Source organism: Crassostrea angulata, chromosome 2 (genome assembly GCF_025612915.1).
Source record: "Crassostrea angulata isolate pt1a10 chromosome 2, ASM2561291v2, whole genome shotgun sequence".
In the NCBI taxonomy this organism is placed as follows: domain Eukaryota; kingdom Metazoa; phylum Mollusca; class Bivalvia; order Ostreida; family Ostreidae; genus Magallana; species Magallana angulata.
The window spans coordinates 58,752,849-58,824,937 of NC_069112.1; the positions used below are offsets into that span (position 1 = coordinate 58,752,849).

General features: G+C 32.9%; 1 protein-coding gene, 2 long non-coding RNA genes and 1 pseudogene across 5 annotated transcripts in view; 1 reads left to right on the forward strand and 3 right to left on the reverse strand.

Moving 5' to 3' along the window:
• The first annotated feature begins 19,447 nt into the window (after positions 1 to 19,447).
• LOC128173720 (uncharacterized) lies at positions 19,448 to 21,287 on the forward strand. Its single transcript, XR_008242544.1, has 5 exons — positions 19,448 to 19,537; positions 20,279 to 20,348; positions 20,502 to 20,644; positions 20,842 to 20,920; positions 21,174 to 21,287. It is a non-coding gene; the product is annotated as an uncharacterized LOC128173720 (long non-coding RNA).
• An 8,317-nt stretch (positions 21,288 to 29,604) lies between these two features.
• Positions 29,605 to 30,596, reverse strand: LOC128174578 (uncharacterized; annotated as a pseudogene).
• Positions 30,597 to 36,543: 5,947 nt separating this feature from the next.
• On the reverse strand, positions 36,544 to 58,005 carry LOC128173682 (low-density lipoprotein receptor-like). Of its 3 annotated transcripts, none has more exons than XM_052839355.1 (11): positions 57,801 to 58,005; positions 56,233 to 56,466; positions 55,875 to 56,002; positions 55,247 to 55,388; positions 54,619 to 54,726; positions 50,839 to 50,955; positions 49,268 to 49,381; positions 42,423 to 42,677; positions 40,879 to 41,001; positions 39,768 to 39,882; positions 36,544 to 39,662 (listed from the first exon to the last, which is right to left on the reverse strand). In XM_052839355.1, exons 1-11 carry the CDS (start codon positions 57,889 to 57,891, stop codon positions 39,524 to 39,526), a joined length of 1,566 nt encoding a protein of 521 aa, XP_052695315.1. In that variant the 5' UTR covers positions 57,892 to 58,005; the 3' UTR covers positions 36,544 to 39,523. The 3 variants fall into 3 exon arrangements, with proteins under 3 accessions (XP_052695315.1, XP_052695314.1, XP_052695316.1); XM_052839354.1 differs by having other exon boundaries at positions 49,268 to 49,384; XM_052839356.1 differs by lacking the exon at positions 54,619 to 54,726 and having other exon boundaries at positions 49,268 to 49,384.
• Positions 58,006 to 70,517: 12,512 nt separating this feature from the next.
• Positions 70,518 to 72,089, reverse strand: part of LOC128173112 (uncharacterized) — a 2,062-nt gene continuing 490 nt past the window's right edge. The window contains exons 1-3 of the long non-coding RNA XR_008242428.1: positions 72,022 to 72,089; positions 71,820 to 71,934; positions 70,518 to 71,182 (exon numbers count right to left, since the gene is read on the reverse strand). The exon at positions 72,022 to 72,089 is cut by the window's right edge and continues 490 nt beyond it. This is a non-coding gene — a long non-coding RNA (uncharacterized LOC128173112). The remainder of the gene's footprint in view (positions 71,183 to 71,819; positions 71,935 to 72,021) is intronic.

Here is a 72,089-nt window from a genome sequence, read left to right on the forward strand (position 1 = left end):
TTCTAGGAACCCGCGTCGATCGCTAAATTTATAAATAATCGGTAAAAATGTAGCATCACCTTACTATAGTGTCTTCAAAAGATCGTTTGCCATTTAAACTTAATTTACTTTGATATAACTAGCATTGTTTGAAAGAGAATGAAGTTAATTTTCGATGTATGTGCATCTTAAAAAGTTTGTGTTTTGAAGCGATAAAGTTTCTGCTTCGCCGCGCGTAGTCCCCAATCAGGAGATTCTCGTGAACTAAATAACCAAATTATTAGAAGTATGCATGAAATGTTCCAACTAATCGTATTTAAGATTTTCACTGCAGCTGTTTGCATCTTTGTTTTGTTATTTATTACGTTTTATAAATTCTATGAATAACCTAGCGATATCGTGTCATTAAGTATCGATAACTGCTTTCGTTCATTCTCTCAGCTATTGATTGTTAGAATTATATGGGAGTTTTATACCATTTTTGTGCCCATAGCAGTGCCACTGATTTGAAGATGTTTTCCAGTAAACAAAAATTTGTTGAGTTTAAGGACTTGCTCTAGGAGATTGATGAGGTATTCGACTGAAGGAATCTGTATCGTAATGTTTTTTACAGAATGTTTTATCTTTTTCCTGATGAAAGTTGGTGTAAAGCGATGCGACATCTATCGCCACTAGAGTGATATCGGCTTGTAGATTTGAGGATTATGTTTTGTTCAGATCATATGTTGTGTCTTTCGACTTTGTGTAAAGAAGTGAAGGTAAATAAATTCTGAAGGTTTTCAGTGGAATGTTCAAATGCCACTTAACGTTCTGAATTTTGGGAAGCATACTCCCGGTAAAACTAACCAGGCTTGCTGAACAATGGTTTGAAGAAGTGTACTGTACAATTATTACTATTTTCAAACATAACAATCATTTACAAATAAAAATACAAACGTATCAAACGCATCAAGTTTATAAATTAACGTTAATAAAAAAAAACTACATAATGCAAATATCACATCTTTAAAAAGTTAAATCTGATTATTACGTAAACACAATTTCGTATAAGAAAGTGAAAAAAAAAATCTTTAAAATTTTAAGTGCACGTAATTATCTGAATGTAACGTTTCAAATAAGTCTGCATTAAATATTTTCTCATAAGCATAGATATTGTCATTGATTTTTTCTCTACTGTGTCATCGTAATGGGTTGAAATTTTCATGCCAACATTCATTAGGTATAAGTATGGCACTAGCTTGGTTAAATTTAAAGCATTTACGTGTATGTGGGCTATTAAATATTCACATAAAAGCTTTTTCTTCGTGTCATTTAACATGCCTCATCTTTACTTGGTCTATCCATATACCTAGAAAGGTATTTTCCGATCTTTGATTGGCATTATGATTGTGACATGCCCTCTTTTCACATAAAAATTAAAGATAAGTAATTGTTAGGGTGATAACACCCTCTGATGAATAGCAATTTGTGTCGATATAAACTATAAATTTATTTATAATCTAATGTTATATATTGAAACTGTTAGTAATTAAACGTAGAAATGAATACATCGTGTATTATGTACTGGGCGGCCGAAGTTTTGTGGATCGAGAAGGAGTATTATTGCGTCTTTTCCGAATTAAATCTTCTAAAACTCGCTGTCCTAAACGAGCTGGTATAGGGCTTTGATGTGTTTTCGGATCTCTGTTTCTTGTACAGAGTCTATGTTCCCTGTGTATTTGAGGCATGGAATGGGACCGTGACTTTTAAATCAGTTGGTCTGGTCGGATTTTTCAGGGGATTTAGCAACATCAAAGCCTTTAATTAAAGTGTTTAGTGTGTTTTGTCTTGTCCTCTGTTGCGTTTTCTTGAGCAATATTTGTATTCCGATCGCTCCTCATTCGTATGTTGCCCGATGATTGGACAACATACACCAATGCCGGCTTTTTGGATGTTTGAAGCGTTCTGCCGTCTAATGAAGGTAGATTTTGTCAATCTAATCATCAAACAGGTCACACCGACAATTTTTCCGAAATTCATTGATCCATTTGATCAAAGTTTATTCTTTCTTGACCTACCCATATATCATGCCAGTGAAAAAACTTGCCAAGAAATTGAGGAACCACTCCTCAAATGCTTCAAAAAGTAATACATGTATAAAAATGAAATTAAATTTTATATTTATTACTTTGTAATTTAATCGGGTAATTTATTAAATCTTTATATTGCTTCCCATTGCTTCTTTTCAGCAAGCATAGTATGTAGGTGTTGGGATATGACAAGGTGTGTGAAGGCATCCCTTAGGTTGGTGTTTACTTTTATCTGTATCCCTCTAGCAATGACATAGGCACTGCATGTTCCCCGATCCCCGACAACATGTACAAATACAAGTATTTATGGATCATCTTCCTTGTTCGGTAAATTTTTCATTTAAAAAGGCTGAAATATGTATAAACGATAAACTATAAAATAGATAAAAATGGATTAATATGACAGCAATTCATGTATATTAATGTATGTTATTTCATATGGTCATTTTATTCCTTGTAAGAAAAAAAAATAAAAAAAAAATATATTCTTAACCAGCACAACAAAAGTAAGGTCTTCCTTTGGAACAGAAGACCTTAATTAATATTAAATATCATGCATTTTAATACAATCAAGTATAATTAATATGGTTCCTATTCTTATGACTAAAATATTATTTAAAAAGTTTGACAATAAATATAAATGAAGTACTTTGCCGGTAAGTTGATCTTAATGATCGTTCCTATTTTTGAAGAACAAATAATGTCCAAGTGGATCTGTATTTTAAAGGATTTTTGCTTTTCGACATATGGGTGCGTATTGTCTTGACAATGGTACCTAGAAGTAAAAGGACATCGATGAAAGAGCACGCATGCATAATCTAACATACAATTTCATTGATTTTATTTTAAAGATTTCGTACCTGAAAACCTTTTAATAAAACTACTTCTTGAATCACACATTTACATTGGAACATTGTTTCTCTGTTATTTGAAACGGTTTCTTCTCCATTGGATAATCATTGTCAAGATATTTCCTTAATTAAGAACTATATAACTTCATTAAGAGCAATGCAGGTTTGTCAGTAAGTTGCTTCACCTTAAGTTACCTCCACACATGCCTCCAAGACTAGAGGTCACCTCTATTTAGATGCCTAGTACATAACTACGGCCTCTGCTCACGGAAATGGTGTGAACTCTATCTATGTGCTTTTGAAACGGCAAGACGTAAAGTAACTAATTTATTTTGGTTTCGATTGTATGTTACGATGTTTCTTTTCACATGTGCCCATGGCAGGATAGTGTATTATATTTCATAAATGCAGTATACAGATTTGAAACTTGGAAATATAATGAAACATAAGTCATATTTACCAAATAAAAAAATATGTACATACCATGCAAGTAGTCAGCATAAATGAAAATAATGATTTTTTTAATTTGACGAGCTTCAGCCTTCCCCCTGACAGTTAAAAATTGATAAAATTAATTATTAACTAACTTGTACTTTGTACTGATCAAATTCTCGACATCAGGTCCTTCTTAGAAGATATAGTATTTATAGCTATTACTACCTATGGTATTGCACGTTGGTTGCCCCAAACTCCCCTATACATCTGCATTAGTTGCTGTCGTCTTCCAGAATGGCGATCGGGTCCATTCGTGCAGCGGTTTCCGCCACGAGTCAGATCGTGCGTTTAACTATTCCATAAACTGGGAGCCAGTGCCACCTACTGCTGGGATCACCGATCTTCTAGGGGGCGCAGCCAAGCCCAACCCTGTCACAGCCGGGATCACATGAAGAGATCTCTCAGGCAATTTTCAGTTATTCTCTCTTCGTGTTTAGGCATAGATGCAGTATATGGACAGTTGTGAACGCTTCCGCCTTTTTGTGTTCATTATGTTCCCCTGGATGTAAGCACGACATACAACTAAACTGGCCGTTAAATTGGTTACAATTTAAAATTTCACTTTTGGCTGGTAGATCAGCTGTTCCACAGATTAGAAAGCCTTTAGTGCAAATCTTCTCGTTCTCCACTTCATAGTGAATTCCATTACTTACTAAAATTTTGAGAGATTTCATAAGCAGTTTTGTAAAAATACTCATAAATGGCTTTGACTCACCAAACCAGAGTCCGCAAAGGATCATATTTTCTTTCAAAAATATGTTTAAATGAATGATCATTAATGACTAGATAGAGGAGCCAAAAGGAAAACTTTGAACTTTTGAAAACAGGAAGTACATCAGTGTTCCATGTAAATGATATTTTGGTAGGGCTTCTGAAGATAAGGGACCTCCAAATTCAGAAAACCTTTCGTATACAGCACCATCATATATGTCTTCAATTCCATTGAACTGCCTCTTTTTAGGTCTTTCCACCTTTCAGGTGAAAGACCTTTTGTTTTTCTTATGTTTTTAGGTCTTTCAACCTTTCAGGTGAAAGACCTTTTGTTTTTCTTATGTTTTTTATTTTTTTTCTTCTCTTTTTTTCCAGGGACAGCTTTTTTATTTCAAGAGATATTAAAACAATTTTTTCTTTATGCTATTGGCCATTAAAAGTTATGGTACCAAATGACCCTTTGCTTGATAACTCCCAGAACTTACAAAGTTATTGCCCTTGTGTACGAAAAGCTTGTTATCGCTACTCCTCTGAAACCATAAGAGATAGAGACTTGGAACTTTTACCAATGTCTTCAGTACACTTAGAGGGTTCTTCAATTTACTAATACCGAAAGGATCCGAGACCCCCTTCTATCAGTTATTGCCCCTGAAAGTATTTGAATTTCCATAAAATCACTTCCAACTTTTTTATTATTTATCATAGAGACTTCGGACTATTTTGGATGGAAGCGTCTACCTTGGCCAAACAAAATGACATAAAGGTCAAGGTCATTAGGAAATCTGTTAATGAGTTTTTAGATCTCTTTTGTTAAGGGGGGTAGAGAAAAACTTTTTCATGGATGTAATAGAACATCTTAAGACATTTTAAAATATAGCCCCTTGGCTCATACCTTTGAATAATTACAGAGTTATTGCCCCTATTGTACGAAATGCTTGTTATCGCTACTCCTCTGAAACCATAAGAGATAAAAACTTGGAACTTTTGCCAATGTCTTCAGTAAACTTAGAGGGTTCTTCAATCTATTCATACCGAAAGGATCTGAGCCCCCCTTCTAGTAGTTATTGCCCCTGAAAGTATTTACATTTCTATAAAATCACTTCCAACTTTTTTATTACTTATCATAGAGACTTCGGACCACTTGGGATGGAAGCGTCTACCTTGGCCGAACAAAATGACATAAAGGTCAAAGGTCAAGGTCGTTTGGAAATCTCTTAATCAATGAGTTTTTGTATCTCTTTTGTTTAGGACGGTAGAGAAAAAATTTTCATGGATGTAGTAGGACATCTTAAGACATTTCAAAATATAACCCTTTGACCCTTACTATGTAACCATTTAGAGAGTTATTGCCCCTATTGTACAAAATGCTTGTTATCGCTACTCCTTATTATTAACCGTTACAGATGGAGACTTGACACTTTTACTAATGTTTTCAGTATACTTAGACGCTCCTTCAATCTATTCATACTGACAGGGTCCAAAGTCCCTTTCTAGCAGTTATTGCCCCTGAAAGTTTCGAACATTCAATAAAAAACACAAATAACTTTTGAATCAATAAACACAGATACATCGGACCACTTGGTATTGAAGCGTATACCTTGTCAAAACAAAATGACATAAAGGTCAAGGTCAAGCAATAAAAAAAATTGCAAACTTAATCGTTTGACACTTTTTTTTAATGAAGTAACGCAGAAAAAATACTTTATTCTATTGAAGCAATCTTATTTCAAACCTTAAAAAAAATGAGGTGGAAAGACCTCTAATTGTTCGACAACAATTAGTCTACTAGTTTATTAGGTCTTTTCACCTTTCAGGTGAAAGACCTATTGTATTTCTTATGTTTTTTATTATTCTTATTTTTTTTCTTCTCTTTTTTTCCAGGGACAGCTTTTTTATTTCAAGAGATATTGAAACAATTTTTTCTTTATGTTATTGGCCATTAAAAGTTATAGTACCAAATGACCCTTTGCTTGATAACTCCCAGAACTTATAAAGTTATTGCCCTTGTGTACGAAAAGCTTGTTATCGCTACTCCTCTGAAACCATAAGAGATAGAGACTTGGAACTTTTACCAATGTCTCCAGTACACTTAGAGGGTTCTTCAATCTACTAATACCGAAAGGATCCGAGACCCCCTTCTATCAGTTATTGCCCCTGAAAGTATTTGAATTTCCATAAAATCACTTCCAACTTTGTTATTATTTATCATAGAGACTTTGGACCACTTGGGATGGAAGCGTCTACCTTGGCCAAACAAAATGACATATAGTTCAAAGGTCAAGGTCATTTGGAAATCTCTTAATTAATGAAAATGTGTATCTCCTTTGTTTAGGATGGTAGAAAAAAAGTTTTTCATGGATGTAGTAGGACATCTTAAGACATTTAAAAATATAACCCTTTAACCCTTACCTTTTAACAATTATAGAGTTATTGCCCCTATTGTACAAAATGCTTGTTATCGCTACTCCTCATTAACCGTTAGAGATAGAGACTTGAAACTTTTACTAATGTATTCAGTACATTTAGGCGCTTCTTCAATCTATCATGCCAACAGGGCCCAAAGTCCCTTTCTAGCAGTTATTGCCCCTGAAAGTTTCGAACATTCAATAAAAACACAAATAACTTTTGAATCAATAATCATAGATACATCGGACCACTTGGTATTGAAGCATCTACCTTGTCAGATGAGAATGACATTAAGGTCAAAGGTCAATGTCGTCAAGCAATAAAAAATTGCAAACTTAATCGTTTGACACTTTTTTTAATGGAGTAACGCAGAAAAAATAGTTTATTCTATTGAAGCAATCTTATTTCAAACATAAAAAACAATGAAGTGGAAAGACCTCTAATTGTTCGAGAACAATTAGTCTACTAGTTATTATTAGGTCTTTCCACCTTTCAGGTGAAAGACCTTTTGTTTTTCTTATGTTTTTTATTATTATTATTTTTTTTTTCTTCTCTTTTTTTCCAGGGACAGCTTTTTTGTTTCAAGAGATATTGAAGCATTTTTTTCTTTATGTGACTGGCCATTAAAAGTTATGATACCAAATGACCCTTTGGTTGATCACTCCCAGAACTTACAAAGTTTTTGCCCTTTGTGTACGAAGTGATTGTTATCGCTACTCCTCTGAAACCATAAGAGATAGAGACTTGAAACTTTTATTAACGTCTGTAAGTCACTTAGACGCTCTTTCAATCTATTCATACCGAAAGGTTCCGAGACCCCCTTCTATCAGTTATTGCCCCTGAAAGTATTTCAATTTCCATAAAATCACTTCCAATTTTTTTACTATTTGTCACAAAGACTTCGGACCACTTGGGATGGAAGCGTCTTCCATGGCCGATCAAAATGACGTAAAGGTCAAAGGTCAAGGTCATCTGAAAACCTGTGTATTCATGAGTTTTCGTATCTCTTTTGTTTAGGGTGATATAGAGAAATTTGATCAAGGATGTAGTAGGACGTCTTAAGACATTTCAAAATGTAGCCCTTCAGCTCCCGTCTTGTAATAGTTAGTGAGTTATTGCCCCTTTTGTTCGAAATGCTTGTTATCGCTACTCCAGGTAGAGACTTGAAACGTTTACCAATGTCTTCATTACACTTAGAAGTTTCTTCAATCTATTGATCCCAAAAGGGCCCAACGTCCCTTTCTGGCAGTAATTCCCCTTTCAATTTCATTGATTTCACAAACACAATAGAAATAAACACCCCCCCCCCCTTTTTTTATGAGTGACCTTGACCTTGACCTTTGACCTTGACCTTTGACCTCTTAGGACTGGTGTGTTATAAGTATCTGCAACATCTATCATATCAGATTCATTTATATGTACGAATAGCTCTATCAAACACAAATTCACCCCCCCCCCTTTTATTTTTAGGTTTGACCCTGACCTTGACCTTTGACCTTGACCTTAAAGGACTGATGCGTTACAAGTATATTTAACATATACATTTCAGATTCATTTATATGTGCAATAAGCTCTTTAAAACAACCAACCCCCCCCCCCCTTATTTTTAGGTTTGACCTTGACCTTTGACATTGACCTTTGACCTTTGAACTCTTAGAACTTATGAGTAATAAGTGTATGCAACATATATATCGGATTCAGTTTTATGAACAATTTGCCCCCCCCCCCTTCTTTTATACAAGGATTGAATTCTTATATGAACATGACCCTCGATATTTGAACTTGAAATTTAATATTCCTTTTTAAAATAAAACCTAAAAAAGCGTTACAACCGTTTGTCAGAATTTTTTAAAAAGGTGAAAAACTGCCTGCCATTTGACTCCAGACCGCGTTTTAGACTACGCCTCCAAATAAAAATTCCAGCTCCAGTAAAACTCTGTAGAACTCGGCGAAAATTCATGGGACTGTTCCCCACACCTGAATCTAATTGCCTGCCAAATTTCAAACGAAATGAACCCTATTGAAGAAAGTTATCCACCTCAGCGGCATCGAACCATCGTCCCGAGAAACGAAATTTCAACGCTTCGATATTTGTATCTAATAAATTCATGCTCAAATTTCACTGAAAATCTTTGTTTACATTTCTATCGGCAACCTGTGACGACTTGTGTTGAAGTGCAACGAAAGATAACTCTTCCTTCCCAGACCCCGATTTTAAATGAATTAAATTTACATTTTCTTTCAGTTTGTTTATTTCCCGACTTGGCTGAAATACATGACTGGCCTTAATTCAGTTCCGATTTTCCGTACTTGTAATCCACGAATGCATGACAGTTAGTAGATTTATAAGCACGTGCATTTCAAATCACAGGGAGAATTCGCATCAGCTGAGCAAAAGTGACGTTCCCACACCTTCAAATACCCGCCGGCGACCAGAGTTTGACCTGACCTGTTGATATCTTAGTCAACGCTATCCGGTCACATTGTTTACAAGCAGCACTGATTTTTATGAATAAACTGGTGAACAAATACTGCCCTCCCAACCAATCGCTAAGCCCCTATCTATTCTAAAGGTTCCTCAGCGTTGGGTATCAATTTTAGATGGACAGAAGAACGCTTCGTCTCTTCTTTCTATCATCATCCAAATTCACTACACAACTCAACAAGTTTTACCTTCTATCAGATAACAAGCGAAATAGCGTAGTGGCAACACTCTCGCCTAGGAATCTAAGGGTACTTGGATCGATACCACTGTGCGGAACCCATTTTTTTTTTTACTTTCTTTTTCTTCGTAAATTGATTTTTCTCTAATTACTCAATAATTATCAACATTTTCGGGAATTTTTTTGAATCATTATGGAAGGTGGAAAGGCCTCTAATTGTTCCGTGAACAATTAGTCTACTAGTTATTATTTTTTTTTTCTTCTCTTTTTTTCCAGGGACAGCTTTTTTATTTCAAGAGATATTGAAAGAATTTTTTCTGTATGTTATTGGCCATTAAAAGTTATGGTACCAAATGACCCTTTGCTCAATAACTCCCAGAACTTACAAAGTTATTGCCCTTGGGTACGAAAAGCTTGTTATCGCTACTCCTCTGAAACCATAAGAGATAGAAATTTGGAACTTTTACCAATGTTTTCATTACACTTAGAGGGTTCTTCAATCTATTCATACCAAGAGGATCTGAGCCCCCTTCTAGTAGTTATTGCCCCTAAAAGTATTTACATTTCTATAAAATCACTTCCAACTTTTTTATTTTTTGTCATAGAGACTTCGGACTACTTGGGATGTAAGCGTCTACCTTGGCCGAACAAAATGACATAAAGGTCAAAGGTCAAGGTCATCTGAAAATCTCTTAATTAATGAGTTTTTAGATCTCTTTTGTTTAGGGTGGTAGAAAAAAACTTTTTCATGGATGTAGTAGGACATCTTAAGACATTTCAAAATATAACCCTTTGACCCTTACCATGTAACAATTATAGAGTTATTGCCCCTATTGTACAAAATGCTTGTTATCGTTACTCCTCATTAACCGTTAGAGATAGAGACTTGAAACTTTTACTAATGTATTCAGTATATTTAGACGCTTCTTCAATCTATTCATACCAACAGGGTCCAAAGTCCCTTTCTAGCAGTTATTGCCCCTGAAAGTTTCGAACATTCAATAAAAACACAAATAACTTTTGAGTCAATAATCATAGATACAGCGGACCACTTGGTATTGAAGTGTCTACCTTGTCAAATGAAGATGACATAAAGGTCAAAGGTCAAGGCCAAGCAATAAAAAATTGCAAGCTTAATCGTTTGACACTTTTTAATGAAGTAACGCAGAAAAAATACTTTATTCTATTGAAGCAATCTTATTTCAAACCTTAAAAAAAAATGAGGTGGAAAGACCTCTAATTGTTCGACAACAATTAGTCTACTAGTTCTGTTATTTTCTTGATTGAATTAAATTCAAAATTCCAGGCCTCTTTATTTTTTTTCTTTAAAGGCCGAGAGTGACCTAGAAAATTTTACACCCCTACAGCAATTAAGCCGATATGGCAAGAGGGGCAGGGATTACTCAGAATCAGTTTAAATTTAGAACTTGTTATCAGCATTGCTTGCATCCTACACGTGCTCCTTTGTAGCAGACGAAACTAATAAGATGTCAGTGCATTGATTGTTTTATTTTAAAGAGAAAACAAAAACTTTTAAAGTTTGTTAATTTTTAAATACACAGAGCTCTCAGGACACAAATTTTAATATAGAACAGCCATTTGTCTCTTCCATATCCCCTCTCTATAATGATATGTTGGGGCCTTATAAACCTTTTTTCCCTTTCTACTGCGTGGTGCATTTGGTCTTACTGGATTCCAAACGGAAGTAAAGGCTCTGTCCACATTTTCATTTCAGTGACAGACAGCCAGAAATGATCTTGTTCTGTAGGCTTGGTCACCGAATGCAATCCTCTTATCTTGGAACATATTCATAGTATTATTAAAACTTTCTACATAGTATGTGTCCTTAGCTAAAACATAGTCCTCTGGATATTTGTAGAGGTTGGAACCTGTTATGACACCTAATTTTTCTGAGAATTTGTCTGCAATGACCATGCCAGTCTTGATGGTTCGTAATTTTTGTCCTTCTTACATCTCGAAGAATGATGGCACTCAGAATGGTTAGCTTTGTAGTGTTCAACTATGCTCACTAAGAGGTTTTTCATTTTTTCTGGATTTTGCTCACAGTTTCTTACTGCCCAATGGCAGTGGGTTGCAACAGGTTCTATTTTGTCGTAAAGGTGTTCAGACCAATTTTTACCTTTTAAATATGCTGGTCCACTTGAATTTTTTTTCATTTTTTCTTTGATTGGTTTCACTCCGTGCCAGGAATCGTTTTGATTAACCGGGCTTCGCAAATCTTTGATAAATTTGTTAATGGATAGGTTTCTGTCATGAATGTGGACGTTAATGGCTATTCCTTGATCTTCTAGATATTTATAAATTCTCTCTGTTCCAATTTTTTCATGTCTCTGTGAGACGATGTCATCTTGTTTGGTCACATTTTCACACTTGATGACTCTGTGTGTTTTTTCACCAATTGCAACCACACTTGAATCTTTTGCGTTTTTACGCCATCCATGTCGGGCATCGGTCATTATGGTGATTCCATCCTCATCCTCACCTTGACATCCTACTTCTCCCCACAGAGCTAGGTCAATGCTTTCCTTATATTCTTCTTCTATTTCAGTGTTGATACTTTGCATACACTTATCTCCATTCTTTTGGTGTATAATGCCAATTTTTGCTCCTTTGACAAATCTGGTATAATGAACGGGTAACATACCACTGCAAGCAAAGCCATGCATCACTCTTCTGTTCACAAGGTATTCATTATTAGGAATGTCGGGTGAAGAGGACCACAGCTAACTGTGACTTTTGTTGGAACTGCAGTTGAATCTCACTGCTGCAACATGTCCTTTTTCATTCACTTTTTTACAGGCATGACTCCCATCACAAACTTTTGCGTGATTTTCCACAACTTTCACTAAACGTTTAAGTGACGTTTCAGCTGTCAAAAATATTTTCTGTTCAGTCCCCTTTTCTGGAACTTGGATGTAGGTGTTAAAATCCAGTGGTTCGTGATGTGCTTCATTTTTTATGTCAAACTTCTCCAAAAATAGTTTCAATGATTTTTCAATAATATCCGCATTATTTACAGGATGATCTAATTGCCTGACTAAAACCTCTCGAACATCATTGAGTAGTCCAAGTATAAAAGTTTTCCTTTCTTCATCTCCAGGAATGGATATTTTAAATGACGGTGGTCGTTTTTTCGTAGTAGCTTCCATGCTCAGAACTTTACAGAGAGAAAATAATTCATGTAATGTTGTGTTTGGGGACCATTATGGAATGTTCCAATTCAACGGACAAGGGGTCAGATTATAAACTTATATTTTTTTGTGGAATCCTTTTAGTGTTTTTCAAGGCCAAAAATTAATTTGTTTAATATCAGATTAGTATTTCCCTTCAAATTTTGTTTTTCAGTAGGAAATCAGAAATAATCACTGGTTTTTCAAATTGATACATGTAAATGTCCCTGGATCATATAATGAAATAGCCCAAAACTGACACCAGTGCGGGAAATCTCTCTCAGGAACTGATGAGGTACAGACAGGAGTACTTAAATTTCAATGGATAAGTTTACTTTTCAGCAGGTATCTCTTAATATTTTGATTATTTTTCAATATTTCTGATCAATGTCAAAGTGTAAATTTTGATTCCATTTATTTGAAAAATGAGATAAATGTACCAAGTCACAAACCTTGCTGCGCCCCTCTGACATTTGAGGGACATAGAGGTTTAATGAAGTATTTTCTAAATTTTGCATCAAATTGATAAATCTTCATTTGCAAAAAAAATAAAGATAAAAATATTTACCTATTTATTTTATGAAATGAAATAAATTTAATTATATTTTCTCTTCATTTTTGTTGGTATTACAATGTGTATGAGTATAAACCTCAATCTCAGTAAGGCATCTGCACCAGCAAAAGCTGCTAATGGGCATTAAATCACATTGGTTTGGCATTTACCCGCCAAATGTTCTATCTCAACTCTTGAAATTGACATATGGAATGGAAATAAGAAAATGACACGGGCAAAAGAAATAACTTTACAATTAAGTGATGACCAATTGGATAATTTAAGAGGTGTTTTCTATCATTTTGGTTGGGATTTTGATAGTGTGGTTGTTAATGAGAACAGTTCATCTGTGGATGCTGAAACACAAACAACAGCAATATGTAAACCTGATGAAGTATCTGATAACACTGAGGAAAACCATGAAGATTATGAACCTTTTAGAATTCAACAAGACGAGAACTTTGATGAGTGCCCGCACTGCTTTTGCAAACCATGCATTACTGATGTAGTAAACAAACAACTTTGGTGGGAAGATGAACCCCATCCAGGTCATGCACGTAATTAAAATTTACGTAAAGAAACGTACAAAAGGTTTTGGACTATGATGTACCATCGGAATGTTTGGAACCATCCTAATTACATTCAGAAAAAAATGAACGCACTTCAGAGAGACCCTAGATATAGAAACTTTGTATATCATCGTAGAGACATCATGCCAAATTGTGTTTTAAAATGTGTCAGAGGTTGGTTTCCAAATCCAGAAAATGTGCCCTACATGGGTCACCTTTGGGAGTGAAGAATAATCAAGTTTAAAGTGATTATTTATATGCCTCCATTGATGTTTTTAAATGTGCTCAAAGGAAGTGTAAATTAATTGTTTTAATTTTGAATGCTTAAAGCATTCTCACATTAAGATATTAAAAGTTGTGTTACAAAATCAAATTAAGTTCACAATTTTACTTCATTGAGGTCAACTTTATTATCAATCACCCCTATGTTGGTTTCAGCTGCACATGGTTTGTGGGGAGTCCCTCCCGCCAAATGTCAATAAATCAGACACCAAGTCTGGGAACTTGTGAAAGAGGTTCCATAGAGGTTTATGTTATTTACCTCATTTATTTACTCTGAAGTTTTTAAACTTTTGCATAGAAATATTTTCTTTATCCAATTTATTTTATTAGTTTGTTTAATAATACACGATATGCCTATTTTATGATTGTTGTACATGCAATAGTTGCATGTTTATATAACGAGTTTCCTTTTGAATTGCCTCGGTCCCGATAAAGTTCCCTCCAAAATGAAATTATGGCGGAAAAACATCGAAAGGAGTAATTAACATGGAGGATATTTAAGCAATTACAAAGTTATCGACATTTTGATTGGAATATAGAAGAAATGCTGATTAACCAACAAAAGTGATGACTCGCAAGAAAAGTTTGAAGAAATATTTCAGACATTCCAAGACAGGTCGCGGCTCTGGAATGTTGAGGAATATGTTACGTCTCAATTGTTTACACAGACCCAGCATTACAAATCTGGACGATGCTGTGCCACAGATGGGTTTTTCTGATACTAATATAAATTTTACCCAAGTTAAAGACTGAGTGCCTATATCATTTGCAGTGATGGGATGGTCCACTATTTATACGAAGATTATGACCTGCTAATCCAAAATAATGTGCCGTGCATAGATCATCTATTACTGGAAGTAATCCCAGTGTTTTTGAAAACGATTTTATTCTAAATTATGTGATTTATACGCAGTCAATTGTTTGTCTGTGAATGTTAGCAAAGGCCGGCTTTTATATAGTTCAGCGAGAAACTTGATACTATCAGTATGGGAGTAAATCCGCGGGGATAACTATCATTGGAGCATGTGTATGTTCCTCGTGTTCTCTTTATTTATGATCAGCAGAGTGATATCATAGCAATAAACCAATAAAACGGATTACCTTGTGTTACATGTATTTAGTTTTAAGGTAAGACATGCTGTCAGCCATTTTTATGCGTCTATAGCAATGAGACTTTCGTGTAGATATGTAAACATAATGCCGGTTCTCGCATTTGTCAATCATTTTCAGGAAATTTGAATTTCTTGATCACTTCATAATTTTAAATGAAAATTTCAGAAGAAATATAATATCAATAATTGATTTTTTTCTACCAAAACATGCCTTTTAGTGGACTTTAGCTCTGTAGCAAAATTTATTTATTGCTTTTTGTTCAGTAAAGTTTAAATTCAAGAATGTCTTCTCTGAAGTGAAAGGTGGCAAGAAAATTAAAATGTCCTCCATTTTCGTGATTGGCTGCTCTTTATACCCAAGGTCCGGTCTTTAACTGTTATTCCAATGGTAATTCGATGAAATAGTCTTTGTTTTTAACTCCTAATTGTATTCCACAGTCTAAAGAAAGGCAACTGGTGTCATTTTCTTTCACACTTGTCATGCACTGCTTCACTCGTGTAGAATGCATATTGCAAAATACTTTTGGAAAATGCATATTGCAAAATACTTTTTAAAGTATAGATGCTCTTTTAACCTGGATGTGAATGTAAGCAGTATAGACTAACAAAAGTTAGTGTATCTGCCAATTGAGCTCCACTGATAGTATGGCAAATAGCGTAAAGAAGAATTAATACCATACTATGATGTACGCTCATAAAATGACCTGGATAAATTGGCCTGATTTTCCTCATCTTGTCCCATTAAAGGATCTTCATTACTGTACTCAATAACGTAAATTTCATTAACTGGAATCAAGTTTTCAAATGAAAAATCATCCCCTTCACAGATTTCTGTAACAACAATTCTTCATTAATTCAGAAACAATTTCATAAAACTATTTTCTTATGGGTGATTGTAGATTGGAAGCACAGTCATCATGTTTTTCAGAGTCTGTGTTGAATTGAACACTTGAGTGAGAGTCTGTAGCTGGTAAAGAGACGGTTTCAGAACTTTCCAGTACATGAGGCTGTTGCTTTGTTGATTTTGGTTTTCTTGCATCACTTTTAGCATATGAAATGTGCCGAACTCTTCCAAGATTGTCAAGTTTCATTCGCTTTTTTGGTGTGGGGACTACAAAAAAATGATCCAAATATAAAAACTACTAAATTTATCATTCTGACTGAAACTAGTGAACAAATGTGACTCTATCAATTTAACATGTACATTACTACATCTGTCACACTATTATAATACACAATTGTGTGTAGGAAAACTCTTGTTTTCAAAATCTTTCTAAAACACCAGTACTCTAAACTGTTCTTAACTCAATTGAACATTTTTTAACAATACAAGTTCACATTTGACATTTGTTCATTTTTAAGGATAAAAAATATAAAAATACAGGTACTTTAAATAAGAAAATGACCATAAATATTAGTTTGGACAAAAAGGAATTTATGATTATTGAAATATCAAGCAAAATGTGATAGAAGCAGGAATTTGGGACTGATAAAACATGTTTTACTCCTGTTTGGTATATGAAATGAACAAAGTACATGCAAAGCAGATCTCTGGAAAAGGCACCAGTATCTTTCAAACTAATCACTCAAGAAGACCTGTAAAATAATAAGTTTAAAAGTATTTATTTCGTTCGTTTTAACAATGAAAAACAAATGTCCCATTATATAGGCAATGCACACAGGATGAATCTCTGCCATTCAGTCAACTGAATGATAACTGAATGGTCTGGAAAGGTGACTGAATGGCACACATATGCCATTCAGTCACATTTCAGTTACCTTTCAGTCACCTTTCAATTGACTGAATGGCAGAGATTCATCCTGTGGCACTTTGCAGGGCACCTTTAAATAACTCTATAATTAAATGCATAGAGTATTTAAATTATTTGAAACTTGTTAAAATGTAATTAAATAAAGGTGCTAGCACCTTTGCATGTTCAATAACAATCTCTGATGTAAAAATATTAACAATTTATAAGAAGAAAGTTACGGGTGATTAGCCTTGTATCGTTTAATATTGTTCAGCATGAAACTGTCAGAACAGCAACAATCTGAAACGTGCTAGGGGGTAGCTATGTATCGGTAAGAACATACATACTTACAATGTTAAACTAGATAAATACATTTTAAAAAACCTGCAATGCAATAATTCCACTGCATGTGTTACCAAATTGTTAATAAATAATGGTCGTTGTGAAAAGTGACACTTTGAAGGTAGCATTGTAAAACATCTATATTATTTCTGTTATTAAAGTCCAAAGCTTGAGTATACATTTGAATCCCTCTTTCAACATTAATGTTGGTATCTGCAATGTTTTCATTTAACTCGGCGAGACAACGGTCACTCGCTATATTTGATATGTGATAGAAGCAGAAATTTGGGACTGATAAAACATGTGTTGCTTCTGTTTGGTATATGAAATGAACATGCAAAGCAGATCTTTGGAAAAGGCACCAGTATCTTTCAACTAATCACTCAAGAAGACCTGTAAAATAATAAGTTTACAAGTATTTATTTCTTTCTTTTTAACAATGAAAAACAAATAAATAGGCAATACACTTTGCAGGGTACCTTTAAATAACTCTATAATTAAATGCATAGAGTATTTAAATGATTTGAACCTTGTTAAATGTAATTGAATAGAGGTGCTAGCACCTTTGCATGTTCAATAACAATCTCTGATGTAACAATATGAACAATTTATAAGAAGAAAGTTACCTCTGGATTTTCATCTTCATTTGTAAGCAGTCTCTGTAAATCCTCATGGACAGCAGGATGGTTGTTGTCCATATATTTAGGAATCTTAGGTATGTACCAAATTGCCCTTTTCCTTTAATAACCATTTGTATTTGCTTGACTTTGACCCACAGTGTCTTTTAAATGAAGGGGGGGGGGTGCATAAATAACAAAACAGCTGTTTTGAAAGATACCCCACCTTCACAATGCGCCGTCCTTCTCTCCACTCCGTGTCGGTTTCCACGCATAACGTTACATCTTCCTCATCAGCAGGTTTAACCGGCAATGTTTAAAAATAGTTATGGTCATTAAAAGTTACCGGTATTTGCTTTTGCTTTAGAAAATGTGTGCCTCGATTGGAATTTCTTGACTGCACCCCCTGGAACCTCCCGTGGTAGTCTCGTAGACGCAGCATCTCATTTACATGTAGCCAATACTTATCGTCTGCACTTGTTTACAAAGCTTGAAAATTTGCATCTCGTAAACGTTTGACTTACGCGAGGATTTCCGAAGTGATTGTTTTCGGATACTGTTTTGTACTACCTTATTGATACTTTGAAAATAGTCAGATTTTAAATGGTAGGAAACAATTAAAACATTTTTTGTAGTGGAACATGTATGTATTCCTACGCAAGAGTTTACTATAGTATCGTTCAACCAGACGATCAGTGGTTTCCGTAAATCTTAGACAAGCAGAGAATTTCCCTTACTTGTCGGAGATTAACGGACACAGCCAAGCGTCTGGTTGAACGAAGCTAGAGTTCAATATTGCTTAGATCCATACAATTTTCCAGAAATATTTCGATTACTGATACGTACGTTGATGGAATTAATAGTATCTTGAAATATTACACGACATGATTCATATGGGGTTTTCTCGAAATTCTTTTCGGAAGAGTCCGAGTATTCATATGATTAAGTATGTATGTAAATCAAATAAATATATGAAACCACTTGCCATGCAAAATAACTTTATCGTTGATTCTTAAATAATAATTGATAAAATCAACTCCCGTCAGTACTTCAGTACTTTGATTGATCTTGCAATTGGTCGCAGAAAAATTAAAACTTCCGCTTTCTCCTTTCCAAAATCATTGTGAGTAGCTTTTAGTCATCGTTCCCATGCTTGCTCCCGACAGTGTTGGGGTTATTGGTCTCCTTATCAGTTCCTGTACTGTGGGACACATTACGGCTAGCAGTCTCACTTGGGGTGGCAATTAGGAAGTGCACTCGAGGGTGAATGGTTGAAGTAGTACTGGGAACCACTGAGATTGATTGACTGACGACCTTCTCACTGCTACTGTCAGTGCTGGGAACCACAGAGACCGGGGGAGTGACGACCTTCTCACTGCTGCTGTTGAAAAATGTCGTGTTGAAAATCTATGAAATTGGTCCTCTAGCACAGGTAAAATTGCAACATATGTTCAACATATGTTTTGAGTAACATATGTTGAACATACGTTGAACATATGTTAAACATATGAATTTTTCATAGTATGTTGAACATATGTTTGAAATATATTGTTAACATATGTTTGTAAAATACGTTAAACATATAACAGACTCAAAACATATGTTTAACATATATTTGTGGTAATCATATGTTCAACGTATGTTTAACATATTTTGAACATATGTTTGTTTAAAACATATGATCAGCATATGTTTTACATTTGCGTTATGTTAATTAGACATGTTTGTTTGCTTAAATTTTTACATATGTAGTAATGAATACATGTATGAACAAATTGTATAATCAACATTGGCCAAGCATTTTTTTCATATGAAGTGTTTCGTTAACAAATCCGGATTTAAGCCTGAATCGGTTTTAGATTTAGTGTTCATAAACATACGTCATATTTTACGTCATGGAGTCAGAAGATCAATCTGCAGGATGGATTTTAACTTGTACTTATAAGGTAAGAATGCGTTTTCATTTACCTATTTATAGTAGCAATGAGTCAATCTACGGGCTGTAACGTAGTTATGTTCTTTTAGAGAATTCGGATTGAAAAACCATACTGCAGCCTTCCGTATAAAATAATGTAAGCATACAGTAATGTCAACGACCGATGGTCATCATTGTTGTTTAACTATTGAAAACCAGCTCTATAATTGAACCTCTAAAGCTGTTGAAATCGTTTTAAAAATACAGTGAATAAATCATACATTAAATATCATGTTTACGAATGACAGAATGTAGAATATCTCAGAAAAGTTTAGGTCTGTAAATTTCTTCACACAAAGCTACAACTCAACAGCTTACTGGCTATAGTTTATTTAGACCTAATAAGTTTGATGGTAAACAAGCATAACAATGTGGTTTTGAAAGATATATTAAGATCAGACGCATTTAAAAACTTGGAAAGTGAAAGTAGCCCCCAAAACTAGAGCAAAGCTCATTGCAAAGCAACGAGCATGTCTTCTATTGCTGTTTTAAATCAGTTCTTAATTATAAAAAAAAGTCTTTACAATTCCACAGGGAAATTCCTAATGAATTGTTTTGTGTCAACACAAATTGTACAATGATTTATATCTTCTCATTGAAATATTTATATCAATTCAATTCACTTTTCATTATAGTATAAAAAAAATCTTTATCAATATTTATAGTGTAATTTTTATTACATGCTAATTGAAAAAAAGTGTTTTTATTTTAGGAATGTAGTGACGACTAATGGACACATCACAGATGGCATCAATTAACACAGTGTCAGAGATTATGAAGAAGTAAGTACATAATTATAAAAATTTCCTACACTTTCAAAACTGCAGCATGATGGATTTTTTTAAAACTTGTAATATTATTGTAGTAAAGTTAACTAGGTTCAATTAATATCAAATAATGAGTGACACTGTTTGACAGAGTATTATAATTTGTAGCAAATGGAGTAGTAGTGCAGAGGTTTGTAAGATTTCTTGGATGCAGTTTGAAGATGATGAAGTGATGAAAGATCCAGGATCCAGATATATTCTTCTTGTGCTCAAAGATATCTGGCTGCACTACATTTGCTATACAAATTATGGTAATACAATTTAAATATGGCTCTGACTGTATGATTGATTCTAATTATAAAATCTTCTTAGTTCTAATGATTTTTTGTAAGATTTTAAAATCTCAATTTGTAAAAATAACTCAAATATATTAATGGTTTTCCACTTCTTAATTTGCAAAATTTTAAAAGGTCTGATGGTTGTATTTGCATATGTATTAACATTTTAGACAGAAGTTTAGACTTGACTTGTGAAATGATAAAGAACACATTGAAAAAGAAGTTGGACAAAAAGTGAGATTAATGCAGGTACAGTACTAGTTATAAATTTCTCTCTCTCTCTCTCTCTCTCTCTCTCTCTCTCTCCCCAGTACTTGCAAATGATGTAAGTATTCAACAAACATTTACTTAAGGAATAGAATGAAAAAAATTAACTCATGTTGTATTTGCAACTTAATCTTGATACTCTTCAAACTTTTGTTTTAATAATGGAACAACTGAGGCAATTGTAAACTTATAAACTATCTTAAAAAGTGTTACATTCTCTCTGTTTCTTTTTCAGAAACAATTAAAGCTGCAGTGAGTGAGAACCATTCACAGGAGAATAACAAACTTATCTATATGATATTTGCAACAATAAAAATGATATGTATTTTTATCTCTGTTTTTTTTTTCATCAGGTAGCTGGAGCTTCAAAATTAATGCGATTTTTAAAAGACTCAGTGTTGTAAAACCAGGATAATCAGTTGAAGAGGCTAATTCAGAAAGAGAATTTGTACCAACAATGGATTTAAAAAAAAATATTTAAAGGCATATTTTCAAATATGCATAAGACATATGTGAAACACGTTGTGTAAATAATCCCAAAGGATAAAGAAAATGAGTGAACACAAAAATGAAATTAACATATGTTCAACATATGTCTAACATATATTTATAAACATATGGTAATCATATGGTTATCAAAAACATATGTTTAATATATGTTAAACATATGATGAACATATGTTTATGAACATATGTTTAACATATGGTGCTCGATTTTTATGGCGAACATATGTTTCAGAACATATATTCAACATATGTTAAACATATGTTGAACATATGTTGCAATTTTACCTGTGTAGTGGTCTCCCATAATGGGCAGCAAGTTTTCCATTATCCTTCTGCAAAGATGTATTAACAATTGGCATCATTTCAGATCTGAACCATCCATAACTTCATCTAATGCATGCATATGTTGAACATGACTGTCTGCAACTATTCCATCTCTGGAAGGAGTATGTTCTGGAGTATGATCTGGACCATCCATAACTTCATCTGATGCATGCACATGTTGAACATGACTGTCTGCAACTATTCCATCTATGGACGGAGTATAATCTGGAGTATGACCTGTTATGATCTTCTAAGGAATATATAGCAAATCAATTTTTGTACAGGACGACACTAATTCAATTTTGCACCAAGTAAGGCTTCTTAACAGCCTTTTCTACGGAAATATGGATAACAGAAATTTTAAACCATGATATTTTTGTCATTTTAGTAGAAAAGAACATTTTTGTAAAAAAAAATTAACATGAAAAATGCAGCTCATATTGCTTTAAATTTGCCTACGCTAATTGTCTACAGGCGTAATGTATGTCACTGGATAAGGAGAATTTATTAGACTATATTACTAAAGTTTAACACGTGTGTGGTGTATTTTCCTAGTAATGGGAGCAATTGTACAACCATGTAAATGCAATCGTCCCCCATGGATACAAACAGAGCGTGCATGAGGATAGGAATAAACGAAATATTTTAGTTCAGATGGTTTTTTAACAAGATAATATTTGGTCTTTAAATAACATGTTTATTTTTAAAAAATGCATATCCATGCACAATATTTTCATTTCGCGAGGGGATGCTCCGCTTTGCGGTGCCGTTGTATTTATCATCAATTGACGTGTTACTCTCAGTGCATGGCAACAGTACAGAATATGTGTCGCCACAGGCTCTTGAGACAGCAGGTAAAAGGCAATCCGTTTTGATCAGCATATTTATTTATGAACAATACAACAGCTTCTCACCTCAGCAGAATGAACCTCAATTTCTAAATAAAAATATTTATCATTTGAGTAAATATATCTTTGAATAAATATTTATTTTTTTTGAAATACGCTACAAGTATCTTTAGTGGCTCGACATCGGGACCGGTGTATGATGAAAATTACCCCCTCCTCAACCAGAAAAAGACAGAGATTAATGTAGAGGGCTTCATACTTACTACACTTCGGTAAATTATATATAAAAAGGATATACTCATGCTTTCACTTTCGTATATTCCCGTTTTGGGAAAGATAGATTTACTCAACGACAAATCGTTTGAGAGTACTGGAGAATGACTTACATTAAGTTTGCTGGTTTAATAACACAATAAATTTCGAAAAGAGCCTTGTGGTATTTTTTTTTTTTAGATTTATTCATTAAATCAGTTTTACATCAAATATAATAAACATAGATAACATCAACAAAATATAGAATGTACATATGCTCTAAATTGATTTTACAAAATTTTGGAAAATTCTATAGTCTACGAATGAATTGTGACTTTTTAAAACAGAAGCATAGAATACAGTAGATAACTTTACATGGTTCAAAATATTGTAATTTGTTTCTTCTAAGGAATGTACCCGACAATTTTCACTATATCCCAAGGCCTATGAAGATTTACAGGCAAGTTACAAAGAATATACCTTTCGACGACAAAGAGAGATAACTCTTAAGAATGTGGACGTCCTTTTGAGACTAAGGTAAATACGCACACTATATTTACAATCTATCACACAACGTTGACTGTTGTCATTTTATACTCTTATTTAATTATCTTGTTTAGATTCATTATCAATATACGATTAAGTTAAAGTAAGTATATAAACAATGTACACTTCTGGGTGATCAATTCAACGATTTATATCTTATATGCCCTTGATTTTTTAATTCATTTAAACACTTTACTACACAATAAGTACTTAACTTTGCAACATTATCAAAACAATAAACATATGAATATAATTTATAGTATATATACACGTTTTGATTTTTACGCCTTTTACATTACTAATACACTTGCTTCCTAAATATAATGAGGATCTGAAACACTTTCCACAATACAATCAAGGTATTCATATTTGGTAAACAAAAACTTCACGTACTACATAAATATATCATGACAATTCTGATCGGTAATTATGCTCGATAATCAAATACAATCCTCCAAAATCATAACTTAAACAAATCAACAATTTCATCGTGCTGCGGATGGCTCGGCAAAACCTTCATTAACAGTTTCACGTCCACCTTTTCCATAGACTTGAATGAATTCTCATATTCCTCGACTGAAATGCCCACGTTGGTATTCTTGTCAAGAGACCTCAAAGTAGACGGGGAAGATTCCAGGAAGGCGTCTCTATTAACTTTTCCGCATTTCATCAACAACCTCAATCCCTCTTTCTCAAGTTCCTCCAATTCATCTTTAAATACGATTATCAATATTACTTAAATTTACCTATTTCATAAAAATCAATGTACATTATTAATAGTCATTAGTGTGAATTATTAAGATTATAAATTATTCTTCACTGAGATACTTACGCAGTATACTATCTTTTTTTGATCCTTTTAAACGCATCTGAATATGTCGGAGTGTTGCAAACGAACCTTTACTGGACTGAATTCATTTAAGAATCCGCTTGCGGAAGGATTGGACTTTTTCAATACTACTTGCGGTAGTTTTCTGTAAACTTGTTACAGCCTGTAAAATATTATACATCCTTTATCAAAAAAAAACAACAAATGAAATATTTAGGAAAATTAAATGTTAATTAAGACTTATTTCAATTATAACACTACGTTATCTTAAAATATTATAAATGTGTTAACATCTGTGGGAGTACCTGTATAAAAAGTGATATATGCTGATATAAGATATAAGCAAAATTTCACATTTTTTGAAACATAAATTTCGATGTAACTTTTTAAGAAGTAGACGTGGGTAAATCAAACACTAGGAGGACAACGTTCAAGATGTCTACATTAAGGATTTGTAAATTAAAACTACTTGCTACTGATCATCTCGGAGCCTTTGCAGGTACACGAGACCCACTAAAAAATATTCAAAGGGGAATAACTCAAAACCGGAAGTAGCTATTTCACAATATTTTGTGCTATGGTGAGCTATTGACATTTACAATAAACCCTAAAAATGTGAATCAAATCTAATGACAAACAAGCGATACATTACAGTTTTAATAAACGTCTAGAAGAAAAAGAATAATAATGAAGAATTTCCAACAGAATCAGTACAAGGTCTTTCGTTGGAAACGGAAGACCTTAACTAGAAATATGAGAGGATGCTTGTACATTTTTATTTCAATACAAGTTTGAAAAGGCTAGTATTGTACATGTACGGCATTATGAAGACAAATGGGGCAAAAAAATCAAAAAAGTTCAGTCTTATAGAATCTGAACTTATCATGAAAATTTCAATTAACACTGTGCAGGGAATATATATAATGCTTTGTTATAATTCATGAATTTGATAATTATTATGATATCATGATGCAGAGGAGTAAAAAAATGGTCTGAATATTGATTTTTAAAAACACCATTCAAACGAAACATTCATTGAAATTTTTTTTACAGATCTTTGATTCGAAACTATCTGTCACTGTATCCATTCCACCATTGTGCACGGGAAATGAGTAGCAGAGGCAGAAGTCATGAGTAAGTGGGTTTCAGTCAGTTTGTGATCATGATTCTATAGATACTATATTTTACGATTTTTTTCTTTATTTGAGATTTTTCATTTATTTGAAGTACATCATGAAATTTTTTACGGGAATGTTTTTATTACTGTAAAGATGGATGATCTTGCCTTAGCAACATTGCCTCGCTAAGTATTGCTTAAGGGGAATCATCAGAATTTAGACTCTCTCGATAAAGAGTAATTGTTCCAAACTTATATAAATAACTAAAATAATACATCCGAGTTTGGACTTCTCATCAAGTTAGAAAAATCTATATTTTACCCAACGCAGAATTTAGAATGGTTAGAAATTCAAAGTCTTTTTCTATTTCAGTGCCCACAAGATGTAATAATAACGACACATTTGGTTCATCGATTTATATCTTATATGCCCTTGATTTTTTAATTCATTTAAACACTTTACTACACAATAAGTACTTAACTTTGCAACATTATCAAAACAATAAACATATGAATATAATTTATAGTATATATACACGTTTTGATTTTTACGCCTTTTACATTACTAATACACTTGCTTCCTAAATATAATGAGGATCTGAAACACTTTCCACAATACAATCAAGGTATTCATATTTGGTAAACAAAAACTTCACGTACTACATAAATATATCATGACAATTCTGATCGGTAATTATGCTCGATAATCAAATACAATCCTCCAAAATCATAACTTAAACAAATCAACAATTTCATCGTGCTGCGGATGGCTCGGCAAAACCTTCATTAACAGTTTCACGTCCACCTTTTCCATAGACTTGAATGAATTCTCATATTCCTCGACTGAAATGCCCACGTTGGTATTCTTGTCAAGAGACCTCAAAGTAGACGGGGAAGATTCCAGGAAGGCGTCTCTATTAACTTTTCCGCATTTCATCAACAACCTCAATCCCTCTTTCTCAAGTTCCTCCAATTCATCTTTAAATACGATTATCAATATTACTTAAATTTACCTATTTCATAAAAATCAATGTACATTATTAATAGTCATTAGTGTGAATTATTAAGATTATAAATTATTCTTCACTGAGATACTTACGCAGTATACTATCTTTTTTTGATCCTTTTAAACGCATCTGAATATGTCGGAGTGTTGCAAACGAACCTTTACTGGACTGAATTCATTTAAGAATCCGCTTGCGGAAGGATTGGACTTTTTCAATACTACTTGCGGTAGTTTTCTGTAAACTTGTTACAGCCTGTAAAATATTATACATCCTTTATCAAAAAAAAACAACAAATGAAATATTTAGGAAAATTAAATGTTAATTAAGACTTATTTCAATTATAACACTACGTTATCTTAAAATATTATAAATGTGTTAACATCTGTGGGAGTACCTGTATAAAAAGTGATATATGCTGATATAAGATATAAGCAAAATTTCACATTTTTTGAAACATAAATTTCGATGTAACTTTTTAAGAAGTAGACGTGGGTAAATCAAACACTAGGAGGACAACGTTCAAGATGTCTACATTAAGGATTTGTAAATTAAAACTACTTGCTACTGATCATCTCGGAGCCTTTGCAGGTACACGAGACCCACTAAAAAATATTCAAAGGGGAATAACTCAAAACCGGAAGTAGCTATTTCACAATATTTTGTGCTATGGTGAGCTATTGACATTTACAATAAACCCTAAAAATGTGAATCAAATCTAATGACAAACAAGCGATACATTACAGTTTTAATAAACGTCTAGAAGAAAAAGAATAATAATGAAGAATTTCCAACAGAATCAGTACAAGGTCTTTCGTTGGAAACGGAAGACCTTAACTAGAAATATGAGAGGATGCTTGTACATTTTTATTTCAATACAAGTTTGAAAAGGCTAGTATTGTACATGTACGGCATTATGAAGACAAATGGGGCAAAAAAATCAAAAAAGTTCAGTCTTATAGAATCTGAACTTATCATGAAAATTTCAATTAACACTGTGCAGGGAATATATATAATGCTTTGTTATAATTCATGAATTTGATAATTATTATGATATCATGATGCAGAGGAGTAAAAAAATGGTCTGAATATTGATTTTTAAAAACACCATTCAAACGAAACATTCATTGAAATTTTTTTTACAGATCTTTGATTCGAAACTATCTGTCACTGTATCCATTCCACCATTGTGCACGGGAAATGAGTAGCAGAGGCAGAAGTCATGAGTAAGTGGGTTTCAGTCAGTTTGTGATCATGATTCTATAGATACTATATTTTACGATTTTTTTCTTTATTTGAGATTTTTCATTTATTTGAAGTACATCATGAAATTTTTTACGGGAATGTTTTTATTACTGTAAAGATGGATGATCTTGCCTTAGCAACATTGCCTCGCTAAGTATTGCTTAAGGGGAATCATCAGAATTTAGACTCTCTCGATAAAGAGTAATTGTTCCAAACTTATATAAATAACTAAAATAATACATCCGAGTTTGGACTTCTCATCAAGTTAGAAAAATCTATATTTTACCCAACGCAGAATTTAGAATGGTTAGAAATTCAAAGTCTTTTTCTATTTCAGTGCCCACAAGATGTAATAATAACGACACATTTGGTTCATTGCAGTAATGAGTGAAGAGTGTTGGCCAGAGAGTTGGAGAAAGTGGTCGGAAAGATTATGTCAATGTCGCCGGTTATGGGTAAAGAAAAAGAAGTTGATACTAAATTTTAATATGTGGGTTGGAGTGCATAAAAGAATTTTTTAATGATGGTTTTATAAGATAGTTATCTGCATTTCTCTTGATAAAAAGAAAATACACAGAATTGAGATTTCTGGATTAATAATGATTTTAGTGTTCTGATTCTTTAGTAAAACGTTGGGAATGGGAGTTTGGATTACAATAAAGTACAGATTATGATTAAGATTCATTCTGTAAAGCAGACTATAAATTGCCAGAACTTAGCTACGTTAAATTTTCAATAAGAAACTTAAATTTTCCTACACTTATTGTCTACATGCGTAATGTTGCTAATATATATCGCTGAATAAAGAGCATTTATAAAACTATATTACGAAAGATAAGTGATGGGATTCGGTGAGATTTTCATAATCGATAATCGGTTTCCTGCAACTAAATAATTATCGATTATAATCGGAAACGTTTAATTTTATAGTGTAGTGCTAAATAAATGTAAAGAAACAAGTGACAATGAACAGATTACTATGCTTTCATAATTTGATTTACTTAGTATTTCTAGCGATACAAAAACTATATTCAAAAGATTTTCCTTTGTACATGTATGCAGTCCAACATTAATTTTCTTGAAACCAAAATACGTCAAAATTCTAGAATGTGCTATATTTCCCGAGTAAGAATATCGATCTCGTCTGACATGTCAGCCATTTTCAGACCCTGGCCTTTAGAGGGTTTAGATAGTTCGCGTCTAGAATATTCTGCTTATGATATGTGCTCGTTGAACGGGAAAGAAACCTTAATCGTAATGAAACCTTTTATGATCGAGCGCTTAGAATGCAATAACAATCGATGATTAGAACATCACTACTAAAGGTTAACACTTTAGTGGTGTGTTTTCGCTCTTGACTGGAATGTTAGCAAAACAATTCGGCGGAATATTGACTGTTTTCACTATTCTCGCCACCTCTTGACCATTGTTCATTAGATTAACATGAGTAGAACCTTCCTGTAAATACAAAGATCTAGTGCCCCAATCAATGCATGCCTTTTGTTTTTCCTTAAAATCAGTACCTAATATAATAGGCTGACACAAATCCTGAATAACATAAAAAGTTTGAACCAAATTCAGATTTGCAATTTTAATTTTTAAGTCAATTTTTCCATTCACATTATGCGCTGTTCCTCCTGCTCCCGTTATGAAAGAGATTGCTGAATTTTGAAATGTGTCAGTACGCTTTTGAATTCTTTTCAAAGTTTGTGAATTAATTGCTGAAATTGTGGAACCAGTGTCTAAAAGAGCTTTGAATTGAATATTTTCAACAAATAGCGGAATCAAACATTTTTCTTGAAAAGAAATTAACGTACCAACAGAATTTGTTTCTTGCCCATCTCTAGAATCTAAATTTTTGTGAGAACGATAAAATTTAACTTTTGCTCGAGATTTCAAATTCAAATTTCTAGGAAAATTTTTAAATTTGCTTTTACCTCTTTGATTCAAATTACATCGTTGTTTAAATCGAAATTTTGAAAAATTTTGTCTGTTTAAAACTGTCCCAAAATTCCTAGAGACAGGCGCGAATTCCTTTTGTATTGCCAAAGTTTTTCTGCATGCCCTTGAAAAATGACCAATTATGTTACAATTATAACAGACCGTATTTTGGGCACGGCATCTATTTACCATGCACATGCCAAGACAATTTCCACACGGGGGCGGAGTTATCATGCGAGGGTATCTTGTTTTGAACTTATTACTTTGGACTTGCGCAGTGACCGGTGACCGTGATCTAGCCCTTGTAAATCGAGGATTTGGTCGTCTTGACCTCTCATGTGGTTCATAGAACCTGACCCTTTGAGATGCTCTCTCTCCAAATGTGGGCGCACGCTGTACAGGTGGTTGCTGTACATATTGCCATGACTTAGAATACTGTTGAGGCATATATGGTTGGGCGTATTGCTGACCTTGGGTCATCTGATTGACTTCAGACTTTTTTACCATCTGATCTTTAATGCTTTTGATTTCTGTTGACGAATTTTCATAAGTTTCCAAAGCAGTGACTTGGTTTGATTGCGATTTTTCAGCCAAAATAGCAATTTGTCTTAATTGTTCCATAGTTTTAGGATTTTGAGTTACTACAAAAGCTTTTATTTCTGATTTTAACCAATTCATAGCAACGGAAAGCAAAACTTTCTCAGGAACATTTTTGATGGAAGCAGTTTTGATCAATCTAGACAAAAAATCGATCACAGGTTCTGTTCCGCCTTGTTTCATTTGTAACACAGATAAATCTAAAAAAAATTCCAATTCTTTGAATCTTTCAAAAAACAAAGGTTTAAACATAAGAGAATTTGATTTTTGCTGTTGCTGTCTCATACAAAATTTTCGCATGACCCTCTAAATAAAATGGAAAGGCATCCAATGCTTTGTCGTCAGCCAAGTCATGAAATTTAGCCCATTGACAAAAACTCTCAAACCATGCATTTACATCTTATATACCGTCTCCTTTAAATTTGTCTAATTTAATTTTTGAAGACATGCCTAAGTTTCTACCTGAAGCTGATGTAATCGTTGATCCTCCAAAAATCGTCGGATTGTGTCTTGTGTTTGTTCCCGAACGCGCACTCTGTACGTGGTCTTCTGTCGCACGCGTATTCCCGTCCTGGTCCTCTGCGTCCTCATATGCTTGCTGCGAATGACTCGACCAACCGTCGTCGGAAAAGGTTCCAAATCGACCACGAATTTGCCCCTTTCCTAGATTCGCACGCAGAAAAGTTTTAAAGTTCAAAGGTGTTGTCTTGGACGGATCTACAGTACCGTTGGGCTCTGTCTCGTGATCGTAACCGTGCTCCCCGAGTTTATCTTTAGTTGAATTTTCGTTATGTTAGGCGGTGGGGCTGACGGAGGATTTTTCGCCTAATACCTTTCCTGCTAACTTGAACTTGGCTCCGCCTGTCTCCGATAATTGTCTAGGCGTAACTTTAAGTTCAAACCAAATTGGAGGAGATTCTGTTGAAATATTCCAATAGTCCGGTTTAAAAGTATTTGAATTGAACAATATTTCGTTGTCCGTATCGTCAGGCTGTATATATTTATCCAATGATAACTTTGAACCTAGGTTATCCACGGAACGTCTGGACACCACACGTTTAAGTTTATGGAATGGAGTCAGTTTAATTTGTGACGTGTTTTCTGCCATTCATTTGCCATTCATGTAAAATATTGTAATGTTAACCGTAACACACTGCCTTAGCTCCGGATCGTTTTATTCCTAGGGCTGCAGGCCTGGGGGAAGCCTGCAAACGCACCCTAATAAAGGCCTGGGGGAAGCCTGTACCGTTCTTTCAGCGACGAAGATGAAACCCCGGATTCTCCTCACCACTTATTATGACAATTCTTAGTGTTACTGGGGTAAACTTGTCATAATGTACGGGATCTTGAAATCGCTGTTTAACCGAAGGAATCTGGACTGCTCACCGCTATGGGGAGTGGCGTCCTACCCGCTCTGGGATGTAAATTCTTTACCCAAGCTCTGAATATAGAACAACGCAGACAAGACTTCGGTTTACCACTCATTTATTAAATATTATTAACCTTTTATTTTTATAATTGATAACAAATTCCCATTTTTAACCAATTAACAAATCAATATAATACATAATAATTATAAATATTGAAATCCTCTGAACAACTTATAATATGATATTACCTGAATATAGAACAACGCAGACAAGACTTCGGTTTACCACTAATCCAAAAGTCCTATCTCCTCCGTCTATATGCCCTAACCTACGTCACCTCAACCTCCGTACCCTTATATGTTTATCTCACAACGCGTTCACTTACTCCGACGCGGCGTGGTCAGTTTATATCGTATTTTATATTTAACACTTAGCCACTAACTCGGTTCCGTGTTTCTTATCATATATCAGCAATACAATTCCCCTAATGATGCACACATTTCCCCTAGTTCATCTCTTAAGAATTCTCTATCTACTGACCAGCGGAAAATAATCTTATGAACGAATCTGTACACGTGTTTCTAATCATAGCGGCGGTATATTTAGCCTATATTTACCCACATGTACTTGAAGCAAATTTAATGTAAAATAGTATTATGATAAATACACCCCACAGTGTGCATGGTGATAGGAATAGAGGAACTATTTTGATTCAAATTTGTTTTTAACTAGCTAAATATTTCGTCTCTTCAATTACATGTTTTTGTAAGAAATGCGTGGACATTTTCCACGCACAATATTTTCATTTCACTAGGGGATGCTCCTCTTTTTAATAATTTGAAACAATTTTCATCAATGACTTAAAATTATTTAAACTTACATTCTAACAAGTTTGTTCCCCACTTTAATTCCAGTTAGTGGTAGTCTCGTGGAGAACACACTGGTTGGAAAGAGTTCTTTGAGGAGTGCAGGAGGAATTAAAATCAATTCCTCAATCCCCTTAACCTCGACATCAGCAAGTCCACTGAAAAAAAGAAAAAAAGTGTGTAAACTTTTGATTAGCAAAGAATGATATGCTCATCATTTTGAAGGTTTATATAATATAAAACAATATCATAAGCACGGTTGTCTCTAAAATTGTAGTACAAGAAGGAAATAAAAAAGTAAAAGGGGTCTGGGGGGTCTAGCTTATAGCTAGATTGTGTTTGAAATGCAAAATAGCCGGGTAATTACGTCATTTTAGACGGGGGGATTCTCTTCCCCCCCCCCCCCCCCCCGGGTGTTAGAGACAACCCTGCAAAAGGATATGAAATTACAAGTACATCAGATGTATATTATGTTATTCAGAAATGATTTAAAGAGATATTATTTGAAAAACATTAACTATAACCCCCCACTACTTAGGAAAAGGAATAGATTGTTTTACCCTTGTGAGTCTGTCAGTAACAAAAAATGTCACATTTATTTTCAGGAACTATTCATCGGAAACTTGAAATTTATCACACTTTTTGCCATAAAGTGGGATTAATAATTTTCGTAATTCCTAATAAAAACAACGTCCTCAAGTAGTGTTTGTTCAAGTTTGTTCAAACTATAAAGCCAAGGGTAAGGTGGAGCCACAATAAGGGCGTGGATGGAATTTTTATTTAGGAATATGTTAAGAAAATCTTTAAAAATGTCTTGTAAAAATATGATGACCTAGATAAGCTGCAACTTTTATGAAATTATCCACAGATTGTTTATAGATTCAAATTTATCAAAATCGTGCCATGTTTGTGTTAAGGATTGGAGGATTCCATATATTACATTGGGAAAAAAGTAAAATATTCTGAAAAACTCAAACCCAAAATTTTTATATGTTTTTCATTTTGAGTTGCTTAGACTGTGGCCCCATGACTATTTTTGGCCCTAAATGGGTGTAAAGTTTGATTTAAGTTTAAAGATATGATCTTCTTGAGAACTGCAGTACTCAATATATGGTACGACTATAAAATTTTTCTGTAATAAAAGGGGATCGTTGTAAAACATAATATCTGGATAAAAATTTGAAATTTATTTTCTCATGTTCATATAGAATCTATTCTACCACATTCTCCAGATATATAATTATCTCAAACGAAGTTTGGAGACTTATTGTTTTTGTACAGTTGGTTGTTATTCTTCTTCTTTCCCACTCTGATCTAGTTCGTTGTGTTGCTCAGAGAGGGCTGAACAGAATTGTATAAAATTCTAGGATATGATAGGCCTGCATAGCTAGATCTGCATCCTGGTTTGATTTGTCTCATTTGGGGTTAGCTAACCCCTTTTCTGGGGGGGGGGGTAAAATGGGTGTGGGGTCTAACATTGAACCTTATTGGAAAAAACGTGGACTTTTTTGGAAATTGTTATAACTTGAAAATGGACAGATATAATTATAAAAGTTTTTTGGATTATATATTGACTAGTATAGGTATTATATGGGATTTATTAGATCTGACCCATGGAGTCATCCCCACCCCCAGGAATTGGAAGTGCCCAAATATCTTGAAAACGGTTGACTTCCCTATCCTTAAACTATATATATTCTTGTTCCTTGTGTCAAAGGGCATCAATTGGTATGTAGGTCATGGGCCCCTGGGGTGGTCCTGATCTCCCCCCCCCCCCCTCGAACAGGAAGTGCCCAATTATCTTGAAAATGGTTGTGATCTCCACCCTTAAAAACCCCTTAACCATATATATTCGTTTTCCTTGGTTCATGTTGGTTCACCTGATGTATAGTAAATGACTCCCTACAGAAATAAAAAAAAATCAAGTTTTAAATCTTTTTGTCTGTAAAGTTTGACCCCAGTGAGTCATTCATACTCCCTTTTATTTGGGAAACATTTGGACCCATGTGTTTTTTAAATCAATTGAGTTTTTATCATGCAGCAATATACAATATTATAGAATCAAATACAACCATACTTTTAATACTTAATAATACTATTTAAATAATGAAAAAAAATATCTACAATTTTTTTTAACTTTTAAGATATTTTTAACTTAAAACTTTTAAGGAATTTGGTAAGTCAATTTGCAATTAATTTTAATTTAATTACCGGTGTAAGACTAAAACTAATAGATTTTAATAAATTTTATTTACTACAAAGAAGTCAACTAACATATTTGTCTTTATATTTTTTTTTAAAGTAAATATTTCGAAATGAATGGTCAATAACGAAATTGGAATGATTTCTGGGAAAAAATCACACTTCATTGTGGTTTGTTGGGGGGGGGGGGGAGAGAGAGAGAAATTTTCATTTATAGATGTTTTCTGGTTTTTTTAAGATTGAGAGTCTAAAAACTGGTGGCATCTAACATCAACATGGTTTTATTGGAGTAGACTTTTGGTGATTAAAGTAGTCTTGAGCTTTTTTTAAAAAATGTATTGCATTTATTCACACTTTTAGTTCATGTTTTTCGAAATAGATGCATATTAAAAGTAATTAGATTTCAAAATGTTTGTCAAATAATATATCTCTTACTTTGATGGTAGTGCTTTGGGTAGAATGGACTTCTTTTTTTCTTTGTATGACGCCACCTTCAAGCATTTTACCTCGATATTTGAGCCTACTGCCGTGGAAAGGGATAACTTGGTTCTCCACAACTTAATGGCAACACATCCCAATCCACATCCAATTTGTATTTTTTCAAAAAGTTTACACACTTATTATGTTATCATGTTAGATTTATCAAATCCTCTTACACCATTTATTAAAAAAAATCGTAAATATAAGTCTGAAAACGATAGACATGAATTGATAAAACTTTTGACGCCTCTAACTCCCTAATTATCGGGGCCAGCCCCTTTTTCTGTATACCGAATGAAAGGTCTCGGTTAGACAAAAAACATTTAAAAATATATCTTATAACAACTTATTATCAGGTAGAAAACTATAACGGAAAATACGTGAATTCATTTGCATTTTTTTTCTAACCTTTGTTTTAACATCCATACAACTCCTTTTATTTGCATTTTAATATCAAATGAAATATGTCTTGTTCCAATTCAATGTATCAGCTTCGAAACCAGCCAATCTTCGAGACTCTGCCAGTCATCGTTAAAGCATCGGACAAAATAAGTCGTTAAGTTTTCCTAAACGGGGAATAATTCACAACAGGATTGGGATTTTCATCAAGTAAATTATGAACAAATGAGCGAGATAATAATGATCAAAGTTGGCGTCTAGAAGAAAAAAAAATAATATGAAATCTGAAAAATTCTCCTAATAATAGTAAGGTCTTCCGCTCGGAAGCGGAAGACCTTAAAAATAATAATGAAGAATTTCCAACAGAATCAGTTCAAGGTCTTCCGTTGGAAACGGAAGCCTTAATTATACCTAACTGACAATGGATTTCAATTTTAAAGCATAATGGTATTAACATTTCGAATTTTTTTTTTCATAAATGCGTAGAAATAATTAACAGATTCAATGCTCTCTCTCTTTCTCTCTCTCTCTGTTTAATCATGTTCTGTTATATCATCATGACTAATGTACTGTAGGGAAAAACCCATTAAATTGACATTGTAAAACAACTCCATTCACAAGCACAATCACTAGATCACTTCCTGTAATGTCGATATCAACAAGTGTGTATTACATAGAAATACACACAGAGACAAAACAAGAGTGAAACTTGTTAATTCATAAGGAAGGAAATAAAGGGAATACTGTCAAACTTTTTCACAAAGTAGCAAGCAGTAGGTGAGAGGGAGAGAGAGGGGTGATACGAAAATTTGAAAAAACCCTGTCCGGATGAAAATTCCCTGTTTTACATAATGAACTCCTATGTTCGCCCTTTCATTAACTATACTTTCCCCCATCATTTTCAGTTCTCATCCACTGTATTCTTCTTTGGTCTCCTGAACGCACCACTCATCCCTTTTACGGCCTCCCACAATGCTCAAGTAAACCAAGAAAAAGTTGGTATTTAATTAATATGTTTTTTATTTTTTTTATACAATTAACAATGAGTAATAAAATTAAAAGCAATAAAATACTTCTCTCTTGGATGGTTTTAAAATATTTGTGCATCCCACTTTTGAGACAACAGACAACAAAAGAGGCCAAGTCAGTTCTGACAACTTAAGAGGTATTCGCAGTTAAAACAAAAATAAATTAAATATGATATTAATTACCATTCGTTTAAAAATTTTCAAACAATGTCAAAACAGTTCATCAGCTTTTCGACCTTCGGCTGCTTTCTAAATCCTTTCAAAGAAGTCAGCAAATAAAATAAAATAATTTTGCTTCATTTTTTTTTCTACAAGTATACGAACAAATGTCCGTGTGGTATTTTTTTTTTTGGAACTAAAAAGTTGAGGGGGGAGGGGGGGTTACATGTTCAGAAAATCAGCAATTTTCTGTGATGTAAGCTTCCTGAATTTATTTAAGCACTAAAAAGATGCATGTAGAGTCTATTTATCAGGAAGTAAATGAGTTAATATATAAATGATATAAATTGTTATCATTGATTTTTATAGTCAACCGTTAAGCTCTTTTTCTTTGAAAAAAACTTTGTATAAAAGCTTGTCGTTTGTTTTTTTGTTTTACTTGGTTTTTGTATCATGTGTGCATATAACTGTTAAGTTAGTCGAATACTTTACAATTGTCAGTGTCATGAATCCTTTATCAGTGATCTGGGTGCATATATTTGCATTGTTGTATTATAGATATTTAAAACAAGCATTCTGAGAGTATTGCATAAGCAATACACGTCCCCTGCCGGTTTGTATTATTCTATGAAAGCTTCCAAGCACACAACTATTTCAGAGCTATTGTAAACGAGATGTCATGCTTTAATCAGAGATAAAAGAACAGGAAATTAAAACTATATAGTTGATATAGAAATTAAGTAGGAAATAGTAAAATAATACTCTTTTTTCATCTCCTGTAATTTCGCCAAGTCTATTCTGTATTCGCTGGTAAAAATTTGTGAAAACAATGCACTGTTATGCACAATATCTTTTCTTACCGTCTTCTGTACCCCGAATCAAACCAAACATTTAAACAGCCCAACCCGACAACGAACCCGATTGTAATAATAATACAAAAAAACCTGCCGATTAAATTTACAACACAATGCTTGACACTATTTTATAGAATTCATTTGTTTGTTAGAAATGATAAAAGGAATGGTACAGGAAAAGGAATGCTAAAAGTAACGCACAGTATACTGACTACATACTGACCTCGTTTATTCAGTTACACACCGAACCCGATAACGAACCCGTACATTAAAAAATTGGAATATAAAAAATTAATTTTCTCGAAAATATGTCAATCAGACGCTACAAAAGTGTAAACTTGATCTGTAGTTTGACATTTTGAAGCTGTTCAGCAAGTTTCATATTATTCCTCAAATGCATAAAGAAAAAAAAAGTGTGGAAAACTGAAGTGGGACAGACAGACGGACTGACGGACGGACAGACAGACGGACTGACGGACGCAGAGGAAAGCTATAGTCCCCTCCGGTGAAACCGGTAGGGGACTAATAAAAAGGATAAGGCAATAAAACAGATGAACTTAATTTTAGGATTCATCTTATTTTCTGTTGATAAAGCTTTAGATAATAACGAAAAGTTCGACATTCAAATATCTAATGCTTTCTAAATTTTGTCCAAATATGTTGGGAAAAATGTTTTGATAAAGAATATTCATGAAAGATTATCAAAAGCCGACACTCAGATCTTAAGAAGTGTGTTTATATAAACGTACACGTTTGTGTGCATTAAATGTCTTTCAACTCTGTGTTTCTCAATCCGCTATCGTTCACTTCAAGTTGTCAAGAGGGGTGGTGTATAATTATTAATTGAAAATATATGTCAACATCCTCTCTTTTAAAAACTGCAAAACTCAATTAACAAGTTGTTATTCCTGTTTTTCCCATCATTTGATCTAGTGTAGATATTGATAAATTAAAAACAATTAGCTTCAAAGGGGTATGGTTTCGATTTTTGTTATATTTTTTTTTTCAATTTTTTTATTATAATGCTTTAGTAATGCATTTCAAATAAACAACCAAAATTTTAGTATCAGTAATATAGTTTTAAGCGAGATACAGAGCTCAAAATTCTTTGTTATGTAAACGAGACTGGTGTCATGTTTTTCTTTGCATTGTTTCAATATACTGGTAATTGTTCTTTTTTATCTAAGTGAATTTTAACAAAAATAAATAGTTCCTACAATTTGTCACATTAATTTTAGGTCTTAATTCGAAATTTTCTATTAAACAGTCAAAATTTAATGCAGTACCTGAGCATGTTTCATAACACAAAACTGTCAGCTCTGTATCTCGCTTGTAACTCGACGACTGACACTCAAAATAAAAGGATTATTAGAAACGCCTTACTGCAGTATTGTGGACAATAAGAGTGACCTTGTCCATTTAGGTACATGTATATCTAAATGATATAAAACTAAATTAAACTAATTACTTTCTTTTAAAGGGATGTTTTCTATTGATTTTAAAATATTGAAAATTTTACGATACTTAAATGTAAATAAAATCAAAATGTAAACAACTCTCTCTCTCTCTCTCTCTCTCTCTCTCTCTCTCTCTCTCTCTCTCTCTGTGTTTCATATTTTTTTGCGGTGAAACATATAACCGGCAAGTGTCTAAGTTTTTCAAAGAACAACTTATTAAAATAAAATGTTTGACATTAAGTAGAAGTCAATTATTTTGTAAGCAGTCAGACACCATCAAGAGGGTGACATGGGAAAATTGTACAGGAAAATGAACAGATAGATCGATAGATAGATAGATAGATAGATAGATATATAGATTATTCTTTTCTCACTGAGGAGTGTTATTTCACATATGAAAGATTCGCAGACTGACAAACGCTAAATAACCTATCTGGTTTAATTGTTTTGGATAATTTTGCTGGACTGAGCTTTTGCCTAAAACTAAGAAACACAAAAGTGATAAATAACCAAATCACTGAAATACAATGCACAGCAGCGTGACCATCTACATATATCAACTATACGACAGTATCGTATATTTCAACAGGAGTTTGTTGAAGATTTTCATATTCATTACAGTTGTGCGAGACATTAAGAAGCTCGCCATTTCTCCATTGTGCCTGGTCATTTGTTCTCTGTTTCTTCAACCGTCTTCCTCTGAAAATTTAATTGACAAAAATGATAACAAGTAGCTTATGAGTTAAAAGAGGAAGCTTTTGTTTAATTGTAATAATAACTAGATTTGAAGTAAAGAGTATTTACCGTGAATGCACACACTTAATAAGCATTCCATTGATGATTAGCGAAACGCAAAAAACACCCAGCATACAGTAGAACATAGTCTGCCAGTGATTCACACTGTCTTCTTTTAGTGATTCTGTAATGATAATCACATTTATTATTTTTTTTTCTATAAAATATAAAGGATATGATGAAATCTTCATTATTCAGGTATATATGTTATAATGATCGAATAATACTAATAAGTATGTTTTAATTCCCCAAGTTATTTGCCTAATATTTAAATATTCATATACACACGGGAGCCAAAACCACATGTTTTCACTACAATGATCAGAATACTCTTTGAGAAGTTTTTTCAGAGCAACTCCTACATTGCGTCATATCAAAGGATACAAATATTATTGAAAAGTCGATGGTTATTTTGGAAACGAAAATAATGCCCTAATAAAATTGATCAATGATGTTGAGCGAGCTGTTTCAAGAACTTCCGAAAAGATAAATATGAAATATTCAGTATGGAAATAGTTTTTACTTTTTAACCGGGTTAAAGGAAGGTAACAGATAATTACAATTTCCTAATCTTTACTGATAAGTGTATGTATAAAGTAAATAAAGTAAAGTAGGACAAAAATACGAAAGCGAACGTTTCATTGTAGCAGCTCTTTGAATTTGGATCAAAGCCAAGAGACAATGATTGGTCTGTGTTGGAGAAAAACACACTAGGGTGATTTATTAACCTTTAGTACAGGTGAACAAGAGACTATTTTGTCCAATATTGTGTATAAATATATCAGGACTTCGACTTTTCGCTTTTATTTCAAGAATCAATTTACTTACAAAATTGTGTAGCATATAGAATTCAGTTTAAACATTTTCTTTTCTTTATTATCATCACATGTGTTCATACAGTTTTGATCATAACCCAACTTGTTTTCAATGTAATTGAAAAATTTGCAGAACTACCTAGTAGAATCGTTAAATATAAAATTCACAAATGTTTATTTTAATGTATCTACTACATAACACATCCTATAAATGGATTTGTGTTTTTTAGTTTGTTTTGGATAATGTTATTAACTAGATATATTTTAAAACAAGCCACTGAAACCACTGAAATGCAGTGTCGTACCCCTCACGTGCTGTTGACCATCATATCCAGATTCACATTCCTCACAGACGCCCCTCTTTGTATCACAACTACGACAACTACCGTCGTCAAAACGTGAACAGTTAGGTCCTGTTTGTTCGCATCCTTCAAATTTTATTGAAAAGAAAGTAGGTTAAAGTGCTTCATGGAAAAAAGTCTTCATTTAAATAACTAATATATTTCTAAAGCTGCGTAATATCCTACACGTACATGTAATAGTTTTCCAAAAAGATTGCCAGACTGAAAAACAATTCGATTAGAAGTAACCAACAATTACCTTAGAAGAAACGAATTCTAATGTTCGCTACTGTTCATAAACTCATAAATGGAACTCAAGTAAAATGTAACCTTAAGTCTGTCGCCTTTTTTTTTTTTTAAAAAGTGTATATATCATATCTGGCAATAAATTATTTCATCGTTTCAAATAATTTCAGGGAAGTATCAAAAAGTCACAGCAGCTAGGTTTTTAATTTTTTTATGTGCTATGGAATCAGTCGTTTCGTCATTTTTAAGCAAAAGGTTATCATGAAAAGATATAAATGCAAAGTATTTTAATTATATCAAGCTGCATACATGTACGTGGTATGCTCTATAGTATTTTTATTCTTTGTAAGTGTTTAGGAGGGGGGGTGTAATTCAAATACTCTTTTCAAAGTTTTGACATTTTTTAAATGTGATAAACACTTAAGATCTTTTTTATTTTGTAATCTACTGACAAAAAATGCAAAGGGAAACTATATTACAACCGACTGCATTTCTTCTATGTACTTTTAGGAAGACAAGCAATTTACACCATTTTTAAGATGAGTGAACCCTCCCCCCTCCAATTGATCAATATAAACAAATAAAACCCGCTTCGGCGATTAAGATTCTCGTATAAACAATCCAAACCATATAAATATATCTGTACGTCAATCCAAACTGATAATTTTGTTTATTGATACCGTAGTGGACAATGAAGCGATGCGATGACACCCCCCCCCCCAAAAAAAAAAAAAAACCAAAAAACCCACCATTGAACCTTTCGAACATGGTCATTTATTTTCAAATTAGGATTAAACGCGTGCATGATGAACATCCTTTTTTCTTTAAAAAAATCTTTTTGCTTTTACATCCAACATTTTCTTTTATTAGGGATTTGAAAGTTGACACATTAAAAATGTATTGTGTTATCTTTCTATGAATATTAAAAAATATGCTAACTCTCGTTGCCTGCACTGCTTCGGAGAATGCAGCTTTCAAACTTAAGAAGTCATGATGTCGTGCAAATAAATTGCATCCTTTCAATCAATTTGGAATACCAAAAATCGTAATAGTGCTTGCCTGCTAAATTCTATATCAAGAAAACTTTTGAATTTCATTTTTAAAAATGTTTTCGGAATTCCCAGGCACAAAATCAAACTCAAGCGTTGTTTTGTTGATTATTTATTTGATTATTTATAATTAATAATGTGCCATTTTTTAGTTGTCAATTGGTATTTTATCCAGACGTTTTTTTAAAATATTGTTCTACAAATTCCACGTACCGTATACCTCCACTTCACATACGTCATTAAAGGCGTACATAGAATAGTCGTCAGGGTATGCAGTAGCAGGGAGTCTCTCGTTGTAGTAGATGACGTACTGTCCGTGGACGGAACAGTTGATAGTGAACACTGCAGGCAGGCTACTTGTGGTAAAATTGTTGTCCTTGAAACACAAGGTTCCCTGTGACCTATCTGTTGTGTTTGAGACATACACCGAAAAACCAAGGAAGTTGGATGGCATGTACGATATGGTTTCTGTCAAAAAGAATAAATAAAAAAATATATCCTGTCTAATTTATTTGAAGATCAAGAAACAAAAGGGAAGCAGAAGCAGAAATCCCTTACGATATAAGTATGAAAAAAACTTAAATCGCTAAGGACTATATATGATATGGGCCAGAAATGGCCCTCAAAAATCATCATTTTACTATAATTCTTTGTTTTCTTTGTATAGTTATATGTGTGATGTTTTTACATAATGTTCATTTTGATTCAAGTGCCCACAATTTAGCAATATGACACCATAAAGACAACCTTTTCCTGCCCTTTTTGCATTTTTAGCATAAAATGGCCTGTTTTAAAGCAGTTTTTCGTTCAGAAAACAAAGAACGCATGCTTGAACAAACAAACTATTTTAATCAGAGTCGTATCCACCCCAGACTATTAAGTGAATAATTTTTTTTCTTGTTCAAGCATGCACTTTATATTTCCCATTCGTAAAAAGATAAGAAATATTTCCATTTTTGACTTATTTTGATTCAATTTGAAAAATAACGCCACTTCTGTCGTTATATACTCCCAGTGATTGCAAATAAATAGGTGAAACATATATTTTATATAAACTCTTCTTTAAAAAAACATGACATATCATTTTACCCGAAACACTTTGAAAAATGACGAATTATGGAGGCCAAATTTATCTCATATCATATATAGTTCTTTGTTGAATATGTGTTTTAAGGTAAGCAAGGGTATTCTGTCGAAAAAGTTGCAAACTAGCGTGCTTGCAAAAATAACTGTAAAACACAACACTAACTTCAACTAATTCGTGTTAAGATTATGAACATGGTTTTGAAATGTTATTACAAAAAGAATGAGCAAGTCATGAAAATTGAGTCATTTGAGTTAACAGCATTGATGTGTTTTACATGTGATAACATCAGTTCCACATAGACACACATTGAAACAATTTTTTAAAGAAAAACTAATTTCATTACTTAACAAAGCTTAAAAGAAATATTTTTAACCCGCAATACAAATGCTCGCTATATAAATTGCATATTATGTTTATCTAAGCTCATTTTTTGTTGCCTGCTTTCCCTCTTTTGCGTTTTCATAAATTTTCTAAGCAATGCTTATTTCTTATACAAAACCAAATTTCGAAATCATTACAAAAGAATGAATCAGAAACAGATATACATTGTTTTATTAGGGAAGACTGACATTACCTTTATTTATTGAAGGTACTACATAAATTTGAATGTTTTACAAGAGTTATACGAATAAACATGCGTGGAGCAAAAAAGTTTTACAAAATAAAGTGGAATTCGAAATGCTCATTATCAAATGTGAGAAACTCGCAAGATTGTGCAAAAAGACATCTTTAAGCCTCAAATTTCTTATCAATGTATATTATATTATCCAACGATAAGATAAACTGTATGATTTCTAAAAAAAAATTTAAAAGAACATGTATGTATTTTTCTGTTGTTTTCTTCTTTATTATACAGTGTGCTTATTAAGCTGTATAGAATATTTGTAACAATTGTATGCATTATCGAAACAGTTTAGAACAAAAATACAGCTTGCATTACATATCTGGAGCCAGTTTCAGAACAGTTGAAATAAGTTATTAAGGTTTTCCGCTCTCAGCGGAAAACCTTACTATTATTCTGAAAAATTTTCAAATTTCTTATTATTTTTTTTTTTCTTCTAGACGCCAACTTTGATCCTTAATATCTCGCTCGTTTGTTCACCGATTGTTTTGAAATTTTCAGGACTGATAACATGCCGCGTGATGTTGTCGTTGCATATTTTAGTTGAGGAAAATCCCTATCCGGTTTTGAGTTATTCCCCTTGTAGTAAAATTTTATGACTTCTTTTGTCCAGGAAGTTGAGCTTTAACGATGACTGGCAGAGTTTCAAAGATGGGCTGGTTTTGAAGCTAATACATTGAATTTGTGCGAGATATATTTAATTTATTATTTAGATGCAAATAAAAGGGGTGGTATAGATGTTGAAACAAAGGTAAGAAAAAAAATCAAAAAAATTCGCGTATTTTCCGTGTTAGTTTTCTACCTGATAAAAATTTGTTATAACATGTATTTTAAAAGTTCTTGGTCTTACCCAGACCTTTCATTCGGTATACCGAAAAAGGGGCTGGCCCTTATAATTAGGGAGTTAGAGGCGTCCAAAGTTTCTTGTCAATAACTTAAAAAGGAATAAATATTTCTAATGCATTATTGAAGCAAAGTTGTAAAGAAATTAATTTTGAATCCTTCTATAGTAATCAATTTAATGTGTTCGTAATTTATAGTCAGTATTTGCAGAAACAATTGTTGTCAGTTTGGTCCATTTTTGTGGGGGTGCGCACGTTTATGAGGTTATGAAAGGGCTTCTTGTAATGCACTACCTGATACATGTAGCGCGCAAAAATAATTCCACATAAAATTCCCAAATGTTTTTATACATATATACATATGAACATTTTCATTTTATATAGATAAACCTCTTTGACCTTATTTTTGTTGTTTGTTTCATAACTGTGCCCCTGTCTATATTTAGATGCATTACGAGACTCAGGTAACCGATCGATAGGAGAGTCGCTAGCTGTATTCAGGCCGTCGCCTAGACGACAGTGCATGTGCTTGTAGGGCTGGACGTACACGATTAACGCCCCACGGTGTTACTGTAACAGAGACATTTTGAATTGTTTCAGTACTGGGAGATGTGTTAATAAAATGGTTCCAATGCATGGTAATTTAACTCAACTTTTCTACAATACGTATACACGGCCGTCATATAAAGCACAATGTGTATTACTGACATGACAATTTAAACGAACGCGGGATTGCCTCCGATAGAACAATTCTTTTAAAGCAAAAAAAAAAAAAATACTGATTTGCGATGGATATAATATAATTATCATCGTGGAGATGATTTTAAAAAGTGAACTTTATATTCGTATACGATAATATTTGAATCCAAAGCCGCTAGTTTTAAGTTACGGTTATTAGGGATATTAATTATGACTTGCCCCGCGTTTCAGGTTTTTTACTTGCAAAGCATCTACAAACGAAAATACCAAACAACCTTCAGCAGCAACTTATAAATTATTTATTCCATACACAATTCTAAAGAGGTAATTAAATAAATTTTATAAATGCTTTATACTTGTATTCGCTATCTTCCATGGAAAAAAGTGGCATGGAAAAAATGTTGTTCAATGTTCATCAAATACGCTGTAGCCTTAGCAATCGAAAATAAGTAACAAACTGTATATTGATAGATTGACATATCAACAAACATTCAGACCCGCATTGTGTTTTCTTACAAGTTCTATAAAACGTAAACTCAATGACTGAATTCTTTACCGTTTTCCGTCTGGGTTATTTTGAATCACGTGTGTACGTTATGTGTAGCCATATAGATGAACACTTTAAGTGTTTAAATTTTAAAAGAAATTGTGTACATGCAGAGCATTGCAATGTTAGGACAATAAAATTCCAACAATGTATATGGTGAGGCCGGTCAGACTGATACCGGTTCTGCTTGTTCTACAAAGAGCGAATGTAAGACGAAGTATTTGGGTGTTATATTTTAAACAAATATAAGTATTGCTTTCTTAAAAGCTTGCATTACTCAACAAAGTATTTTATTAGGATCATTCTTAGTTACCTTAGCTGCATATATGTACCGCTTTGTCTGTATCCCGGAAAAATTGACTACCATCCGAAATTTTTCATACAAGGTCTACAGACTTGCAGCTAAACATTACCTTTGAAAATACATTTTAGAATTTGCCGCTGTTTATAAATTCATTAAAAAGACGCGCAGAAACAAGTGGTTATATGGCGTTTGATATGGGATTTATGACGTCTATTTATATTGTTTTCATTAAAATTATTTCATTATTTCAAGCTTGTAGGTGGAATGAAATCAGTTTCACATGTTATATGACATAAAGGTGTCCTCTCCCCACTTTTTCTCGAAGCAAATATTTTTTATAAAATTTACATAAAAAATTGAATTATCATGGAGTTGCCCCCCCCCCCCCTTTTGGTAGCAAAAAAATGGTATGAAAATCATGAAATTATGAGTGAAATTTTCAAAATTTTGGAAAATTCAATTTTCTTTTCTTTTTTTTGCTTGTCAAGATTTGTTAGATGAGTTTGCCCCCACCCTTTCAAAAACGATGCTACGTGCTTGGAAATTACTCATTTCTTTATTCCCCTCTTTAATAATCAAAACAAACTAACAAACATAACCGATCCAGATAAATATAATTACATGTATCAAAAATAAACTAAAAAAAAACAAACTACACATTCATCCTTCACCCACAATATTGCCTTTTCGATATTTGTCATCGTTGTAGACCCGTGTAACAATCTGTTAAGTAGGTGCTTGCACGAAAAAGAACCCCTTGCTGATCTACATTTTCATTAACGCATACAAAGAAAAAATATATTTTTATTTATTTTTGAATTTCTTTTGATGTAAAAAAAAAAAGAGAAGAATTTGGTTCTCAGTCTCTCTTTATGCCTGTTTGTTAGCGGTTAATCCAAGTTCATTTTGAATATCCTTTTGTAATTCAAAAAATGCGATGTAAATTTTTTTCATGCAATATTTCGGATAAAGCAATGAAGAGTTGTTTCTTGAAATTTTATTAGACCATAAAATTGTAAAATGCTAACATTGAAAATTGTGCCCGATTTCTTTCTTTTTTTTTAAGGTAAAAGTTTATTGATTTAAAAAATGATTCTGCAGGTCTGTAGCTTTTAGTCAGAAAAAGAATCGGATGGACGACCTAGGACACAGATCGTCCATCCGAATTTCTTGAAAATTGCCATTATTTTCGTACGCGGACGCTATACTCACAGAGACTAAATGGTTCGTATCTCAAGTTTTAAGTTTTAACTGCTTTGAAAGGTGGTTTTCTGATAATTATGAACATGAATAATTAAATAAAAATGGTTAAAATTCAGTAAAATTACCGGCATCGGTCTTCTCCGTGCGCGGATCTAAAAAGGGGAAGGGTTCCAGACCCCCCCCCCCCCCTGCGAAATTTCTTTCAATTACGTGTACATTATAAACTTACCAAATATGCCTCGGACATCCCTTGGCAAACTCAAATAACCGTCTGACTTTTCAACCCCCACCCCGGAAAAATTTTCTGATCCGCGCATGTTCCCCGTCCTCGAAATACAAAATTATTCTTCAAAACCCCTTGTAAAATTTCCAGGATCATTGCATAAATACTAATAGATTCATTGGCGCTTGCGTTCGATAAAAATGCGTGTAAAACGTTTGCCAGTGGTCTTTTTACCATCGTACAAGGCATAACCACAGTCCCACTCTGTGAATAAAATGCGGCGAATCAAACTAGAGACAACGTGTTAAGATCTGTATTTGCTTATAAACATGTAGTATCATCGTGCAAAATGCACTGTTCAATTATAATTTTTTTTTTTACTTTACTTGTACAATTCAACATCTGTTTCGTAATTTTTTCTCACAGTTTATTTCTTACATAGTTACTTTTTTTATTTAGTGATTGACACTTTTCAGACTTTATATGTGATTTCAAAGAGACAGAATGTCATGTCTCAAGGACTGTTAATCTCTTAAAACAACAGTGTGCAATTATCAGATTTTCATTTCTTGGACATCAATGACTCATTGAGTTTATTTAATTATTTTATATCTGTGAACCTTTCACTCAGCTTACTTATATCATTACCTGTTAATTGCAATTTATACTCATTGTTAAGATTCTTATAAATAGTTATGTACAATTGTCAATGCGCAGTCTGGAATACGGCGGCCACCCCGGCCACGTCCGACTCTCCCAGAGTCTTGAGTCCGGAGGCCACTTCTGGCCATATCCGACTTGTTTGTAACATGTCTGTCTGTTAAATTGTTATAATGTTGCCATCGTTGAGTCTCGTCCAATAATGTGGAATCCTGCATCAATTGCCTGTTTATTTCTCTGGAACTGTATACTGGTGGACCTTCGGGAATACGGCAAACCTACCCTTTGTTTTAGCTTACGGCCCACAGCGCGCCCCAACCTTTTACCTTATACACTTTACGCCAACATTCCCTCACCCGGTTCGTACTGCACACGACCGATGCAGATCCAGACGAATTCTCTATCACCGTAAAATCTACGCGGTCACAGAAATATAATACTTTGTTTCTCAGTGTTTACACATCTAATATTGTACGATGGTCAGCTATCAATTTTTTGTAATACGTCACAAGTATGACGCAGCTACGACGGAAAACCTAATCGTTGCTTGCAACGAGCTCGTCTCTAGTTAAGATTTATAATTCTTTATCTCGTATATGTTACCCATTCAATTTAGACAAGATAATCTGTTTATAGAGAAATAATTTTTATAGAGAAGTAGCTGAAAATATAAAGATATTAATGGACGACGAACTCCGAAGTACAAAAACAGACGGCAATACATGCATGTCTTATTAAAGTGCATAGTTTGAAATGTATAACTTCTAGGTAAAACCATATTGTAACAATTATTCACTATCCTTTTTATTTCATGTATTGAAAAATCGTTATTCAAATAAATGACGTTGTAAACATCATCAATTACACTTACCACAGTTTCTGTCGTCGGAGAAGTCGCCACAGTCGTTATCTCCGTCACAGATGTAGCTGATTGGTACACACTTTCCATTGGAACAGGTCATTTGGTCTGGTCCACACGTGTTGCCTGCTACAATATATGGTTTTCGATTATATAAAATAGTTAATGACGCTTTGAAACGATGGCTTAGAATTAGACCTCTCGACCAATCAATAGAACGGACGTAGTTCAACGCACACCAAAAGAAACTATACAATTATTCAAACACCTTTATACAAAATACACAGTTCATTTTGAAAAAAGGCAACTTTTTAAAATCAGTTCACATATTATTGCACCATACTCTGCCTAGATTCTGTCTTTGTTTTTTTAAGTTTATTTCAGAAAATATCACTTAATGTCCATTATACAATAGCATAGTTATAATTTCCTTTATATAGTAGATCATTTAAAAGTGTAACGTAATTAATTTTGTTATTTTTTACCTCCTTAAAGTTTTAAAAACAAACAACGACTAAACTGACTGATTCGAAAATAAGTCTAGGGCATGTACAACTTTTGTGGTATTTTTTTAAACCATAAACACGTTGGGTATCATCCTTCCGATATTTTATATAATTTTATTACATGTACATATTTAGTAATAAATACAGGTTTTTTGCATGTGTGATACAGATGACTTCACAAAACTCGTATCGGCCTTACGAGCTGATACAGCTTATCAGCTTTAGGGCTGATACGGATCGGTATCACACCACTTGCGGAAATTCTCTGCATTTTTTTCTTTTCGGTAATTATGCGTGTTTACAGACGAAAAAATAAAACAGTTGTTACAGTTGACAGTTGAAAACTTCAAATGGTAGTAAATGTTTTGAAGCAGTTAATTTTCAAAGCTGAGAAAATTCCGGTTCTGTGGCTTCATGTTTGGTTAAACAATAGCTATTTTTTTTTAAATACCTGTACATACTACTCCCAAATTATATTAAAATTCAATTTTGTTCAAATTGACTTTTTATATATATTTTAAAAGATGTACTAAGTATGCAATAAATATAATAATAGATACCCTTTTCCATATCACAGCCTGAATAAGCCCTCGACCAATATCATCCCACGGGCCTTCGGCCCTCGGGCTTATATTGGAGTGTCGGGCTGATACCAGCTGTGATAGGAAAAAGGGTATCTATTATTATATTTATTAGCTTTAAGGTGAAATAACACATCATTATAAAATTGCTGACCTCTGATCGAAACGCCATTTTGTTTTATTGAAAGGATTTTATCGATGGCAACATATAACTTACTTCATAGCCGAGTGGATAAAGTGTTGGGCTTGTGATCTGTACATACCGAGTTCGAATCCCGTAGGGGCTTTTGTTGCTTCTTACTGAATTGATTTTTTTAGATATTCATTTTTTATCCCCAATTTGCAAAAGATTCGCTTATTTGACATATGTAAAGTTTATTTATCAATATATCTTTCATAATTAAATATTTTACAGTTAATTTGAGTGACTTTTTCCGGGTGTGTTATTCCACCTTAATATTTTTATTTTCAAACGTTGTCTATCTCCAAAACGTACGACAATTTTGTTCATCGGACATGTCCCCACAATCGTTATCTCCGTCACATATGTATCTGATTGGTACACACTTTCTATTGGAACATGTCATTTCATCTCCTGCACATGTGCGGCTTGCTGCAAGTAATTTAATGACATAATAATAACACTTTAGATAAAAATTCCTATTACAAATGTTTTCATTTTAGATAAGAAATTGGACAACTGAACTGTCTGGCTATAACACAACACACAATAAAATTACTATCACGTTACCTAAGAATAACTAGAATTTGTATTGTAACTTGGTTAATATTGTAATTCATAACTAGATCTTGCACACAATACACCCACATAAATAGCTATGGACAACGAAAAGAAATAGTTGAATTTAATTTTATTCTATATGTTCTATTAAATATTTCAATGGAAGAAAATCTTGTGATTTTCAAACTTGTGAAAAATATTCAATGTTTTCGAGTCAATATTCAGGTGCAAGCAAGATCCAAGAGTCTTGACTTTTGATAAAAAATAATTTGGATGCTGCCATTAGACAGTAATACCCGCACCAAGTGTAAACCCCTAAATAACACTGTTTTTTAGTACCAGTTATAGTAAAACGAAGGCTACTTGTAATTTCAAGTTATTTTTAAAAACTATAATCTTTATAGAGATTGAGATCCCATCCCATAATACACATGAGACGCCTTATATGTACGGTTTTGGGTTGAACTGTTTGCATGTGAATTAAATTTTAAATGAAGTTAATCAATAATCTAAACATTTCATGTCATTGAAAGTATGGTCTATATAATTATTACAAACAAATTAAAATTATGCCCCCTCCCCCCGGCGGATGCCGGCTTAAGATTTGTTTCTGTGTGCCAACCTAATTGTATGCATGGATTAAAAGAAGGGGTGGGAGTGAGGGTCCAGACTCTCCTCTCCTAAATCATTATGATGTTGACCAATATAGGTAAGCATAATACATGTATTACTTTCACTTTGAACACTTTCTAAACAAGTGATCTCCCTTTGCCATTATATTATATCATCATCTTTTGATATTTGAATAAGCTTATCATCGTTACCTATTCTATCGCATTTGTACAGTTTCTGTCATTTTTAATTGCAAAGGTTTATTTTTCATTTGTCAGACTTACACTACTGAGTTGACCCCATATTGACCCTATGATATTTTGTATTAAATTTGTGTATTACATGCAAGTCAGTGTAGAGACTTATCATGTTTATATGATTTATAATAGGAAGGAAGGGGTCTTATGATGATGAATCAAATATAATGTAGGCCATGACCCTATGGGATTGATCTGACACCAAGAAACAGGAAAATACCAAATATCTTGAAAACTGTTGAGATCCCCGCCACTTAACCATATATCATAAGTCTTGTTTCTAATGTCTTTATGATGCATCAAATGGTGTTAAGTACTGTTAAGTTAAATAGGAAATGATGATATATTTGATAACTTTTGAGATCCCCATCCCTTAATCATATTTATTCTTGCATTCTCTTTGTGTCTTTGCGCATCAAATGTTGTATAGGTTTCCCCCCTTGGAGACACCCTGACCCTCTAGAACTAGAAATAATAAAGTATTTTACCTTATTCTTATGTAACGTTTGACCCATGTGGGTAATTCCTAGTTTAATGATGAACTTGCTTTGTTTAGGAGACTTTACTATTGTCCCGAATACATACAATATTTTGTTTATCTCAAAAATTAATTAAAAAGCAATTTCTAAAATCTTAATGTGCATCTTGAGAAAAATACCAATCAAGAAATGATTTATAGTTTGCTACCGTACACGTACATGTATGTAAAAAGACTCTTTAGAACAAGGGGGAGGGTGGATGTGGAGGATAAACATTTAATTTTAATCATTTATTACGGGCCGCCAGAAGTCCAGCGTTCCGTTATTTGATGTTCAAAATGTGTTGCTGAGAATATATTAAAATTTACCATAAAAATTAGTACAACCAACTAACCAATGATGATTCATACAACAATTATATTTTTTGCGGCCCATTTGACGCTTGCGTCAATATGATTTCTTGTTGTTATTAATTTTAACTTGAATATAAGTTATTGATCCCCAGGTACAAAAATAAGACTTCTGATCATATCTCAATAGACCATTTCTCAATCATGCAAGATGTAATGTGCTTTAAAAAAAAAAACCCCAAAAAAACCACCAAAACATTTTTTACCGATTTATAAAACGTTTTAAGACCCCAAGTTATATTTAAATAGATCATTCGACAATTAGAAAAGTGTAAATGTAAGGTTATTTTTATTCTAATTATAAATAAATGGCAATGCAAGGTGGTTTTTTTTATTTTAAGAAATAAAAAACGCCATTTTATTCAATGTAAGGAGGGATTTATGCGCGGATCAATAAGTTTTTTTTTTCCGGGGGGGGGGGGGGGCAATTATTCGCGTTTGCCTGAGGAAGGGGGGCATATGTGGCAATTTTATAATGTAATTTAAAGAACGTTCGATTTTTAGAGGGGGATCTGGACCCCCGACCCCATCGCTAGATCCACACATTGCACATCTATACGACAACCCCTATCATTACCCCGATATATGTTGTGTCTATTCATTAAATCTAAGAGGAGTTCTGGGATGTAGGTTTTTTTAGTTATAAACGCCAATCTTTTGGTACTATTTGACTCCCTTGATGATATTTCTTTTTTAAAACCTTATTGCACATCTATACGACAGCCCCTATCATATCCCAAGATATGATGTGTCTATTCATTAAATCATAAGAGGAGTTCTGGGATCTAGGTTTTTTTTGGAGTGATAAACGTCAATTTTCTGCTATTTGACTTCATGGATGGAATTCAAATTTTTTATTCCTTATTGCACATCTATAGGACATCTATAGGACAGCCAAAACCATATTTTAAGAGATGACGTAGCTACTCCAAAAGTTGTAAGAGGTGTTCTGGGAATCATACTTTTTTGGGCAAAAAAGCGTCATTTTTTGTTGCCCATCGATCCCCGTGGTAAAACAAAATTTGAGACCTGATCACACTTCATAAAGACGCCCCAATCATATTCTAAAAGATCATTTGGCTACTGCAAAAAAAAAAGACGTTTTTGAAACCAGATTCTATGTAAGAAAAACTCGTCATTTATCGTCCACCAAATGACCCTTAGGAGAAAATTGAAATTTTGAAACATTGCGCATCTATAGGACATCTCAAAACATATTCCAAGAGATGACTTCTCTATTGTTGAACATATAGGAGGAGTTCGAGGAAGGTCTTTTGTGAAATAACGTCATTTTTTACTAATTATTTTACCCCCAGGACTACCAGATAATTTTTGAAACATTTATACAAAACAACATGATACCCCAAATCAAACTCCAAGAGTTCAGTTTGATGGTTTATAAGATGCTGCTTGAGAAAGTAAAACGTGACAGACGGACGGACGAAACGAGTAACAATATACCCGAACTATCTTTAGAAAAAATTGATTACACTTCAATCTATAGCTAATGTATTCAAAAGAATTTCACATCTATATCATGAATAGTGTCTGAGAAAGATTTATAAAGTCCCCGATAAATCCAAACAGGAAATGGCATTATCAAAGCGTTCAATAGCATATAACATTCACATTAAATACATGTTTCATGTTTTTACGTTTAAATAAAGTTAAAGGCAAAAATGGGTACTGTAAAATAAATGGTGAATAGTAAATTGCAGAAGAACGACGTTCCGATCAAACGTTGAGACACATATTTTATTTTTCTCCAAAACGTACGACAGTTTTGTTCGTCGGACATGTCCCTACAGTCGTTATCTCCGTCACAGATGTAGCTGATTGGTACACACTTTCCATTGGAACATGTCATTTGGTCTGCTTCACATTCTAAAATAATATTAGACAATGCCCTCCATATAAGAACACGTGTATTGTTTTATAAATAAGCTCACTAGAGATGAAGTGCATTAATGTGCTTTTATATTTTTGATGATAAATTGGGTGTTATGTGTAGTACTCTAAAAAACGATTCTTAGATCTTTGGATGATAAACAATTTTAAAAAAAATCACCTTCAATGCATGTATTGACAAACATTTTCCACCCACTTTTTAAACGCTTAAGCATATTGCACTTTATGACCCCGACACATGAATATAATCTACACTTATATGAGAATTGCTTTCAATATTTAAAACTTGAAAAAAGAGAAAAGATCTATTCTGTAAAATGTTTGGAGTTTTTGCAAGTGGCTAGACTAGGAAATGACACTTTTAATATTAATATAGCTGTGTATCAAAGTATAGCATTGAGTATTAAGAGGGGATGCAAAATTACTAAAGAACAACCACAACACATATTTATGTATTTTGTAAAACAAACCAATTGATATTTACTAAGACACGTACCTGACCAAATATCTAACCTGGCAACCGTAAAAAACCTTGATTCTTCACCAACAACAAAACATTTGTAAGATCCTGAGTCCGAAATCCGCGTTTCTGGAATTGCCAGATAGTTGTCCCCAACAGAGGCTTGCACAGGTAGAGACTAGTTAAATATTTAGAATGATCTAAAGCTTACATTGAAGAGATATAAATTACCATAAAAACATTTTTAAGATGTGCTATAATTTTGTTTACATTGATGTCCTTCAAAAGTAGCGTATAGGTTTTTGGCAGTAACCAGTGTTGTACCCAAAACGATTAACGTATATATTAGAACTACATCTACTTTATCGCCTATGTATCTTCTCGCCTTCTATGTATCAATACTGACACCTGTTTTGTCAAAAAACATTTAACCCATGACGCGAGTACACGTAATATTTTCCCGACTTATAACGGGTATTTAATGACAAAATGTATGTTTTTTTAATTGCTTATAGTTTACCAAAAAAATGCAGGCTATGAAAGCACCTACTAGAGAAGTGATAAAAAATTTTCATTACCATTATCATTATTATTAATGTTATATGATTTTATGTTAGACTCGAATGGTTGCGCGTTATACATTTAAAACAGTTGAGTTGTTTACTTTATTGCTGCTTGTACTCCATCGCAGTGGCACTGGTACACTGGACGTACATCTGAACACTGCTGGCTCACCTTCCTTCAGCCTTAAATTTTTAGGCGACACTGTGATGGTGAGAGGCTTTTCAAAACCTAGATTGGGAGAAACAAGTGTTAAATTGGAAAGCAAATGACATAATCATATGTAGCATTTGCAATTTTAACTGTCAGTATAAAACGTAAATACATTCTAAGCAATATAATATTATTTTTACATACTAACAGCTGAAGCGCATATGACATCATGATAAAAAAAATAATAATTAACAAACCATAAGTTATATTAACGAAGTATGCATGCATTTGAATACGATTTTGGATACCCAGTTTTTCATTGCCTGTCCGAAAATAGATGGTAATATGATGAATGCTGTGGATGCTGGACAGGTTCACCCACCAGGTGGCGGTCTGTTTGCCGTACGCTGATACAACACACTGCCCCTCGTCCCATGAATGGTTTGATTTGAGTCCATCTACAGCGTTACTAGATTCAAACCTGGCGTCCCACACTACCGCTGGATTCTCCTGATGGGTTGGCTTGTTGAGGGCGACGTTAGCTATATATATATATATATATATATATATATATATATATATATATATATATATATATATATATGTATATGACTTATTTAAACATAGTATACATTGAAGTTTTGTTTTCTATAAACTCTCGATTGAAACTGTACGTCATAGTTAATACCAACATGTTCTTGATTGTTATAATTATCATTCCAATATCTTTATTAACCTTCCATTTTGTGTCATTGTTAACCTATCAAAGATATATGTAATACTTTTCATTATAAAATCGAGAAGATTGCAAACTTAGCATTAGCTCTCAATTGTCAATCATTATTTCACTTAGAATTCCCTACCATTTAACTTAAACATTATCATTTCACGCAGCTTCATATTGTAACATTTTTTTGGAAATATACAAAATGACTGGCTGTAATTCTTTAAACACTTAGAGTCATTTAAAAATCTTCACATAATTCCACATTAAATTGATTTTTTAAAAACCGTTATCCCCGGCCTAAAATCTGAAAGGGGTTCGCTTTAATCTATATAATTTTTTTTAAAAACAAATCGTGTGGAAAATTGTTTTCTTGAAAATAAAATGGGGCTTAGTATATAAATAAGTCATTGTACTTGTAACAGGGCTGCTTAACATGTTGATTTCTGTTTGATTATGTTTGTTATCATAAGGATACGAATGTCAACAGGCATTAAAAGGTTAGTTGAAATAAAATAGAATTAAAGATTGCAAATTGATTGTTGTACTCATATCAACTTTATAATTAAAAAATAGTGCAGTTTTTTTTAACATGAACGGTAAAATAGAAATTTTTAAGAAAACAAAACAACTCCACCCACAGGCTTGGTATCTTTTGCAAATCAGGATGAGAATCTAAATATTAATTTTACGTGGCCTAAACAAAGGATTACTTATTCTTTTATATACATATTAGTATAACATAAACGTTCAAAAGTTTTAATGTCAGTTTTGATATCTTTTTTAAAGTTTGACTTTGCACCACATGACTAGTCAACTTTCTCAAGTAGAGAAACAAATCCAAAAAGTAAATTTTTACGGAAATATCAAAAAAGGTGATCGGAAAAGTTCACTCTTAAAAATTGTCGCATTTTAGCTTTAAATGTTATCCATAGTACTCCTAAAATATTACAATAGAGATTTTTTTTATTGAAACCTCTTCGTTCAGTTATTTTAAATATTATAAAAAGAATAATGATAAAAACATTTTCATCTAAAATTAATTTGTTCACTTGATAGACCAATTGTAAAATGGATAAAAGACATCTTTATTTGTTAAAATTAAATATCAGTGTAATATTGCAAACACGTTAATATCTTGCATGTACTCACCATAATCACTAGATACAACCCTCAAACCAAGACCAACAGATAAGACTCCAGCGTAGCAAACGAAGTAACTAGAAAATAACATACAAGTCATTTTGCTTCAAATTGTATCACTTATATCATATGCTTAAATGCAGAAATATTAATATCTTGTCACTGGTGGTATTATTCAAAGTATTCGTCAATGCACAGCCGTTAGTGACACGGAAGTCAGCACAACTTCATAAACTAGCTAGATTTAATCTTTTGAAAACTGAATCTAGAAAAACCCAACAAGTTTGAGTCATTGAGCGTAAGTACGTGTCCCTCCCTTCTAAGTACTGACCTATTTTAAATCTTAAGTATCCCCTTCCATAGAATATGTAACGAATGATGCAATCAATATTGAAAATAGATGATACACATTATATTTTTAAATTTTGTTTGCAGTATCCGATAAGTGCGACTATTTTAAATGTAGAACGTTTTAAGATGTTATCTTCAGCATTGACCTGGTAGTAACTATTGAACCACAAAAACACCCTTTTTTAATTATATCTTACTTACCGAACGAAGTAATGTTGAGAATCTGACATTTCAACTTATTTTAGACGTATTATCTCAGATTGTAATGTTTGTATAGAAAACATGAATCATGTAAAGCAGTCGTACTTAAAACTCGGATTTATCGACACTTTATTAAGATTAATTAGGGAAGAAGCCTCTATGCCTTTGCCTACTTTGTGGTCACAGTTAAATTGGCATGTAAAGAATTGTAATATAAGAAATGACTTGTTTTGTTTTAAGAAAATGTTTTTTTATATTCTCAATATTTAATATCAAACAGCTGTTGCTCAGTAGATTGAATGAAATTGAGATATTTTTTTTTTACACGGACGATATCAGATGGTGGTGAACTTGGATGTATCAACCACCATAAAACAATCAAATAACATTGAGATCCTGGTTGACTAGCTGACGTGATGAAAAGATTACATCTAGGGCAACGTAATTTACAGTGAAAAAAACCAGATGACTATCTTAAAAACAAAAACAAGAGGCCCAAGGACCACATCGCTCACCAGATATGATAAAATCAGCTTAACAGAGTCATAATACAAACTACAGTGTATCTGGACAATGTGGTATAATATATGTATAAGTTCACACAATTATAGATGTTCTATTTATCTTATTTGGACAGTATATTTTGAAGTTTTAGAAATGTTCTCTAAAACCGACGATTGATTTTTTTTATCGATGGTGCAATGCGGCGTAAGCAACTGATGTAACCTTTCGCTATTCAAAATACAATGTAGTGCGTATTTGAATTAGAAAGTTTTTCGCATTTGAAAATGAATTATCACTGAAATGGACTTTGTTCTAAGTTTATGTTTTTCTCTTATTTTGTTTTTAGCCTTAAAATTATATAAGAAATGTTGCAGATTAGATTTTAAAAATTAGATCGCGTGACATCATTAGTTTAAAAAGTTACGGAAGTCCTTGAATTCGAAAGACTCAATTACTAGAAACTAAACGTTACGAGATGTTGTTTATTTGTGTGAAACAAGAACCAAATTCAAAACAATTCAAACAATTGGAAGTGCATTACATAGTTAGAATTTACGTTCATTTTGATTTCTTGGCTGGTGGTGGCTGGAAGTTCTGGCAGGCACTTTGGTAAGTGTAAAAAATTCATATTGTTTACGTGCAAGATTATCCCTGCAAACAGCGACTGGGCCTGTTGAATGCTTCCCGCGGCTGATGCTTGTCCATGTGGACTTGTGCTATATTCTTTATTTTTCGTTGTAGGCAAAATTTGCACATTTCTTTGTGTTTTGTAACTGTGATTTTGGAGTAATTATTGATGGAATTAACATTTTTGTGGCCGATAACTTGCATTATATCTGTAGGTGCTACATACGTATATTGTTTTCCTTGAGTTTTTGGACAGAGTATTTTTCTCGTGCTTGTGAGGCGCTTTCCAGATTCTGCAATTTTGACATTTTTCACTCATTTTCACCTGATTTTGTTCACTCCAAACTTTTGATTCATGAACTATTTATTGTTTTTTTTTGTCCAACAATGGCATAGTGCGAGTTGCAATATAAGAAGGATCATTTGGTTCACAAAACCCCTGTGGCCTTAAACTTGCATATTTCCTATAAACTTAAATTGAGTTGTTTTCATTCAAATTGGGATTGAAAATATTTTAAATTTTGGGATCAAACTTTGTTTCTAAATAATTTCCCACATTACGTTTTATGCGGTTAAAGTTAATATTCAGACCAGAACTCTTCCTTTTTTTCCTGTTCCTAAAGGTGAGAGAGTTTTCTTTATAGTTGACAGATGATTTCTTTCATACATGTCTTCAAAAGAAATCTCTTCTTTTGCAATGGACATGAAACAAAAGAACATGCTACTGCTGATTTCTCTCATTTTCATCATAACTTCTATAGTCTGTCCCAAGATATTTTTGCCGCATATTTGAACGATTTTTAATAAAAATACACATACCTGTGACTGAAGTGCAATTAAAATCGATGAAAGGGAAAATTCCCAATATAACTTCATTCACACATTATCATTTTTCCCTCGTAAAAATTCAAAGAACGAAAACTGATTTCCTACGGAGATTTATAATGGGGAATGTTGACATCTTTTCTCCATTCGGAAGTACTCGGGACCCCTCGCGCAATTTTTCAACGTTATCATCCGGGCGTCTTCATCTCCTTGGCGATGGAAAAACCTCGTAGACTTTTTATTTTTAGCCGTATACTGATACCCGACAAGCTAGAGGGGGCGTTTCAAAGGGGAAATCTTGGGATATTTTCATACTATTGAATGAACATCGTCTGAACCAAGAGGTATTTATAAATATGGAATAATTTAAGAAAATATGCGGATAAAATATCTTGGGACAGACTATAGATCTCTTCTAACATGACTTCAAGCATATCATACAACATGATTTAAATCCGGTTTTAAATGTGTTTATTTTAAAAATTGAATATTCACGACCTCTGCTTCTATCACTTCCTCTGGCCCTTCCCCTCTCCCGTCTTTTGTTGTTAACCCTACCGCAAATCGGTCTCTCTTCATCTGGTGTAATGCTCTGCTACTATCTGAAATCTAACAAATTCTAACGGGTCTGTACTCTATATTTTTTTCCAATAATATAGTTACAATGTACAGTCAATAAAAGGCACTATAAATGACGTGTATCTAATCTCCAACCAACAAAAATGTTGATTCAATTTTTAAAAATTTACGTAGTTCAAGTACACATAGGCCTAATTTAGAAAAAAATACAATACAAAAAATGTCAGACTTTTCTTTTCTGCAAATGCTTTATGTGTACTTAAAAAAATAGTTTGATCGCTCAGAACCCTAGCGTCATATGCATCTGAATTATTTTCAACACGTAAAAACGTAATGTTACTCTTTTGTCTACATAGTTATTTTACATTTTATCTCAATTGCAAATTTTAATTTTTATCGCATATAAAAGTATTAGGTTTAATTTGTAAATATATTATCTGATATACTATTTCACGTATTGGTTTTTGACAAATGACAATTCGGGTTCAAATTCTTTTTCCCTATTGAAGCCTCACACTGAAATCCCGCGATTTTCTATAATGCTTCATAGCAATAGAAGTATGCAAGCAGTCCTGATAAGTGTTTCGAGCGATCCCTAAACGTTAATAACGTAAAAATTCATATAACATCGTAAAAAAATGTCAAAATAATTAGTAACTAGAATTTTGTCTCACCTCGCCGCCAATCTTTAGTGACCCGGATACACCCCAATTAGCATTAGAATCATTCGTAAAGACATCAGTTATCTTCAGAATAGTCACCGAGGATTAATTAGTTGCCATTCTAATGCGTTAATGGAATTTTAAGGAATATATTTGCCATAAAATAAATGCGTGATAGCGATACAGTAAAGGTCATATGAAACGATTTTAACACTATGATTTTCTTTCATAAATATAAAGCTTGGTATAAACAAATGTTAAATACGTGATGTAAGATTTTTTTGCCTTTGCATTACTGAGAAATGACCGTGAAAACTGAGCACTGAAAAAATTCTTCCCCGCTTATCGTTCTTGATTTTGTGGATTTATGACGTCACATAGACCCACCGATGTAAACAATGCATCAAAACTAATGTAATTTTAAAGTAGTGTATCGATTAAATTTTAGTAATTTTTGCATATATGAACGTGTCTTTCTTTTCAAATGAGACAAGAAATCATATTGACGCAAGCGTCAAATGGGCCGCAAAAATTATAATTGTTGTATGAATCATGGGTCGTTTACATAAAAACACACTACAAAGAAGAAAATAAAAGTTGGTTATACTAATTTTTATGGTAAATCTTAAAATACTTTCAGCAACTTGTATTGAAGTTTAACATTTTACTATTATCATAAAGAAATGAAATTGTTACTGTAAGCATTTCTAACGGTAATTGTATGATCATTGCCATAGTATGAAGTAATGGAGAACGCATTGATTTGTACATTACTCTAATACAAAGTTCAACTCATCATTTTTCTCTTGGAGATTATGTATTTCAAACCATTTTGCTTTTTTGTTGTTGCATTGTATTGAATTAAAACTTAATGCATTAGTTTATATGATTTCAAGGGACCCCATGTAAAAATAAAAATGGATAAGTTCAAAATTTCATTTATGTCATATATTTGCGTAAATTGATATGAATGTCATTTCATGATATTTTCTACCACATTTTACATGGAAATATAATAAATATACATACAAAGTCATTTTATTTGATACGGCACATAGAAATTCAAATATATCATTTACATAAAATTTAATGACAATCAGGTCTTTAATATTTCAGGTCTTTAGTATGTCCTGCATACCTATCCCGATGCATTGTTTTGAAAAGAATGAAGAACTCCGAAATTTTCCGAATAGATAATAACGTGCCAAGCACGACATTCTACTAAGTATGTCATATTTTTCATTTACGAGTAAAACAAAAAATATGTGATATTTCTTAAAAGGCATAAAACATATTTCTACATGCAAATTATTTTTTGATTCATAAAAAAAGCATAATATTAATTCTATTAAAAAAGAACTTTCCCGCAGAAACGCAGTAACAATATTTAAATATATATCAAATAACGGACCGCTTTCCGGCGGCCCGTAATCATTTGATTTCGTAGTAGCCTACAGATGACTTAGTTTTAATTGGTTGTTAATGAATAGATCTAATAGCAGCTTCTCATGATGAAGATCATGTTTTGCAGTAGAAATTTAACGAAAGAAATGCTCCTACATTAACAGCTGATTAATTCCATGTTTAATTGGTTTCCTTTGTCATTTAAAACTAAAATACAATATTGAAAGATATGCTGCAGTACAAACTTGTAAATTACAATATTTTGAAAAATTATGGGATAATTGGAAATGTATCTTTGATGCTGACATCTAATCTATTTTCATTATGACTATTTTTTCTATTTCTGTTTTGTCACTTAAACTTTCTTTTTTTTCTTGTTTCTTTTCATGTAGGCAAGTAACCACTAAATAATACATTTAGGTGTTTTTTCATAAGTGTGGGTGTGTATGTGTGTGTCACTGAATGTCTTTTCTGTATGTTTGTTCCTTGAAAAAGAAATAAATTATAAAAAAAAAACCAGCAGATTAATGAACTATCCTTATTCTTTTGAAATAGAAACATCATTTTCTTCTTCGGTACGTATAATGATTGAGCTATATTTGAAGGGAATTAAAGCATTTTAATTGATTTGATTTATTTTTATCACATAAAAAAGTATAAGGCAGGCCAACAAAAATGTTTGAGGCATTGTGTACATAATTTGTATTTAAGAGCTGCTGTTAAATGCCGCAAAATTATTCTTAAATTTTATTTTGAAATAATATAAATTTCTGACTTATAGATATACACATGTAGAAATATCTTTAGAAAATATTTTGAGTACACGTGTATTAACGTTTTATTAAATCAGATCGCGGAAATAGGGCATTTTTTAGAAATGTATCGGTAAACTAAATCGGTTGTTTGATAAAAATAGTTGTGAACGAATGTGAATATATTCAACAGATTTTATCAAGAACAAGCATCAATGATGATAAAAAAAAAAACGAAAGAAAAACTTGCGGAAGGAAGTGAGATAGAAGGGATCTGTGAGTAGACACCGCACATACACGTTGTAAAATCAAAACACCGCACATATCAATATAAGTTCACGTTTCAAAAACAAAACATTTGAAGAAATTTCTCTTAGACTAAAAATAATTAAATGCTAACATATTGGTGAATTTAAAAGCGAAACAAACAATATAATCATGAAGCGAATGAGGCACCACGAGGACTACAAGTTTAGAAAAAAAATCTTAATCGCAGGAACGTACAAAGGGGGAAAAACGATCAGTTATTTTTGAATTTGTCAATTTCATTAAAAAGATCGAAATAAAACATATATACATGCATATATTAAAATTATATTATACTTGCATGTGGATCTATGAAGAAAATCACTCATTCTCCGTGCAGTCTCGAAACTGAATATGTACACGCTACTAAATATAAACGCACACGATTTCATTTCTTGAGAGAGAAAATACTGACGTGGTTGATTATTGTATAATTATACAAGTTTTTATATAAAATAGTATTTTTTTTCTTTTAAAATGCTGCAAAATGACATGGATATTTGTATTCACAACATAGCTTTATAAGGCTATTGGGTCTTACTGACGTCATAAGCAAGGGAGGTAAGCCGCGTAAGTCAATGTTCCTTTTCGCGAATAAGTGATTTTGATCGACTGTGGCGCTCACATTTTGCATAAAATAACAAAAAAACAATGTCAGTCTTATTAAATAGTCACTTATGGACTCATCCCCGTATATAACTCAATATGGTCAGGATATCGTTTCATATGACCTTTAATACCTCTTTAATATCTGCCTTCAAATATAACCGCTTTGTTTGTCCACGCTTGCGTAAAAATCAAGTTCCTTGTCAGGTGACGTGGACTTGGAACTGCTTAGTCACTATATTATTTATAAAACTATAACTAATGCTAATATATTCTGTAGCAAATTATATTCTGTAGCAAATAATTGCGACCTATTTTTTCATGGTTGGCAATCTAAATCAGTGTTACACCATCGGGGAAATTAACATTGTACCAGCTTTCACCTTTTAAAAGATAGATATAATTATATGTTTGGCCTCGGTGAAGTCTATTACCAATTTTCTCAACAAGTGCTAATTAAAAGAAAGTAAGGGTGTTAAACGAAAATGTGAATAAAAGACTTTTTATTGGAACAAAGGCATAGAATGATTACACACCGACGAATGTATTTCACACACATTCAAAATAAATTATATTTATATACTAGTTCATACATGGAGGTATGTATACCTTAGTTGTACCTATGAAAAAGAGAAACATAACATATTTGATAGTTCTGTTTCTTTAGTAAATATTTATAAAACGGTTAATCAATACAATTATTCACAAAATGATTGGAAACTGTGATTATGCACAGGTAAAACTTACATGTAGCACTGACACCATCAATATTTCTTTGACCTGTAACAATGTTATCCACAAGAGTTAATACCATTTTTTTGTTAAAATGAAAACGCTGCGAAAAATGTAATTGACGTTAAATTGATAGCAATAAATATATATATATATATCTAGATCTACATGGTCCACCCTATTTCCGGAACAATTGTGGGCACATATGATCAAAATCTGCACGAGAAGAATTGCCACCTATCCTGCTCAGAATTCAAGAGATGGACGTACCAGTATGCTGACTGCCTGTTCTGATCGGTATCAGTACTGCACTGTACTGCATTGCAGCGACTTCGCAGCATTGTTAAGGCGTCCCGATGCTAAAATACGGCTGGAAAACGATATTATTTGAATCATGGCAAAAATAATTTTACCGGGAGTATTTCTTTAAATCTATGTTACATTTATTGACATCGATGTTAAACATTATATTTGATGCATTTTTGTGACGTCACATGTACTTCGTAATCACGTGACAGGCGAATCCTAATATTGCAAATGATCTAGTTAAAACGCATCGGCGCAGGTGATTAATGACATTAAATCATACATATTTTTAAGAAAAATCCTTTGTTAAGTCATAAACTTTGAAGTTCTTGCTTGGGAAAGAAATAGATATTTCGTTTATAGAAGATATTGTTGAAACATTCCACAAAATCATCAAAATAATGCACATTTTTACTAATCAAAAGCGATTTACAAAAAATTTGGGTAAATCCGTAGGTTTCCGCAGCACGATTCACATTGGTACTTATATTCTCTACCAATTTTACGTAAAATATTCTAAAATTGTGTTGATCTTTCACCTGCGCCAAGCTGGTTTTACATGCATTAAAATTTCTTCATTCAGTTGTTTACACGTAGCAGGGAGAGTTTCCAAACCACTAGTTTATAAATAGTCTTTTACTTAAAACGAAGCTTTAAAACTGCCGATTATTTGATACTGGTTTTTAATATGAATGAATTCTGTACGTCTAGAATTAACTGCAGCATCTATATAAAGGAAACATGCGGTATTATACTGGTTTGATATAATTCACTTTTAACGTTAAGATACATTCCCTGAGAACTATCGACAGGAATGCAGATCGTGACGTCAAAGTTAATTATGACGTCATATCGTATGAAGTACAGACAAGTGACAACTTTCAAACATTCAAATAAGAGGCTGTCCAAGCAAAATTCAGGCAGGGCTTTGCACATGCTATATCTTGGATTTCAATAAATTTTTGTGTATCACTTCATTTTAACATGATTGTAATACATGTGAAAGAAAAAGTTCATTGTATGCCTGACTAGGCAGAAAAATGTCTATTTTTGAATTTGGAACATGTTTAGTGCAAAAAGGTCACAGAAGTTGTAAAAATATTTTGAAGTTTGATAAGTTGTAAAACTGCTTAATTCTATTAAACCTTTTTAAAAATGATATTATTTAGTTTAAACACACTAAACTCTTTAACTTAGACTGCTTTTAAAGTATAAATATATTTCAAACAAAAATATATGCCTTATCAAAGTTGATGCATATTTTGTAAACAAAAATTCTAGTATTTTAATGTTAATTTGAAATTTCAATAAAATCCAATACATTTTCATGAAAGGAAAAAATGAGGCATCTTTATAAACCTGAGAAATGAAATTTTGAGAAACAAAAATAAATTCAGTGGGAACAGCATCGGTCTCATAGAAGCAGTTGCACAAAATTACCCATTTTTAATATTGAAAATGAAGTTTTACCATGCATAACGTGTTATTATTATTGTTAAAAGACAGTGAATGTCAGAGTTCATGTCACAAATATTGAATATAATTTAATACATGCTTATATCTTTATAATAGGAAATGCTCTATGACAAAAGAAATATTGATCACTCATCAAAAACCAACATTTTTCATAATTTTAAGTGCAAAAAGGTCACTTTGACAAAAATGTCGAAAACTGAGTTTAAGTCTGCTAAAACTATTCACAACTGAAGAAAATTAGCTGAACATTTCACTATTTGGATGGTCTAATATACATTCAAATTATTTTAAGTGTTTTCAGTATTTCATGAAGTACATAAATTTCAGAATAAGGATTCAAAATGTGTTAATCACTGATTAAGGAATAATAATTAATGCAGTGTAAAACTGAATGTATTTTTCAAATTCAATGTATTTGTGTGTTTTCAATAAGTATTAACTAAAATGTTCTTAAACTGGTAATAAACTTGGTGGGATAATAATATTGAAGCAGTATTAGCTTAAATAAAAAAGTTTTTTTTTAGGTCACCTGAGTCACTCAGGTGACCTATTGCAATTGGTCTTCGTCCGTCGTCGTGCGTCTGTGCGTCGTGCGTCGTGCGTTAACAATTTTACATTTTTAACCTCTTCTTGAAAACTACCAGGCCAATCGTTACCATTTTTGGTGTGAAGCATCTCTATGGTAAGAAGAATCTAAATTGTGAAATTCATGGCTCTACCACCCCTGGGGTGCCACGGGCGGGGCCAAATATGCAAAAAAAGCCAAATTTTCAAAAATCTTCTTCTCTACTCCCACGCATGTGAGGAAAAAACTGGTTGCATGGTTATGTTGTCCATGAAGCCCTCTACCAAAATTGTGAAATTTATGGCCCCTGGGTCAGGGGTTCTGGCTCTAGGGTGGGGCCAATATGGCCATATAGTAAAAATGTATTTAACCTTAGAAAATCTTCTTCTCTACTACCATATATATTTTTAAAAAACTAAATGCATGATTATGATGTCCATGAAGCCCTCTACCAAAATTGTGAAATTTATGACCCCTGGGTCAGGGGTTCAGGATCTAGGGTGGGGCCAATGTGGCAAAATAGTAAAAATGTATTAAATCTTAGAAAATCTTCTTCTCTACTATCATATATATTTGTCAAAAACTAAATGCAAGATAATGATGTCCATGAAGCCCTCTACCTAAATTGTGAAATTCATGACCCCTTGGTCAGGGGTTCAGGCTCTAGGGTGGGGCCAATATGGCCATATAGTACAAATGTATTAAATCTTAGAAAATCTTCTTCTCTACTCCCATATATATATGTTAAAAACTAAATGCATGATTATGATGTCCATGAGGCCCTCTATCAAAATTGTGAAATTCATGACCCCTGGGTCAGGGGTTCAGGCTCTAGGGTGGGGCCAATATGGCCATATAGTAAAACTTTTTTAAATCTTAGAAAATCTTCTTCTCTACAACCATATATATTTGTTAAAAACTGAATGCATGATTATGATGTCCATGAAGCCCTCTACCAAAATTGTGAAATTCATGACCCCTGGGTCAGGGGTTCAGGCTCTAGGGTGGGGCCAATATGGCCATATAGTAAAACTTTTTTAAATCTTAAAAAATCTTCTTCTCTACTCCCACACATGTGAGCAAAAAACTGAATACATGGTTATGATGTTCATGAGGGCCTCTACTAAAATTGTGAAATTCATGACCCCTTTATTAGGTGTTCAGGCTCTAGGGTGGGGCCAATATGGCCATATAGTAAAAATGTTTTAAATCTTAAAAAATCTTCTTCTCTCCTCCCACACATGGGGACAAAAAACTGAATACATGGTTATGATATCCACAATCTCCTTTACCTAAATTGTGAAATTCATGGCCCCTGGGTCAGGTGTTCAGGACATGAAGGGGGGGGGGGCGCAATATGGCAATATAGTGTTAATGCATATAATGTTTGAAAATTTTCTTCTCTATTCTCACACATCTATATAAAAAAACTGACTAATAATTATGTTTACCAGGAAGTCCTCTACTGAAATTTTAATTTTCATGTCCCCCTCAAGGATGGGTTTTGACTCTAGGGCAGGGCCAAAATGGATGTATAGATGTTAATGCATATAACGCTAAAAAATTATTTTCTTTACTCCCACACACCTGAAAGGAAAACTGAATTCATGATTTTGTAGACCAGATCTTTTAGTTTTTCACCAAAATAATAGGTTTCACAGTTCTTTTTGAAATGTGGTCGTCATTACAAATTTATTATTTTTGTACTCCAGTATGAAACTTGATTAATTAGATGCATATATGAGACTCCATGACAAGTTTGTGTATGGGATATATGCTACTCAGGTGACCGTTAAGGCCAATTGGCCTCTTGTTTATCAAATTGTGCGAAAAGGTCAAATCCAATTTATCATTGGTACTACTGAATTTGAGGGTTTTTTGTTGTTTTTTTTTTTTAAACAAAACAATTATAACAATTCCATAATGTACAAATACACATAAATATATCAAATCATTTCTTCTTAAAAGTAACATTTGAATTCATTATTATCTCTGTATTAGTGCCATTAGCAACTTGTTCAATCCAAAGTTTCAAAATGAATGCATACAACTGTTTTGGAATGAGAACTAAGAAATGTGACCTCTACTTTCAGTCGGGTAGTATTTGGAAATTCTAGGCAGGTGTTTAACTTTTGGGTAAAAATTAACATAAACAGACTGGTACACAATAATTATTTACTCAGACTAAGTCCACAATGAATCTAGCAGAAAAGTCAGACATCACAACCCCCCCCCCCCCATTTTATAATCCATGTATTATGAGCAGCTAAAATATACATGGGACAGTATGCTTTGAAACACCCCCCCCCCCCCTTTTAAACCCTATTCCCAAATCAAATCCATGGTCATATAAGAATCAGTGTGCCTCTTTCAAACTGTATTTTCCTCTTTTTAAAAATGTATTTCTAAATTACTCAGCTGACTAACTTTCAAGCATGTTGTACATATTTGAATAAATAAGCAGTGCATAAGAAGGAAAGAATACATTTCATTTACATGTATCAATGCTATGTTTGGACAATTTACTTGGACAGTGTTATTTTATAATATTGCTAATGCTAAGTGATGTCAGTACATGTATTTGCATGTTCACACTGGATACTGTAGTACTAATTAATATATTTAATTATATTTAGTTATTTACTCAAGATATTGAAATTTCTTAACATACAAATTAACTAGGCTAGTATAAGTTACTTTCATAGTATGACAAACAACCATAATAGATGAAGATATCAAACTAATAATAACATTAAAATTATATTAGTTATCTAAGGAAGTGTGCAGTAGCAATTTGGAATAAATAAACAGAGAATAAACTCGTGCAAGATAACAATTTAACAATTTATTGAGCATTAAAATGCTAAATGATGACATGTACATACAGTGCATGATGCATGAAGACAAGTTCATTCTCATTCTCTCTCTCTCTCTCTCTCTCTCTCTCTTTCTCTCTCTCTCTCTCTCTCTCTCTCTCTCTCTCTCTCTCTCTCTCTCTCATACATGTATGTGGTCAATCTGACAAACTTCAAAGCATCTTATTTTAGTCTTGTTTGCATCCTTTATTCATTGAAGAAAAATGTGCAGATGATTAAATTGAGAAAAACAAATTCCAAGAGATATCTTCTGGAAATTCAACCACTCCTTAGGAAAACATTGGTTATTTTAAATGAATATGGCCATTTATATAATGACTTGCAAATCTATTTAGTTTCTCTGCCATCTAAATATATCCTTTCAAATTACTCCTTCACATAATTCCTGAACCCCCTTCTTGATCTTCTTTCTTATTCGGCGCACTTTCACTGTTTCATATGCAGGAATATCATTTTTACCCATGATATTAGATGCTGTAAAAGTCATCTAGATCCATCATGCCAAGCAACTTGATGGGTTTTTTTCTTTCAGCAATCTTGTAGGGTTTTTTCTATGTTTTATCCAAGTTTAAATATAGAAGGACAGTATTTTCCAGAAGAATATTTCATTTGCACTTCTCTAAAAAAAAAATAGAGAAACACATAATAAAACAAATTCATGTACCTTCAAGTGTTAAGATCTTAAAATTGATAATAAATATTGTGGAACACATACAGAGATTCCATTTTATATTCTGATTATCATTTGCAAAACTAATATCATACTGTTGTGTGAAATTGTTTATTTACATTTCTTGTCACATGTCAGATATGTACTCTGACCGATTGCCAAGTCAATAGCTGCTGTGTTAAATAATATTGCTGTGCTAACAAAAAAAAACCCACCCCATATTTTCTGCTGTGTATGTTATAAGAACTCGTCATTTCATAACATTTTTTTTTCAATTTTTAACAAAGCAATATTTTTCAATTACGAAAATTAAAGAGATGAAGATTGAAGACTAAATTGACCTATCAAAGGAAAAAAAGAGTACTCCAAATCTCAACACAATCCTATCTAAAAAATTTGTAGGATATTTTCCAAATATTAACCACATGAAACACTCTATGATTATTGTTGTACTTTCTTTTTACAAAGATTTATTCATGGAATGTGAATGCAATTAATACAAATTAAATGTGCAAGTAAACATCTGATATTAAATAATATAAATGTAAGAATGCTCTTTCTCTCTCTCTCAATGCATATTATTTACCTGACCCCTCTGGAACTACCCATTTGTCAAGAAATAACATTCCTCTGTCGTCATCGGGTGAACACCTCTTGCTTTTTTCTTTGAGGAGTGGATGTGTACATAAATGTACCCATAGCTGCATAATATTTGTTGGCTGACTTGTTGAAATTCGTCTGGTAACAGTAATTTATCTCAGTTTCAATAAAAGGTTCGGGATGCTTACTATTATTTGCGACCTGATTTAACTTCCAATGGTATTTGAGATCGAGACAACATCACCAAAACACCGAA

Coding starts and splice junctions, on each gene's coding strand:
- LOC128173682 (XM_052839354.1), bottom strand. CDS start 57,891: ATGACTTGTATGTTATTTTCTAGTTACTTCGTTTGCTACGCTGGAGTC. Junction 56,467..57,800: donor GGTTGTATCTAGTGATTATG/GTGAGTACATGC, acceptor ATATATATATAG/CTAACGTCGCCCTCAACAAG. Junction 49,385..50,838: donor GTCCGATGAACAAAATTGTC/GTACGTTTTGGA, acceptor CATATATTGTAG/CAGGCAACACGTGTGGACCA.